This window comes from Chamaea fasciata, unplaced genomic scaffold (assembly GCF_029207755.1).
Source record: "Chamaea fasciata isolate MVZ Bird 193981 ecotype frontalis unplaced genomic scaffold, bChaFas1.0.hap1 SCAF_5, whole genome shotgun sequence".
NCBI classification, from domain to species: domain Eukaryota; kingdom Metazoa; phylum Chordata; class Aves; order Passeriformes; family Sylviidae; genus Chamaea; species Chamaea fasciata.
In genome coordinates this window covers 41591655-41662240 of record NW_027094090.1, presented here as the reverse complement: position 1 = coordinate 41662240, position 70586 = coordinate 41591655, and the positions used below count along the sequence as shown (strand labels likewise).

Here is a 70586-nt window from a genome sequence, read left to right as displayed (position 1 = left end):
GATATTAGGAAAAAGTTTTTTATGGAAAGAGTGATAAACTATTGGAATGGTCTATCTGGGGAAGTGGTGGTCACCATCCCAGGATGTGTTTAAAGAAAGACTGGATGTGACACTTGGTGCCATGGTTTTTTTGAGGTTTTACGGCATGGGTTGGACTTGATGATCTTGAAAGTCCCTTCCAACCCAGTCATTCTGTGATTCTTTGACTCTGTGATCATAGAGAAATGCCTCACTTCAGTAATAAGTCTTACTAGAATCCTGGAATTATTTAGGTTGGAAAAGTCTTCAAGTCATCAAGTAAAGACATCATCAAATCCAACTGTCAGCTTGGCACTGCTATGTCAGCTGCTAAGCCATGTCCCATATCCACACATCTTTTAAAATACCTCTAGGGATGGTGACTCCATCACTTCCCTGGGCAACATGTTTCAATGTTTGACAACCTGTTCTATGAAGAAATTTTTGATAATATCCAGCCTTAACCTTCCATGGCACAACTTGAGGCCATTTCCTCTCATCCTGATACTTGTTACCTGAGAGAAGAGGCTGACACTCACCTTGCTATAGCCCCCTTTCAGGTGGCTGTAGAGAGCAATGAGTCTTATTTTCTCAAGGCTAAACAGCCCCAGTTCCCTCAGCTGCTTCTCATGAGACTTGTGCTCCAGACCCTCCATCAGCTTTGTTGCCCTTCTCTCAACATGCTCCAATTCATCAATGTCTTTTGGTAGTGAGGGGCTCAAAACTAAACACAGTACCTGAGGTGTGTTAAGTACAGGACAACACTGGCAGAGTTTACCACTCAACAAAGTTTCTCAGGAACCTGGTGTCATGGTTTAAACCCAGCCAGCAGCGAAGCCCCATCCAGCCCCTCACTCACCCCCCTGCTATTGGGACTGGGGAGAGAATCAGAAGGAAAAATGCTAAGAGACTCATGGATTGAGATAAAGACAGCTTAATAGGGAAAGCAGAAGCCACACATGCAAGCAAAGTAAAACAAGGAATTAATTCACAGCTTCCTGTGGGCAGGCAGGTGTTCAACCATTCCCAGGACAGCAGGGCCCCATTCACATGTAGAGAAGACAAAGGCCATGTCTCCAAATGTCCCCCTCTTCTTCCCCCCACTTTATATAGCTTAATATATGATCTGGAATAACCCTTTGGTTAATTGGGGTCACCTATCCTGGCTGTGTCTCCTCCCAACCTCCCATGCACTCCCAACTTCCTCACCAGCATGGCAGTACAGAAAGCAGAAAAGGCCCTGGTTCTATGTAAGCCCTGCTCAGCAGTAGCAATATCTGTATTATCAACCCTGTGCTCAACCCAAATCCAAAACACAGCCTCATACCTGCCTGTGAAGAAAATTCTTCTTTCTGTGAAGAAAATTAACCCTACCCAGTCAACACCAGCACACCTAGAGTTACGGCGTTGGCTATAATTTACACACTTGTTTATAACGTCTAGTTTTGATATAATGTTGATTTCATCACATAGCTTGTGCTGGGTGATCCTGCTCACTATCTTTTTGTGTGATAGGACAGTTGCGTTTTGAAATTCTTACAGTGTGCAGACACCAGCATCATCACAAGACAGACTAAAGCCCTGGTACCAGGGTGAGACTGTGTGTGTTTCTAACAGTAATTGAGGCAAGAAGAGAATACTACATTTTTCTGCCATGCACAGCAGCCATTCCATTTCCCCATTCTGCTAGCTATCACCCATTTGCAATACAGAATACGTCCTTTTGCATATAAAATTCAATAGCAGCACTTTCTTATCAGTTCATACTCTTTGTCATTATATAGCTGATTTTATAGCAGTCCTGGTCACAGGTTTGTGCTCCCAACCAACCAGGTCTTGTTGGAGTAAGGCCTTGAAGCCATCACATAAGCCCGCACAGTAAGCCACAGCCACAGTCAGGGACTGCCTCACTTACATCTAGTGCTACATCTTATAGCACAGGGGAACTAGGCTTAAATAGTAAAAGTATCCATACAGATTAAAAGCAGTGGGAGTTAATTATCCAAACAACTTTGTGGATTTGGACTGAGTCAATACTAAGTTAAAAGTCTTTATACCTTTTACTAAATAAATCTTTATACTTTTATACCTTTATACTGCTTCAGGAATTAGGATACCATCAGCTAGCAGAACAGAGAAGAAACCACTGGGGTACATTCCTTTTGTTCTCTAGAGTTTAGGTGCCTGGGCCTCAGGGGATAATCTTGCTGAAGTAATAATTAAAAATTTACCTGGGAAAAAATATGTACTTGACCAAGAGGCACAAAAGAGTTTCACAGGGGCAATCATGTAAAAGGAGCCAAGTGTCCTTCACTGTGAGGCACTTTACCCCAGTTCAATACATGAGGATATCTGCAGGAGAAGACATATGTCTTGGCATGTGTACCTCTGCTGTGTAAACTGTCTCATTTTGCTGCTTTGTGTTGGCCTATCAGATGCAAACACGCAGCCCACATGATTTTCTACCCTTTGAAAATATTTCTGATGATAGTTGGTCTGAAATGGCATCTCTGGCATCCATGTCAGAAACATTCAGGCATGTGAAACCCACCTAAAACTTTCATTATAGACCTTACTGGAACTAATGTTAAATCTGCTAAAGAGCGTATTTCTGAAGGACTCAGATAGTTTTGGTTGTATCATTGTACTTGAAATAGACATTGTACTTGAAATAGATGCTAGAAAATACTATATAGAGTAAGCTCAATACAGTTTTTGTTTTGTTTGTTTTTGTTTGTTTGTTTGTTTTTGGGGTTTTTGTTTGAGTTTTTCATTTCTGTGTCTTAAATTGTTTTTATTTTAATTGCTTCATTCTGAAGTTAATACCAGGTTTATTCTTAATGTTCTGTGCAATCAATCTGCTTTCCAGTTAGAACAAAAATAAGAAACTATTTGGAGAGGAATTAATGAACCATCTCAAGAAATTTTGGTGGGGTTTTTTTTGTTTACTTCTAAGGGAGACAAACCACTTGTGATTCACTACCCCAGATATCAATTTTTCCTAACAAATGAACAATTTGCAATTGTTCATTTGTGCAAGAAGACCTTGATCAGGTAAAACTCCCACTGGTTTCAATGAAAAAGCTTCAACTAAAGCATATAGAAATGTGAATTTAATTGTCTTCAGGTATTACATCATGTGCAGATTCCTACTCTGCTGGTTTTAGAATTTTATTATTAGAAATGGACTGAGAGTTAGATTTAGACACTGCTTCAGCCTAGAATTTATTATATCTTGTGCATTAAAAGATTCTTTGTTCTTCATGATGCCCTTATCACCTTTAAAAGTAATTCATGAACTGTTATATTGCCAGTATGAGATTAGGAAACAGCAGCGTTTTGCCACTGTGGGGTTTTCAGTGATGTTTCCATGCTTTCCTAGATGAGAAAAGATGAGTGTAGTACAAAAATTTGTTTCTGTTCTTCTGAAAAACGGGCTGGAGGGATGGATTTATTCTACCATTTAAGTAGGGTTTGAATATTTTCCATGCATGGCTGGAATCTAGCAAAGGAAGAGGGCCTGTGTTTTAATGCGTGTCTGCCCCATTTGAGAGACAACATGTGGAGATCTCTGTCTCTCTGTGCAGGAAGATGAGAACAGGAAGGTTACAGGAAGCTGGAAGCTTACACAGGAAAACAGTATCAAGGATTTTGGTGTAAAGTTGCAAAGTGATAGGCTTAATGGGTGCAGGTACTGACAGGATCCCAGGGACTGGCATTAAATAAGAACATGAGTACTCCCTCTGTAGTGACTGGAATAGTGTACACCTCCAGTGGACATTTGTTTCAGATGTTTGTATCTAAAAGATGTTTTCATTTAACAGATGAGCACACTCAGAGGCTTGTTTCTTTCTGAAAATCATTTTCAATTGAAAAGGTCAGTTCCTCTAAATACTGCAAAATATACTTAAATTACCTAAAAATGAGGTCCTTTTGTGAAAGATTAAATAATGACCCAAAGTTAAACAACGAATCAATGGATCCAGCTCCATTGATCAAAAGCTTCTGCAATACAACCACAAGAAAAAAGTTTCCTCTGTATATGTGTGTATTTGAGGAGTCATGTCTGACCATGAGTGTGCCAACAGTTTATCTTTAATTCCAGTGACAATGATAAGAAGCAATTTAAAAATATATCCTTCAAGAAGAGAAGTGAACTCTATACATGGGGCATGAAGGCTCCTTATCTTGGAGGCTGTCTGGTGGATAGGGGGTCCTAGTCCTTCTTAAAGCTTGCTTATCTACAAATCCGGTCATCATATTTCCTCTAGTGCTGCATTAACTCATACTGGTTATCGTTGGATGTAGGCAGCATAAGCGGCTCTTTTCAGGAGGTTATAGCACATTATGCAAATTTAGCATATGTCTTGTGAAAGAAAAATATTTTTTATATAGAAAAAGCTTTGTTAAAGATATTCAGAACCCTATATTATATTTGCATCAGGAAATTATTTTTGTCACAATTTTGAAAAAAGGAAAAATATTTTCCTTGTGTCTCTTCAGCTTCTTAAACCTTCCAGTCATAGAAAGTTTCTTTGATGTACCTGGTATGTTTTCAATGTGCCTTTCTCAATGGATTCAGTTTGAGCTAAGGCTGCTGGAAGTGGACTCAGATCAGTTTTAGGTTTGGTGATAAACCTTTACATCAAGAATTGCTGATCCACATATGGCAGCTTGGGACACAGCAGCTCATCTAAACTGATCTCTTTGACTTAGATGCCACAAGTCAGGCACTTAACACCAAAGAATAAAATACTAGTGCAACATGCTGAAAAAACTATTATGACATATAATAGTATAATATTCAAAGGAGGATTAAAAAAAAAAAGTAAAATAAGGTATTAGGTAAATCATTTAACTCTGACTGTTGTTTCCAAGATAAACATGCAAATCTGTAGGAGCTGAGAATTTAGTTGATGTCTCTTAACACATTTTTATCAAATTTGCAGTCAGGAAAAAGGGTCTGCTGGAAACCTAGAGAAAGGAAAAAAAGAGAATTAATTTTCATGTTAATTTTCACATTAATTTTCACGTTACATCCGATCAGTAACAGAAAAGCTGCTCTAGGAGATCATCTCAAATAATTTGCTGGCATCGTGTCCTGTCTCTCATAGGTGGGCACTAGCACATGTTTAGAGAAGAGTGCAAAAGCAAGGCAAATATCAGGTAGAGTTTCTTACTCCAAGCATCAGGTAATCAAAGGTTTTGAGAGCTGAAAGCTTATTTGGACCATTATATTTAACAAACCCCACTACAGACAGAAAGATGTTCTGCTCACTTAATTTCCTTCAGCCTTTCATTGCAGACACTCCAAGCATCTAACTGACAAGAATTTACACTGTTACAGAAAGAGTAGGAATACATAAAGGAGGAGAGTTTTGGAAATGGAAAAATGGTGAATCCAGTCACAGGACATTGTCCCAGCACCTAATGACAACAAGGAGAGAAAGAGATTTGGGGCTGGATAAAGAATGGGCCAACTGTGATTGCGCAGACAAAGAACTTGACTCTACATCTGGGGGTGTTCTCCTTGCCTATGCAACTTGGGGGTTGTAGAATACAAAAAACTAGATTTGTATCAGCAACACTGAATAAAAACCTGCTTACAGGGGATCAAGCTGACTGTTTTGTTTATTGTTGTATTAAAGCACAGGAAAACCTTTACATGGAAGTCCTCTACAAGAGGGAACACCAGCCAAGGTGTGATGCTTCATGTGGACCCAAACTGCAAGTCAAAAGTAACCTGTGAGGTTTACTGTACTTTAGGCTATGCCAGTAGCTAGTGAACTGTAGGGAAAGGAAGGGAGGAAAAGGAAAAAAGAAAAAGAGGTTTGAGATACTGCTGGATTGAGGAGATAAAGACACAGAATTCAGTGATTTTTCTGACTTCTCTTGGTCATAAGATCCATAGTTTTGCCTAATCTCCCTTTTTAACTATTCCTGCCTTTTTCCTTCCCAAAATTTGCAGTCAGATGGCAGTTCTGTCATTATTTGTAGTCAGGTAGCACTTCTATCTTTATGTGAAAGTCATTTACTTACAAGCACAATCTTTTTTTTTTTTGTGTATTTATTTTAACTTTGCTTTATGATTGTTTCTTTCGGCAGGCCCTTATATTTACACTGTGAGAAATAATTGTTTCCTGTTTATTTTCAGCATGATGTAGATTATCACAGTGATCATTTAAATTAATCAGATATTCACCTTTCTTCAGAGCCAAGAGTCTTATCTCACTACTCAAGTTTCTCCTCACATATGAAACTATTCTGTTTGTTAAGTCTCTTGCTGCCATGTACTCCATGTCCTCCTTCGGATGGGCTACTTGTGTTATTCAAAATGTAGACTCAGAGTGAAAGTTTACAGTGGCATGACAACTTTTTCCAATTCATTCTGTGTTCCTTTCTCATTAATTGTTAACTCTCTCTTTTTGTTTGTTTTGGTTTAGTTTTGCTTTTAACAGTATAGAACATTAACCTAAGGCTTTTCACGGAGTGTTCCAAATAAATTACATTTCCAAGATGTGACAGTTAATTTGAAGGTTTGTTTAGATTTCCTTCTGAGTATAGTGGTCCACACATCAACATGACCCTTGCCTGCCATTTTATTATCAGCCTCTAGTCCTCTTAAGTTCCTTATGCAAATCTTCACAAGTAAGCTGAGCAGTGCAAATCCTCAATCTCTTTGAATACTGATCACCAACTTTTCTGACTTTCAGGGGGTTATAATACAAATATCGACCTTTCCCTCTTACACTACTGGACCATCTGGTCTAGTTTCTTTCTTTCATATATTTGGCTGACTCAAACAGGCACATTATTTATGAGGTTTAAAATGAGGAAGCCAAGGTACCCAAATCAGCCTGTGCACAGAGCAAAGAACGGGCAATTGTCCTGTACCTTTGGCTGTCTCCATTGCTCGCTGCTGCAGCCAGAATGGAGTTACACAATGTGGTTGAGCCAATCCAGCTGCTCAGGGCTGCTCAGACAAGACATCTTCCTCCCACATCTCTCTTCCCACATTCTTGGCCTCATCATCCTGTTTCTCTCCTCACATACCAGGCCTGCCAATTGTCTGATATCTCAATAAGCCAATTTAACTACCTAACCCACAAAAAGCTGTTTATTCACTTTCCTGTGTCAAGTCCATTTTCCATCCATTTAAAAAGTTGAATAGTGTGAGCACAAAGCCTGTTGAAAACAGATTTGGCACAAGAAAAGGGTCAGGAGTCTGTGGTTGGAGAAAGTACTAAGACTTCTCCACTTTTAAAGACTGGGGGCCATTAGATGAGATGAAGTCCTTTCTTGTAAACCCACTCTTAGAATAGGTTAAGCTGCCAAACTACCCTGCCACTCAGTCAAAAGAGGTCTTGCTCCCTCCCCCTATTTCCAAGTTCTCCTTTGTTTCCTTTCTTTTTTTCTCCTAGTATTCCTTCCTTGCATCAACTCTGGAAATCACACTGCCTGACTGATCTTTTCTGATCCCAAGGTAAGTCAACTCATCTGAGCAATCAGCCAAAATAGAATAAACAAACTTTTTTGCTGGGTTCGAATTTGCATAGATTACATTGCCTTGCAAGGAGATCGGATGAGATCCTGGAGACTGTTTATGATAAGCACTGGAGCTAAGTGCTGGGTAAGAGAGGTGAGAAAGGGCAAGAGGGAGCACTAGAACACTCATTCCTTGTTGCATTTAAGAAGTTCATTTGAAACTATGCCCGTGGACTGATTTGGTTAAAGCTGGGTTCTAAATCTGATTTAAATGTGGGGTTTAAAGTATTTCTGTGCTGCAGTATTTTTGCACAGAAGAATAAAACACCTAGAGTGACCTGCTTTGAAAGATGGCAGGTAATACTGTAGTGCTTATAATTCCCTTTCTTTCTTTCTTTAAATACGAGAATGAATTGTTGACATGTCTTTATGAAGATCTCAAGAGCCATATATATGGTTGTTTTGGTTTTTTGTTGGGTGGGGTTTTTTGTTTTTGTTTTGATTTTTTTTGTGTGGTTTTTTGGGGTTGGTTTTTTTTTTTTTTTTGTTTGGTTTTGTTTGGGTTTTTTGGGATTTTTGTTTTGTTTTGTTTTCTTTTCTTTTCAAAAAATGAGTCCTGCAAAACAGACTGCCTGCAGTTCATTCATTACTTCTCCTAGGGGGAAGATACTGTGACAGAGGACAATTTGGTGAGCTTGTGGGTAAAAAATGTGATGTTACCAGCTAGTCACCTTTTAGATTTTTGCATGCAGAAAGCATAATTAAAAAGTGATCATACTCAAAACTTGAGTGTTTGTTGCTTTTTATGTCAATGTGGCATGCTGGGAAGTGCCAGGGCCCTGGTCTGGAATGTTAGTACAATATTCCTGGAAGATCAGAGCTGCAGTTTAAAGAAAACTAAGGACGTGTACATGCAGATACAGATAATTTGAGGCACTTTGGAAGTTTAAGGACAAGCTAACTGAACTGTTGTGTCAACACTGCCTACAAAATTAACCTCTCTGCAAAGTTTTGCTACTAGTTTTCCTCTATCCAGAAACTAGCTTATGTGCTGGGGAATGGAAATTCAAGTCCCTTCTTTTAATAAGAGCAATATTCATGCATTTTTATGTGGGTTTGTATGTTTTTCTATAAACTAAGTAAGTCTTTTTTCCTCCCATGTTACTTTTCTTTGGATTCTACAGATAAATTGAATACTGAAAGAAACTGCATAACTGCATTTTGTCACTCCTTTATGGTATACTCAACATCCTTTGCTCTTGTTTTTAGGAAAGAGCAATGTTCCTCATTCTTCAGATTCTCTCCTTTATTACTCTGTAAGACTTTTATCATACACTCAGGTACTTTTTTCCTGGTTTTGGCTAGCCTAATTGTGAAAGTGCATAGTCTGAAAGGCCTCTCTTTTCCCTCAGTTGTGGGGAAAATGTCTGCTTATTATGCTGGAGTCTTTTCTAAAACTATTTGCATAGCTACATGAATGTAACAAACATTTTGATTTACTTGTGTAGAGGTACCCACATTGCATATATTTGATTGAAATTTATTTTGCATTTGCTAGAGGAAGAGGAACAATTTACATGGTATTTTAATTTTTGAATAAATTAAAACTGTTAGATGACTGTTCAGAAGTAATAAAAACAGCTAGAAATATCTTTGAGTTCCCATTTATTTTCATAATTAAAAGTGAATATTATTTTGTAGATAAAGTGATTTCATTTTATCTTCCCAATATAAATAGTTATTTGAATATTAATTATTCTCTAGGAAGTTCTACATTGATTTGATTTTTATGCCAAATATGCTTTGAATGTCTCTTAGGAATTGAAAAATTTTCCCACTCCTTTAGATACAGGAAAATCCCCTTTGTGTCATGTACAACTTATTAAGGCACTAAAAAAGACTTCTATGGACTTAATGTCTGCTTATGTTCATAATATTTAAATCAGACTGTTTCAAACCTACCCTGGCAGAAGGATAAGAAATCTGAAGTTTATTTCATTTCAGGTTCCCTATTTTTTGTGTTATTTGAATGAATACACAAACAAGGCTTTTAAGAGGCTCCGGTCCTTCTCTTTGTAGTTACAGTTCAGAGAATTCAGAGGCGTGGGACTGAACTGAAAATATGTGGGGTATTCCTAGAGCTGCCAGTAATAGGTAAGCCATGAAATGGGCCTTTGCTTTGTTTTCTTTGGGAAAATTGAATTCTTGAACAAGGGAGGAAAGGGGAAATTTAGAAAATGACTTTTTTTCAGATAAGTTTTACTCTGGTAGGCTCCTATTTAATCATTGCCCCAGGTTGATAAAACAATTCCCTATTGTGCTGTACCTTTGGGCAGCTACATAAAGAATCTGCCCTGTGAGGAAAAATGAAAAAAATTAAAGAAAGGAATTACTTACATCTAATATGTACCTGTAAAGTAGTGCAGAAAGGTGTGCTAGGGCTGTGCACAGGACTTCCCAGGTGCCCTGGGACCATCGCCTGCTGGCATCAGCCTTTTGGGCACGGTGAGTCCTCTTTCCCTTGCTCTGCTCCAAACTGGAGGAGGGAAAGAAAAAAAAAAGAAAAAAAAAAAGAAAAAAAAAAGTTGTGGGTTGGTGGTGTTTTGTTTTTTTTTTTTTGTTTGGGGTGGGGTTTTTTGTTTTTTGTTTTGTTTTGTTTTGTTTTGGTTTTGGTTTTTTTTTGGTTTTTTTTTTTTGGTTTTTTTTTTTTTTGTTGTTGTTGTTTTTTTGGGTTTTTTGGGTTTTTTCCCCTTCTGAAGCTCTACTCCAAATCTCTCATTCCCAGAGGGTTGCAGTGAACAGGAACCATGGTGTGTGTTCACTTCCCTTCTGGCAAAGCCAGTTTAAAAAAATAACAAAAAAGGTCGTGGAACAGCTTAGTACGAATCCAGTCTTTCGTGTTGCTGCCTCACTTGTTCTCTGCTAGGCCACATTTTCGAAGATGCATTTACTCTGAAAAGGCTTCCATGCAAATAGCTCGTTTACTTAAAAGCCCAGGGAGAACAGAGGGGCCACAGCCGACTTTTCCCCTTCATCTTCCCTTTACTCGTTCAACACCTTGTAAAGAAGTACTGAGGTACTGAAAAGACAGGTTATTATGCATTGAGAACTGGTGTGGCAACTGTAGCTTGCCCTTCATTAACGCCTGCGTTTAAGCTGAGCGACTTGACCTGAAGTGGCTGGAGCCTCACGGGGAAAGTTTTCAGTGCTTTTGTGTGTGTGTGTGCCTTTGCAGAGGTCCACATGGGAGCAAAACCCCCTCTTTCCCATTTGCTGCCTGCTGCCCTGCGGGTAACAAGTCTGAAAGTTTAGCAAGTTCTGTGCATAACTTCACATCACAGGAGCAAGTGCGTATTCTCCCCCTCCCCTTTCTTTTTCCTGCTTTTAAACACCTCCTTCAAGTTCGCAGTTGGGCAGGACTCCAAAGGTGCAGCAGCAGCAGCAGCAGCAGCAGCAACAAGCTGGAGTTCAAAGTTAGCAGTAAATTGCACAACTTCCAGCTCATCGCTACGCTTGGTGACTATTAACAAGCTGGAAGGCGCTCAGGCAAAAAAATAGGGGAGAAGGGAACACCCTCGAATTGTTTGGGGATCGCTTATGTTATGCCGCTGGGATCATGGCTCCTTTTGGAAGGAATTTATTAAAAACCCGGCATAAAAACAGGTAAAGTGCGTGGGTATGTGGGGGAAAAGGTAGGGCGCTATGGGATGAATTACTTTTTAAACTTTTTCTTTGGTTCAGGGGGCAGGATGTGTTATGCTCACCATGCCGTTCCCGGTAGCTGAACTCCGGGGCTCACCTGCGAGCGGGAGCCGGGCCGGGGGAGCGGAGGGGAGAGGGCCGGCGTGTGCCCAACGAAAGGGGCTTTTCCCTTGCTCCGTTCCCCCGGACCTGCCGTGCCCCACTTCGCTCTGACTCTTTTTACTCCTGGGCAATATTTTCCATGAGCGGGACGTATCTCTTCCGGACTTGGAACCTTCCCCGGCTAAACGCAGGCAGTGCCCCGCGCTGGGAAGGTGAAGCTCGCCGGGGCCGGGAGAACCGGCTGCAGCCCCGGCTTTCGCGTCCCGTCGGCGGCCAGGAGGAACCCAGAGCTCTTCCCTCGCCCCAGGAGAGAACTCCCCGAGTTTCTCAGGGAAGGGCCGGGCTCCGGGCCCCGCGCCTTAGCCCCGTTGCCCTGGGAGGTTGACCGGCAGCCTGCAGTTCCTTCGGATCTAACTCGTTCCTTATCTTGTCCGCTGGCTGTCAGCCTGGGAGGTAGGAGAGCATCGAGCTCTCAGCGTGGGAAGGGGGCGGGGGGGGGGGTGGAATATGTTTGGATTTTTTTAGCCTTTAGTCCGGGATTGACTTGTAGTGTATATTCTTCTTCTTCTTCTTTTTTTTTTTTTTTTTTTTTTTTTTTTTTTTTTTCTTCTTCTTCTGAGAAAATTCTTTAGAGGGATTGCTGTGTTCCTGGGTTCTGCTGCTGCGAAGTTTCTTTATGGGGACTTTGCCCCTTTCGCTGTACATGCTTCCACATGCCCCACTCACGAGCTGCAAAAAAAGAGAAAGAGGGTTATGTAATCATATCAGGTGCTAGGGTGGTACCAGATTTTTAAGAGTAAATTTGCTTGGACCCTATGGAATGAAGTGGCTGAGCTCATCTAACTAAAACTGAACAGAAACAGGACACTGAAATTTTGCCTCAGTGAGAAACTCTAAAATCGCTTGTAATCTCATCCCTGTTTCGCCTAGTACTCTTCACTGAGATTTAGTTTATATTTAAAAGAAGGCAAAGGATGGGGAATATAATTGAACTCTAAATAGTCTTGTAAAAATGTCCCATTTCTTTTCCATGCTTGGCTTTTGGTTTTGACATTTGACATACTGAAAATTATTTGGGGCAGGCTTTGTTGGGATTATGGAAAAATATTAGGTTAGCATATTACATGGAATATAAATAAGAAAGATTGTAACAGTCAATGTTTAAAAATTGGTTACTATTTTAGAATATTAATATTGTAGTTTACTGATTAAACAGCATATTTTGCTGACGTGTCTGAAAACAGTAAAACTTTGATACAGTTCTCATGTGGCCATTTTTTGTTTAGAAGATCTAGAAAGGTGGATATGAACTTTTCTGTGAAATTGCTTTCACGTAGAGCTGGAAATTTATTACTCCTTAAGTAGAAGTTTTGTTCCCGCTATCACTTACCTGAATAAGCATTAAATCACAAAGCATAGTTCCACTGTGTTCAGCAGTGAAACTGTTTCTCTCTTGGGTATTTACAATATCTTCACACTAATTGCATCAATCTCACTATGTTTGCTGATGTAACATTTTATTCCTCAGGAAAAGAAAGTCATAATCCAAAGCTTTAAATAGGCAATAAAAATTAAAATACCAAAGGAACCATTACTGTGAACATCTAGGACTTTCTATTCATTTTATCCTCACATCCCCAAAAATAAATTAATGCCTCTAATGGCTGAGAGGCTTTGTGGCAATAAGAAGAGGCTGTGTGACCACAGAAATGTAAGGGGAAGGGATCAAGAACAAAACAAACTGCATACTTCTTAAGATGTGTTATTATCTATCCAGATACTTAAATTTCTGCATATTTAATGTTAGCTTTGATACTGAATTTTGAGAATTAAACTTTGCTTAAGCAGTTAGTAAAATGATTTTGCAGTATGATTGAAGAGCTGTGTAATAATTGTTTCTCATTTTAATTATATCTTGGTGAACTCATTTGAAACCTTGAGAAGTGAGCTTAAAATCCTTACTGTGCTTAGACCGGTAGCTGGAGAGTCAGAACTTGTGGCTCACTACTTTGTAACTACCTGTAAAGAAGAACCAAAAAGAGTCATACAGAAATGTCTATCTTTAACCTGCTGCTTTTTTTTAAAATAGGCTTAGTGCTCATTAACATTTCTTGGAAACTCATCTTTTTCCTTTTTTTCTGGGAGTTCTTAATGACCATTTGCTACATGCAAATATAACTCCTGAAAGTTGTAAGATAAGCAAATGAGGAATAAAAATCTATGTTTATATGGGGACATAAACCTAAGTTGAGGCAGCAGGGCTAGGTGGAAGAAGAGCCAGAAGGAAAATGAAGGCGTTACAGTCATTTGCTCAGATAACAAGATGACACCACTGTAATTAGTTCTTGTCTTGCAGCATTGCCCAGAGGTTCCAGATCAGGGCCCTGTTTAATAGTAGGGTTTTCACATCCAGATTGTAAATTGTCAGTCTCTGCCCCTAAGACCTCAGAGTTTAAACAAAGAGTTTAACTGAGTCTCTGTGTGAGCAAGAGGTAAGGGATGTTGTTCATTATGCCATGAGGCTTTGGAGAAAGAAACTGAGATTAAACCTCAAGAAGACGAAACCTGTGCTGAACTACTGTTAGTATTTAGAAGATCTTCAGTCAGTATTACTCTCTTAGGCTGCTGAAGTGTCCCTCATACAGAGACAGCACAAAGCCTATGTAGCCAATAGATCGCTTAAGCCCTGGTTTGATTTCAGGGGAGTGGCATCCAGGATTGTGACCCCAACATATGTTTCTTGGCAAGAAAGACAATAGTGATATTTTGATATCTTTTCCAAGAGCTAAAAGTACTTTTTACACTATGTTTTTCCTTCCGTGTGACAACCAGAAGTAATCACAGTCCCCAGAATGTGTATGTGCTTGTCGCTATGTCCCCAGGAGAACAATACTTTCAAGACACCCCACCCACTTACAAACCCAAAGTGCGCAGTAGGGACAGGTTGTACCCTCTGAGGCAACAAAGGCAAAATGAAAGTTTCCTGCAGGACTAAAGCTCTGCAACTTGAATGAACTCAAGGGGATTTTTTTTTTTTTAATGCAAATCTCTTAAAGAGACTTACTTGGAGAGTGAGAGGAATGCTCAGCTCACATCACACTTCAGAGCTGTAGTGAGGGCTGGAAATGCTTAGCTGAAGGTGAAGGAAAAGTCACTGAGTTATTTGCTCATAAGGTCTAGAATTGTTCTAACACATTGATCTGCACGGAGACAAAACACCTCCCTATCCAAATACGAGAAATACAGAACATATAGACTTGCAGTGTTCAGGTACCAGGGTTTCACATTGTTTTTGATTTCCTGGTTGCTAAGCAGAACAGGAAATGCTGCACTGATTTTTAGTAGAATTAAGACTTCTCTGCTCTTGGGTGCTACATTCGATCACTTTTTAAAATGAGTGCTTATGTTTATTTAAATACTTCAGGGGTATCTGGATCTATGTCATAATGAGAAAACTGACCTGGTTGCTATTTCTTTCATTGAGACCACTTCCTTGGGTTTTTTCACATGAGCCTTAAACAAAATCGTTGAATCACTACTGTTTCATTTGTGTTGCATCTGGGATACCGAAAGGGAGAGGGTATGGATAATCCATCTTGATGCTGTGGGGCTGTCCTGTTATGATCAACACCTTGAGAAATACATTTTACCAGTGTACTTCATGCTGGTCATATGTTTGCTACAAAAGTTTGTGCCCTCTGTTGGCATGCAACAATTTTAAAAACAGAGTAGTGTTTACTTTTGTGTTACAAATATGTTAATATTTAAATGTGTTCACTGATTTTGCTTTTCCTTCCTGTATTCTTTCTTTTACGGTTTACTATTTTGCACTATTTTCCACTTTTACTCACTGCCACAAGAGTTAGTGTTTCTCTGTAGGAGGGAAAGAATTACTTTGCCTACTCTTTAATTCTGTCTTTCTTTAATCAGCTCATCTCTGTTCAGAGGTAGAAAGATTGAATGGAGATACCTTGTCTATCTTAGGGATATAAGAGGGAGTTCTTCCTGTCCTGACAGTCAGAGGCCCCTCCCCAGTGAGAGACACATTCATTTATTCTCTCAGTTTATATATTACAGTGCAGGGTAGGGAATTAGATTAGAGACTTCATCTATCTGATACTGACCTAGCATTTCCATGACCCCTCCCTTTCTCCCTCCCTCCAGTAGTTTCTCATTGCATCTAGTTAGCCCAGTGATTTGTGTATTGCTCTGAACATCTCTTCTGCTCTACCTACGGTTGAGTACACTGCTGTGCGTTTTAAACCTTGATGAAGTAAAACTGAAAATGCTCAGCATGGAAGTTTGGACTGGTAAAGCTCTTGGAGATCAGCTGCTTGTCTGAATGAACTGTGTGTGACCCACACTGTAAGTCTCATGGGATCATGTGAGATGTCTAATACTTCTCTTGGATGAGCACACCCGGATAAAAGTCTATATGAAGCTATAAGAGTGCTTTTTGATACAAGACTACGAGGTTTTTGGTATGTATGTTGGAGGGGGTAGATAAACATTTTAGAATTGGTGGTGCTGCCTGTGTTAAATTTTTAGATTGAGAAGATGGTGCTTGTTTGGTAATGGTAGAAGGCATTCTTTTACATTTTTTTTCTCACTTTTCCCTGAGTGTGAGATGTATTAGTGAACTATCAAAGAAGTTGTTCCTTTTTGACATAGACTTCATACATTATAATTTATTTTCTGGTCTGGCTTGGAAGCTTTGTCTCAGGGGTCAAAATGGTTGCATACATTTTCTAATAATCTTTGTTCATATTTGTTCACTTTCAGGAAGAGCTTTTCATCTAGCAAAACACTAACCTTATTTCTAAAGAGTTAATTATCTACTATGCCAGGAGGGCAGGCAGTAATTTCATCCTGAAGGAGTAAATAAAATGAGTAATGGAAGTGTAATATTACACCATCTAAGAACATGACTTAGATTAAATTGAATTTAATCTGAAACACTAGTATAGTGTAGAGTCAGACTGAGACATTTCAGACAAAACTCCCATTTTTTTAGCAGTAGAGTAAAAAGAGGGAAAATCTTGCTAGTCAGTGGTCATTTCATATTTTGCTGTTGAAAAACTAGTATTGTGCATGAAGAAAGACACATTGCTAAATATGTAATTAATTCAGTAGACAGAAGTAAGTTTTCAGAGTTGGGCATTTTTTAAAATTCTGTTGACTTTTTATTAAAGTCATTGATAATCACAGAGTAGTACCTCCTGATTTACCTATGCTCAGAAAAACTTCTTTGTTTGTTTTATGCTATTAATAATAACAGTTTAAAACTCTGGTCTGCAACACTATTATTTGAAAACATTAACATCTCATATGCTGTACAAGCCTTAATTAGTTCATCCAGCTTCTATATTTAGTGTGTTGGTAAATCCTTATTAATAGTGACAGAAAGGATGATGCAATATAAAAATGTTAGGACCACGCATTAAGTGAAGCCTAGAACTGAATGTTGGACGTGCTGGTACCCAGTGGTGTGCAAAGGTAACTGGGTTATTATTGGCACTTCTGTTCTCTTCCATATTATGATACTCTCGAGATGATGACTTTCTGTCTTCCTCTGCAGATTGTTTCCATGCTAGCAATTGCTCAGGTATCACACAGGACTAAACAGATAAGAGAGGTTCAGGAGGCCTTGTCCAAAATAATGCTTTTTTGAATACATTTCTGGAACTTGACTCAAATAGGCTCCAGGATTAACCACATTGACTTTTCCTGGTTTGACCTAGCCAGAAATACACTTAGGGTGCAGAGGTGTTGCAATAGTGATAGCGATACCTCACACTTACTTAGTTTTCTTAGTTTCTAAGCTTACTTAGTTTTCCTTAACAGTAATTTAGGTGTTAATATTTACGTGCCTCAGGAAAATAAGTAGGACATGACTAGACAGTGTAAAATGTGTAGAAGTGCAAAGTGTTAAAGCCAGTTAGTGGGAGGGGTATGAATTAAATCTATGAGTTCTTTTTTTCTGGTTCTTATACAGTCTACTAAACCTAGATGCCATGCAGGAAAGTGAGACTACACTGTGGATTGTTTAAGTTTGATTTTATATGATATTTCTGAGGAATTTTTCAATGGTCTGAAATTTTCCGTAATGTTAAAAATGTCTTGTAAGGAGTGTTTTAATGTCCCAGAAAGAGAAATAAATAAAGAAATTCCATGAGCATCTTAATGTATTTGGAGGTGGTTTTGTGAAGTGAACTAAGGAAAAGAAAATTACCTGTAGAAACTTAAAAAAAACAGAAAGGAAGATTCTTGATGGTAATGATAATAAAGTTGTCATGTAATTGTATTTTTGATGCTATGAAACCCAAGTCTTGATGCCATGTGGAAATGAGCAAAAGGCATCAAACTTGAAAGAAAAGAATTCTTGTGCCTGTTTGACACACCTCTCATGAACTTTATTTATACCATTTATTTAAAGATGTTTCTCTTTCACCAACTTTCTTGTTTCATTCTCACTCCCATCTGTCTGAGTGCATTTTTGCCTCTGTTAGTTAGATGGTTCCTAGACATGCATTTTTGAGCATCAGCATTAGAAAAAGCCAGGTCATCTTGGAGGTGATGTAAACCTCTGGGTTGTGGTTGTTTTTTTATGATATTTTTCCACATTAATTAGTAAGTTGCAGAATAATCATAGGAGAAAAACATGTTTATAGAGATGGTGGTTGCTGTGAATATAATTTATAAATTTTTTTATATCAAGTGTCTAAATCATGAATCTGTTTAAGTTACTATCTTTATTTTTCATCCTATTTGCTCTCTTTCATTGATGTAAAGAGTTCTGAGTTACGAATTTCCCATCATAATGATAAATGTAATCATCTCTATTGAAAAGCAGAATAATTTATTTTTCCTCCTTTTAATAACACAAAAATATTGAAGCTTGAAGAAAATATGAAAAAGCAAAATATTCTCATATTCAAGGACCAAATCAGGTTTATGAAAATTTAATAATCTATAAGACCTTTGTTTTGGTCAGGTATAAATATGTTTACCTTAATTTAGCTTGTAAGGGTGTATGACCTCACTGGAATAATGCAGTTGAATGAAGACTACTAATTTTTGAGAGAGTCTGCCCTTGGGTCTCGAACATGCAATTTGCTTTGTGTTAATAAATTCCATCATCCATGTAGAACATCTTACTTTGCTTTCCCCAACCTCTTTCAATTCAAAGGAATTTCTACAGAGGATATTTTCCATTGTGAAAGCACTTTTAAGATACAACATTTTTCAGAGCAACAGTCGGGACACTGTTTTGATGACATAAAGTATACCTCATTTGCCATAAGAAGTTATTAGATTTTGCTCACTGGTCAAAGAGTGGTTTAGTGATATTTATAAACATGGGATCTTTTGCTGATTACATTCATCTGCTGATGTTTTGGTTGGTAAGATGACGTTCTGAACTGTTGTTTTGTTTGGATGTTAGCTGTTGACAGGCTTTCTCTGGACTGATTGCTAAGGCACTGGGTATACTTTTTAAACTTGATTATTGCCTGTATCTCTCAGGGCCACTTTGTTGTTAATATCCTGCTTTACAGAAAAACCCTGCACAAATTCAGTTTTCTAACAACAATTTAGGATTGGTATTGACTTTACTGCACTTTCCCAGACTCCTGGCACTTTAAGGATTAGGTAGATAGCTAATAGTGTTTGTTTACCTATGGAAGTCCCCACAGGTGTAAGACAAAGATCTAAGTTATTTTTGGAACTTCAGTTGTGGATGGTCGCAGTACTTTTGCTGACACTCATATTGCTCCTGAGATTCAAGTACACAGTAAAACACAAATGTCAAGCTCCATCTTACTCTACTTGAGCCACTGAAAATTTAGGTATTTAGTAATCTAAGTACTCTTTGTAGTTAATGGATACATCTAAACACTTCTGGAGGGCAATTCATTCAGTCTTAGACAGGCTGTCAGTATGGGATTAGTCACCTTTTTGGAGGTGCCTATTTTATGCCACTGATTACAGAGGAAGGTCAGTAAATTATCTTTGACTGCACATCTACATTTTTAAATAGCTTAAGGTAGATGATATGAACTCCACCCAATCGCTTTTCATGGAGCATGCTCAGATTTGTAGAGCATGTTATTAACCATCTTTTGCACCACTCATTTCAGAAATTAAAAAGGGAAACATGAATGGAGAGGTGAATTACAGGTAGATAATGTATGGTTAAGGGAGAACCATCCCTATAGCATGGATGTCTTTCCTGACCCTGCCACAAAATTCCTATCTAGTTTTGGGCAAGACACATAAACCACAGTTTACAGAACTGGTTCTTCACGGTGTGTTCCTCATTTGCTAATTCAGTGTCCTGTAAGCTCTTTTACATAAGGGCTGAGCAAAGGAAGTTTATGGATGTCTTACTTTGCACATCTATGGATATCAATTCAGTTAGACAGAGTGGGAATTTAAATGAGTGGATAGCTTTGATTTGTAAAAGTGAGTTCTTTCCCTACAAGAGTATGTGGAGATAAATTCAGTAATGTCAACCTGAAAAGCAACTGAATATCTGATGGTAAAGGACATATGTCAAAATTTAAATTTTGAAGTGTTCTGTAAAAAGGGTTGTACCATACCTAGGAGAAAAGATACAAATAAAAATGCACATGTATTGAACAAATGTGAGTAACAAGGGCTAGTTTTATGAAGGTGCCTAAATGTAATTCCAGTCACCTAAGTCAATTTTTAAGAACTTCAGTTGTTTAAATTCTGGCTGGTAGCATTCCCCAGCCACCTGTACTCCTATCATGTCTTACACTGGCCCTGAACACCATGCAATTTGTGCTTCCCTCATTATGAACTTTTCAGGAAAGTCTTGTGAAGTTATTCTAAACTGATATTCTCTTAGTATTTCATGTTGACACTGCTTCATTTAGTGCTGGCTTAAGTTACAGTAAGGCAGATAAGGACAAGGATTAGTTTTGAAAGCTTCAGTGAGAGAAGGGAATCAGGTTTTGGGTTGCTATTCTAATTAATATTTCTTTTTCTTTTTTTTTTTTTTTAATGCAATGAACAATGAACATTTGAACATGACCTAACAGCATCTGAGTCCTTCCCTTTTGTTCATGTTTATGACTGCTTTAGGTCAGTTCCTGCTGAACTAGCTGGTGTCAGCAAATCCCTTAGGATTTAGGAGTTCAACTATTCTGTAGTACTTTCTGTGGAAGATGAGACGTCCAAGTGAGCATTATGAATTTCAGCAGCAAGGAAGATACCTGAAAGTTATAACATTCAATGTCTGCAATGCCTCAGTACCTTCTGTGTCTCTGACAAAACTGAGTGCTGTCTCTTACGTGCATTTAAGTGAGGCAAGTGATCAGTGTAGCAGAGAATGAATCTTCCTGTGGACACACTGAATCAAATTAACTTTTGTTGAACTAAGTACCATGGAAATCTTGAACAACAATGTCTGAAATTTTTCAGTACTTGGATGCATGTTAGACATATTTTTTTGTGCTAAAGCATTTGTGCCTGGTAGGCATATAGTCAGTATAAAAATGCATTTATGACAGCTTGTGTTGGATGTGATCACAGAATGCATATGTATAGCTCATAAGATATACTGTCACATACATACAATAAAATATATTACAACTCCCAAATCATGGTATATATAAACAATACATGCAGAAATAGCCACTTCTGTAGATTGCATCTTTATGCATCTACATATTACAAACCTGAGTACGCACCAGCCTGTCAGAAATGACAAACAGAATGTGCACATGTCACAGAAGAAAGCTAAATTTGTGTATTTCTCCCAACATTACAGAGCTGTTCACATGGCAGAGGGAACTTTGCCTTCACCCAGCTGTCACTGTGGTAACCACTCAGCTTATGAAGTACTTTGTTAAAAGGCCTTTTTATCCTCCCTGAGCTATGAAGCCATCTGAATTGCTCAAATGTTGAAAGGATCCCCACCTGCAAAGACATTTGGATATGTGAAATAAAGAAACATAGGATTAATTTGAATGTTGACTCAGTCTGACTTTCTGTGAACTAATGACAACAAGTAGTTTGAAATGTCTTTCTGGTGTCACAGGTTGCTTGGCATAATCATTATCCTGCCTTAGATGTGTCTCACAAAACTAGCACCATTATTTCTTGGGCCTGCCTTGGTTCTTGGTCACAGTCATGTAACCATGCTTAGCTTCAGCTGTGCACACTGCAGATTTTTGGCCTATACCTGCTCTCCCTGTTCCTCACAATTCTTTTGCCAGGAGTTACCACCTTTTCAGCTGCATTAAATTTTTGAAGTTTCTTCCTAAACTGTTTAATCATATTTGGATGGCAATCTTAGATGGCTTAACAAGGCTTTTTATCTTTATGGCTTAATTCGTCATGTCTCATTGGAGATCAGACAAGAAGCTCAGCTCCAGGGTGAGAGTTGTGATGGACAACTGACATGGTTATGGGCCTTTTCATATGGACCCAGCTGGAAGCACATTATCTGAACCCATTATGTCTGTCATAGAACATGTTCTGGGCTTTAGTCATAATTGTTCAAATATTTTAGGATTCACATGCCTTTTTATCTGAATCATATGGAATGTCTTTCCTCTGCAGTCAGCATCCTTCATCTTCTTTCAGCTAAAAATTGTGGGGAGGAGGGCTACTGGTCACCATTCTCTGTATCTCTCTCTTGTCTACACTTTTCTTCTTTGCATTAATCTCATAAATTTCCCATTAGTGTTGGTAATCTTTATGATGCAGCTTTAAACTTGCTTCCAGACAGCAATTCATCCATTTTTGCCTTCCCTATCTGTATTGCTTAGCTGGCTGGAGCTAGTTTTGCAATCTCCTATGCCCTCTTTAAGCATATCCATTGCTTGGGAAGAGCACAGTTGGTAAGGTTAACATTTCATTTGTTCAGTAGCTTTTTCAGAGCAGATGTGGTTGTATTTCAGAGACCCTATCAGCCTGTGGCTGGCTAACTACATATTGAAGCATTCATTGATAGGCAATTTTAGAAAATTACTTGAAAGCATAAGCTGCAGATATCTCTCAGTCTGACAATGGGCAGTAAAAATGCTTCAGGTTTCTTTTTAAAAAAATTATGTCCACTCTTCTTGTTAGAATAATTATGTATCTAGTACTCAATTTAGCTCTTTAGAATGAACATTTATATGAGTCCACTTCATTATCCTTTTTCCTTTCAGCTATCCAAATACTGTAAGTAATGGAACACATTTGTCACTGAATTGTCTTTCAGATAGTTTGAGGGAGAAATTAAAAAAAAAAAAGAAAAGAAAGAATTGATTGCAAATTAAGTCTTGATAGAATATCCTTTGAGGTGATATTTTTCAAAATTATTTAATGAAAGCAAATGAAATGAGAAAGATCATACAATATCGTTTCAGAGTGGAGTGGTTCATTCTAAAATTTATTTCATTACGTATAGGAGAATATTAAAGCCCATCCTGCCTTTCTCACTCCTAGCAAACTGTAGAGAGAGACTCAAACTGGATTTTATGATATACAAAAAAGCTGTGTTGACAAATCATTAGATTTTAAGAAGTTAGGAAAGATTAATGATTGGTGAAGTTGTTGAACAGCTCTAAAGGCTTGCCATTGCACAAAGAGCAGTCCTAAGCCCCCTTTCCAGGCTCCTGGCCATCCTCTGTCATTCCCTTTGCATTGCTGCTATCCTTGCCTGACACCACAGAACTCAAGTGAGTATTTTTTTTTATTTTGTTTCCTGAGCCTGAGTTTAACCTTAGGATTGGCAAAAAGAAACCGAGTCCATCTAGATATTCCATCCATTATGAATGAGAAGAGCACCTGTCTCACAAGGTGTCACCAGGAGCAGAGAAGAGGTGCAAAACATCTAAGGGTTCATAAGAAGGTTACCATCCCAGCCTCCTTCAGATCAGGGAGTATTGGAAAAATAGCACGAAGTCTTGTTATTTCCTTGTCTGTATCTCATTCCATTATTTAACTTGCCTTATTATCATCTGTCTACATATGGTGCGCTTTGTTCATGTTTTGGCAGCTCAGATGCAACCTCAGAATACTTTGTTTGTTTCTTCACTGGGCAAAATGTCAACAAAGGCAAGGGAGGGAAACAGTCCACTTTTACCTTTCAACAAAAGCTGAACTGAATTTCATGGAACCACAAAAAAAGGGAAAAAACAAAACCAAACAAAAAACCCCTTCATACTCTCAATGCTTGGAATTCCCCTCACTTCTTTGATCTCAAAAGCTCATAAACAACCAGGGTGCTTCTAAAAGGCAGTTATAAAAATTCTAATGGGAGAAGTTAGTTAACACAAATTTCTATTAACTGTAACAGCAAATCGTTTAGGAGCTTTTGTTCCAAATGAGCTATAAATTATTCTGCTTCCTCTATACTACTGAAAATGATGGAGTTTTAAACACATTCTGTACATTATTAATAGGAACTCCATAAAACTTGCATAGTGTAACCAGTGCTTAAATATGTGTAGACACTTAAATTAGACCCAGGAGCCATTTAAAGAATTGTATTTTTGCAATATTGCAAAATTCTCGTGGTAGATGAAAAGTACCAGTGGCATTTTCATTTGTTCACTAGTGAGAACTACCCACTACTCAAAATCAAGATGTAGCATTTACTGTATTGATATTTCTAAACTTCTCATGTTGCTTATTAACACTGAGGAATTTGAAAATGCCGGTCTTCCCATCCCCCCATCATGATCTAAAGAATCACTATCACTGAACATGTCAGTGTTTGTTTTGGCTCTGGAGTTTTTCCTGGATCTTCCATTTGTGTGTAACAGCTGCTTCCTCAGTAGCAGTTGCAATATACACATCAAAGCATGTTTTTCCAGTAAAGTAAATTGTTGATGTTACTGTTACTCATCTTGGAAAATATTTTTGTGGACAACTAGTTCTCTTCTTTTCTCAAACCTTCACCTCCACTCTCTCAGGTTACTGCAAATACAATCCTGGTATGATAAACGTGTTACCTGTCATGACATTTTGTGTACACGCCACACTTGCTGGAATTCCAAACATTTTTTTGACTAATATTCGCTTGCCAACCTCATGACTTTGACTATACGATGGAGAAATGATGATTAGTCTGACAGGAAGGCAGATTTAAAGCAGATGTAATTTATAGAGAATGTGTGCCCTTAGGGGTAGAGGAAAATTTCAGGGGTAAGACAGAAGGAAAGGGCAGTTGCAAATGCAGTCTCCACTGCATTTGCTCTTGCCTTTGCAAGTGCAGCCTTTGCACTTGCCTGTAGATTAAGTGATTGGAAGTGTAAACATGATATAGGGCAGAGCTGATAAGTGAAGGGGAGGACCTAGTAAATTTTTGGTCAGCTTTGCTGAACCTCTGCACTTGGCCCTTGCAAATGAGGTTTTGCAAAATAATATTAGCCATTGTAGCAAAGACAGAGTCTTGTCATTATTAAATAGAGCAGCAGGGGAGTGTTCAGGTTAATCCATCATAACTATCACTCTTATCTAGGGAACGAGGTGTACAATTCCTCTCACAATATTTCTTGCTTCTGTCTTTCTCTTAGTGCGATATCCTGAGTTAGTGCAATTTCTCGGCTTATTTTCTATGGAGTAAAAACTCTGCTATCTGTCCACTTAACAGATGATAGGACTATTACTGTCAGCCCTTGTTGGTCCTTCTTGTGTCAGCCCTTGTTGGTCCTTCTTGATGGCTGCTTTAGTTCCCTTTTTATCTGTTTTAAGCCCTGTCAGGGCTTTTTTTCCTTTTTTTTATTTTTCTTAACAAAAGGTCCCTGTTCAGACACCTGTTGCCAAGCAGTACAGTTATTAGAATGAAGCACATGATTTGCCATGGGATTTTTACCAAAGTCTGATTTTCTTTCCCATTTCAAGTCAGCAGCAGTCTGGTGTGAATGATTTATCTGCAGTTAAATAATTATCAGAATTATTTTCTTTAAACTGTCATATGGTTTCTTTAAACTGTCGTTATGGTTTTATTCCATAAAAAAATAATAATACTATCCTATAGCAATTCAAAGTTATTCCACTGAAATTTGTCATAGAGCACTAACATAGTTTAAAGTGTTAGGTGAACAGAAATTTCAACCACAGATCATTGCTGAATTATATGTATACTATTTTGTACGGTAGATAAGGTGATGGCATTTCTCTGCAGAAGAGATGAAGAACCTACTTATAGTTTTCTGTACATAAATTTTAATTCATATAGGACATAATTAGCAACAGCTGTTGCTAATTAGAATGCTTCATAAAGCCTTCCTGACAGTATGGGCAACTTGTTGAATTAGGAATTTATGCCTTTAAAACACCCAGAAAAATGAACATTAAATTTATCCCAGGAAAAAAAAAAAAGTGTTGTAACTAGCTAGTTATAAAAATAGACTTTCTTTAAATTGTATTCTTTTTTCAAATATCTGAAATATTTCAATTAGAGCATCCAAATTACTGTGTATATGTGTATATTTGAAAAATATCACATGGCTCACAAGATGCCTAATTTTCTTTTATTTTTAGTAAATGTCTATGTACATTTCTGTAAAGGCAGAAGTTTTATCACAGAGCAAGATGAAATGGATACAGAAGCAGATGGTAGAGAGAAATTTATTTCTCTCTATAAATAATAATTATTTTGTTTTCAGAATTTCTGTGGTATTCTTTTCAAGTCTTCCTGCAGTATTGGGACTACACTGATTATCTGTGTTGAGAGCTTTATTCTCACAGTTAAGTACTAGTTCTGCCTTGCCATGATACCTTTCAGGTGACCTTTTCCCTGACTTTCATGTGATGCAAAAGGGAAGCAGAAACAAGTTTCTGACATGTCATGTATGGAATTTCTGTGTCCTACATGACATGGATATTAACTGTGCCTCCAATAATATTGTTTTCAGGGACTTGTGAAGGGCAATAGGTATGCAGTTAGTTGATAGGCTCACTTGAATCCCTGAGGCTTTGGAGTAATTCCAGCTTCATTGGGTAGTGAGAGAGTAGCTACTTCCTCATTGCTGCCCTTAGGAAACTCAGAAGTGTGTAATGTACTTAGGCAGGAGGCATACCAAGTATGAGATTTGGCCTTTATTGCGTTTTGAATAACTTTATAGAAGGGGACAGAAAGTTAAGAGTAAAGGTGGTTTAAATGTGGATAGTCTGAATAAACTTAATATGGACTTTCTATTTATTCCTGAAAGGCTGAAATAGTTCTGACCCTAGCTTTCATATGGTCTGTATATTCGCCATACCTTTAATGTTTAAACTCACTTTCAAAAATCTCTTTGGATCAAATTAAGTTAGTTTCTTCCACACAAGAGCTGCAACACATGGCCCCAATAGCTTTACCTTTTTTGCAAATTTCACAGATAAAAATGACAAAAAGCCAACATATGTTTTGATATTTTCTTTTATAATGATCATCTATTGTCTCATACATGCGTACACACATATATGGTAATATGGTGAGATTTTGAAAAAGGAAAAAAAATCAATATATACAATAAAATCAATAATACAATAAAAACAATACAAGCAGAGTTATCTAAATGGTATGTGATGATGTATGTATTTTCTATGCTTGAACTTCATATTTGGTTATTGACTTCATATTAGGTCAGAGATCAGGTAGGAACAGTATTCCCACACCATTTCCACAAATCATTGAACATTAGGAAAAGGGTCTTCACTGAGGGTGGGGTTGGGTATGAGAACAGTCTCTCCAAGGAGTTGGTCATGGCACCAAGCCTGTCAGAGCTCAAGGAGCTTCTTGATGATGCTCTTAGTAATATGATTTAATCTTAGATAGCTCTGTGAGGAGCAGGGTGTTAGAGTCAATGATCGTTATGAGTCCCTTTCAGTTTGAGATATTCTGTGATTCTGTGGCTGACATTACCCCTTAATACCCTGAAATGTAAGAGTCACTGATATCACAGGCTCTCAAATTACATGTAGCATGTGCTACAAATGAAGGCCATTTGTGTCAAGTAGGTATCCCTGTAATATTGGCTTCTTATAATTTCCAGCAAGTAAATATAATTAAAAACCATCACATTTTTGATTGGTAGTCAGTCTTATCTTTGATGATAGTTATAGCTCAGTTCTAAGAGATAACAGAGATTTAATAATCTTGGCACTGACATAAAAAGGTTTTTAGAAAATGCATGAAAACTAGCCAAGTGCTCTCAGGGCCCTTGTGCATGGTAGAAGCATCTGTGGGTGTTGGGCAAAGAAAAGACCGTAGCAAAAATACATACTTCCTAAAAGGCATATTTATGTGCCCCAGCAGATGCTCAAAGACCAGCCCCTTGAAAACACTAGATTATTAAATGTTTAGTGTCTCTTGTTTTCCCAGGATGATACATGCCATGGTGTCACAACATTTTCAAAGGAGAGCAAGTGGCTCAGTCAGTTAATCGGGTTGTCTGGGAGGTTGTTCCCTGCTGTGCAGAGTGGCAGGTGGGAGGCATGACACAGAACCTCGTGCTGAGGAGCTAACGTAGGGACTGCTAGCAACACTGGGAGCAGAGCCGTTCCTGGGTCTCCCTGTAAGTGTTAAGTTTCTTAATGGACTCTAGGAAAGCACCTAGATGGCATACCCTGAATCTCTTGGCAAGGGCTTCACTGCAAGGAGGCAGTAGGCAGCAGCAAGATTGTCTTGGAGCCTTTTTGTCTTCTCCATTGAAGAAAGTGAATTGTTCTGGGTGGTATCTTGGCATAATGTAGGGGTTTGCTTAGAAGTTTGCAATCATTTTAATTATCCTTTGGGGAGGTCAGGGCAGCAGCATACCTACATACCTACATACTCTGGTCAGCTGAGGACCCCATCACAGCAGTCTGTCAATTATAAAACGCAATTATCATCTCATTTGTTGTAGATTAGACTGTATGTTCTACTGAGAGGGTTTAGGCTGTCATAGAATAAAACATGATTTTCCAAAAAAATTGATGAAAAGATGACTAAGATATTTTACACAAATGGCTTTCTAGCATGAGCTCTTTGGTGGTAAATTTATAAATTATTAAGAATTCTGTACATTTTCAAGAAAAAGGTTAGTGTATTACTTGGTGTGCAATCTATTTTCACCAACTGACATTTATTTCATATAAATAATTTCAACGAAGTAATTTATATGAAATAATAAAGAGAAGAGGGAAGAGGCAACTAGTAAAATTTTTGGTCATAAGCATAATCTCAGGTTTGAATCCCTTTCCTAAGTATTTTTCAGTTAATCAGTTTGATTTGTCGTTGCAGAGGGTATGTCAAGAAATATGGTAATATTGAAAAAGGAGTTAATTTGGGGGGGGGGGGGAGAGTAGTCTAGAAACAATTTATTGCAGTGAAGGAAGACAAGGTTTTTATCTATGCCTTTTTTCTAAAAAAAGACAAAATATTCTTTTAGAGTCCATTATATTTCAGAAACACTGCATTAAGTTGCTAACAATATGATATCGAAGTGATCTAGTCCCAAAATAATGTTTGCAGAAATGAGACAAGAAAAAGAGGCATCTTGTACACATGAAGGTGAAATTCTAAAAAGTAGGGGGATCCCTTTATTTGATTGGAATGGTTGGTTGTAAAACTGATATATTAGATATTTAGGGAGATTGTTTCAGGAAGGCAAAGAATTATGTTTGTTACATATATTTTTTGGCCAGACATACCTTAAAGTCAGTGAATATCAAAAGTGCTGCTTCCAGCATGTAAGCCATCTCATATTTTGACTTTGTGTGACATAAGTAAATGTTTTTGTTTTGTCTATACGTTGCTGGAATGTATTACCTTCCCTTAGGCCTGAAGAATAAATTAACAAATTATATATCTGACACACAACAATCAGTTTGTGCTGATGTAATTAAGACTGTGTGAGGTCTTGAGCATGATTGGGATGGGGTTTTGGGTCATCTTGAAGAGAAACAAGGAGCAGAAGGCATAAAAATAGCAATCAAATCTAGCAAACAAATAGATTGGAAACATACTTTTGACCATTATTGAGTTAAAATTCCCATCTGTTCCTAAGTAATTAGTGCCTTTGTAAAAAAAAAAAATAGACTTCCATGTTATCGTTATCATCAAGACTTTATAATCTTAGATGTATAAGGAGATATATAAGTAGAACATTTCAGTGATCAATTCAAAGAAAGAGAATTCAAGACAGAACAGAAAGCTTCAAAGCCTGTTTTTGGCAGCACTGATTTTTGAAAACGTTTAAGTTGCCTTGCTAGTTTTGAAGAAATTGTTATTTTGGTCTTTAGGAAACTCAAACATTTAAGCTGGAAACACACTTTGGTTGTTACACTCATATTAACTACTAGGTTATTAGAAATGCTAGTTCTTTTGTGCCCTTTACCAAACTGCAGGACACAAAATTCAAGGAACCTGTAAATATGAGGTTGCCTCTCTGTTAAGATGACTGTTTAAAAGCAGATTTGTTCCTGAATATTATATAACTTTCAGTATTGCATTTCAGAAAAAAAAAAAAAAATCCTGTCAATGACCAAAATTTATTCAAGACCTCTTTCTTAGTATTAAAATAAAAATGATGGATTTACTTTAAAATTACTGGCTAAATTGAACAGTTCAGGTCTAAACTAAGTTGAGAATTTATGATATGTAGGTCCCACATTTAGTTGTCTGTACTAAATCAACCATTGCTGTAACCATTTTTGTTACATTTCTCTAAAATAAACCAGAATCTGGATTAATCTCACCTGAATGAATTTGATTGGATTAATCTAACCTGATTTTAGCTACTTGAAAGTGAGGTATTTGATTGAAGGTGGCCACGGAGGTCTTTTGTAGTTAATGGAAGAGAGAAATAGCTTCCTCTGATGATTATTCCTAATAATCAAAGATGGGCTAGGCAGTAGGGAATCTTCTTGGAGGTCTTCTCTCTTCTTTTGTTGAAGAGGAATTTTGATGGTAAATTTATACTGAAATTGTAACTTACAGATGAGTTCCAGTTCATAAATGCAGTATGTACTCCTCACTTTATGAGGAATGCACAGTTTAACAAAAGATATTACCTAGTATGGCATCTTCTTGCATCCTAAAAGCCAGTTTTTAGTAATTGTTATTCTGTGACTGACACAATCATGCTTCATTTTTGTTTGGAACTACCTGAAATAACTATGAAAAAATAATTATACAGTAAATTTTACTTAAAAGGTCCATGGTAAGTTTCCAGTTTACCATTTTTAGTGGAAGATAATATTGAACCACTTTTGATATTTTAGAATATATTAGAATTCCATGGCAATATAAGCTTAAAAATGTCTGGCTAATTCTTTTTGGTTAGAAGTAAAGATCAAAAATTGAGTGAAGTGACTGAATAAAAATTAAGATAATATATATTGGGGCAAAGACACAGAAAAATTAAAGAAAGAATTTGTACTTTGCCATGCTTGACCCAAGAATTAAAGAGATGTTCAGAATTTTTTTTTAATTTCTTCTCTCCTTTTCTGTAAAATGTGACAATATAATTAAAAGAGGTTGGGTACATACATTATATATATATATATATATATATTTGTAGATACTTATTTTCATGTATAAGATACTTAATTTCTTTGTGTACCTGCATGTACATAGATTATCCAATTGTGCTGCTAATAGTTATATACCATAGGCAAAGTAAAGTACTATCCTTCCCCAAGAAAGCTGAATGTAAAGTCTGGGCAGACACATGCATCATAACTGAAAAAGTTACAGGAAGTGATAAACAACTAGAAAAGGGTTGAAAACAGTGATTTAAAGATGTTATTTTTTACATCCATATCATTTTCAGGGATGCTGTAGAGATTGCTTTACAATATACAGTGTGTTTCCATCAGAAGTTTGCTTAACTCCTGCTGAACTCTGTGGGAATTCAGTATAAAAAAGTACAGTAAAAGTATTTATCAGTACAGTAATGATGGCATGTTTAGGGGTCTGCAGATTTATCTGAATATTTGCTAAAAGAACAGAGAGAAACTGGCTTAATAAGAAAACTTTAAAGGAGCCAGGAGGAGAAGAGACAGTAGGCTTCTGCTTAATCCACTTAGCAAGTTACATACTGAAAATAACGACTAGGAGAAAATATGCCAATCAAACAAAAACAAGGAAAAAAGAAAAGAATTTTGATTTGAAAAGAAGTTGCTTAAGACACTCAGAAGAATTCTAGAAGAGATGACATTCATTTTCTAAAATGTATTTCTTGATTGCAAAAGAAATCAGGAAAGATACAGCCTGAATTTACTGCCTCAGACTCCCCAATATAGTATTTCTTATATTTTATGCTTTTTTTTCCCAGTACTTTTATACATTTAAATTCAATGACTGATAATATATTTTTAAATTAATTATTTAGGTATCACTAGTGAACATAGTATGAGACAGTATATTTTTCATGATTCATTTTGCATAATTTTATGCATAATAAATGATTTGTTGCTTTTTTTTCTTTGCATATCTGTAGTGAAAAGCAATTACTGAGCTAGTCACACCTGACTTATGTTGTAACTGGTTATTTACGTGAATTTCACTTAACTGCCAATCTGTCAACAGAAAAAAATACAGTATCCTGCAAATTGTAAATCTCAGAGGACTTACAGATACTGACTTTTCAGCATGTAATATATTTCACAGTAATGCCATTTAGTCTAATATCACTCTCCATTCCTCCCTCCTCCTCCCCCCTTAGACTTGGATATTACTATTTATTTGAGCCACTTTGCCATTTTATGTGTCTGTGAAATGTGCTTTTTTATTTTGAGAAGTAGCCTATGAAAACATTATTAACTTTTTGAGCACCAGTTTCAAAAAATAATTATTGTAAAATGCTGGTCTGTGAGGGGGAGCTATTTGAGAGGGAACATGATGCTATTACTCAGAGTCATCTACCAAAACACACATTTTACAGAGAATGTTCCAAGACCTGAAGCAATGTAGTTGGGCAGAGCTCTCCTGTGCAATAATACTAATAAACTTACTCTTGTCAGTTTTATTAGTATTCATTTGCAGTTTCCTTTCTTTTAAGAATTTTTGCCTCCTGGTCAGTGTGGCACCCAGAGCTGAGTCAATCATAGTTCAATTTATTGGATTGCAGTGTGTCTGTCATGTTGTGTAATAATTAAGAAAAAAGAACAAGCTGGATTGCTTTACTAATCATAGGGTGTAACCATAATTAAGCCAAATAAAACTCCATACTTACTACAACTAAGACTAAAAAAGTTCTCTGAATAAGTAGTCCTAGATAGAAACAAATGTTGTATTTCACCCTTTGAATATGGTCTGAATAGTTATTTTCCTTTTCAAGCTTTCTCTGTCACACTAGGTTAAACCTCATTCATTCAAATTAACTGCAAGAGATACCAGAAAATCCAAAGACATTTTTCCTTAGGGAATTTACTGTTTTATCATTTTATGCAAGAGGTCAAATCATCAGGTCTGGGCAAGAAGAAAACTATTCAAGTGGAGTCTTGAGGACAGAAATATCCAGGCAACTTTGCCAGCATCGGCCCAGAGCAGCCCAGGACCAGATGGGGGCAAACTGAAGAATTAGCTGTAAAATGAACTTCTACGTTTGGTCAACTGAATTGCTGTCTAGGCACTAGTGATTGTACCAGAGCTACAGGAGCCATAGTGGGATCTCAGACACCTGGAGTATTTCAGTGTATAAGGAGGTACCAGATTGATAGCCCATTCATTGTAATTCATAAACTAACAAGTAAATAAACAACTAAATAACTTTTTTTTCCTTTTCTTGCATTTCTGTATTATTTTAAATAACAAAATAAAATGCAGACCCATGTATGTGTTCTCTTGCAGCTGGTATTCTTTGACAACTCCCTGGAATTCAGGATATTTGGTGCTTCAGGAAGTGCAAAAAAAATTTTTGAGACTTATAAGTGAAGAAAAAAGAAGGGAAACAATTGTTTTTATGCTTGTGTGGGTGCAGGTGTGGCAGAAGAGCTATGGATTTATCCTATTGTTGGATTCATTGGTGGTGTTCTGTCATCTTTCCTCAGTCCATCTATGTTCAGTGCATTCTTCCCTTCAGAAGCAATTTCTAAGAGCTTAGAAATATCTGTGCAGTCTTTGTAATGAGAGAAAATATGAAGATCCAAAAGCTATGCTGTCCTAGGACAGTCTGAAAATGTGATGCAGATTGCCAAACTTGTCATTGATTGTTAATACTCTCTTACTATGTATGCAAAACCAAGGTTTGATAAAAGACATTTTTTGTGAGAATCTCATACAGCTGGACTAGTGGTAATATTAAATAACTAGTCAATTAAAGCTGTTTCTAAATCCAAAGACATTTCTTCACGCGGTTTAAGCAAGTATATTGTCTTGTACAACAATACTGGAGTTTTTTATAGTGTTAGTCATATCAGAATTATAGTAATTATTCATACTGTCTCTGCCACTGATATGTAATTTATACCTGGTCTCTTCTTCTTTTCCAGATCTCCCAGCAAGGACATGGCTTCAAATGAAAGAGAGATTGTGGTTTGGGTTTGCCAGGAGGAGAAGATTGTATGTGGCCTGACGAAGCGCACAACTTGCTCAGAAGTGATTCAAGCACTGCTTGAGGAACATCAGACAACATTTGGAGAGAAAAAGGTCCTTTTTGGAAAACCTAGTGATTACTGCATTGTCGAAAAATGGAGAGGTTCGGAGCGAGTACTGCCTCCCTTGACAAAGATTCTGAGACTTTGGAAGGCCTGGGGGGAAGAGCAAGCTAATTTGCATTTTGTATTGGTAAAGTCAGATGCTTTCCTCTCGTTTCCATTGTGGAAGACAGCTGAAGCCAAGGTAGTACAAAATGTAGAAAAGCAGTGGGACCTCAGTCCAGCAAACTACATGAAGATGTTGCCAATAGACAAGCAAAAAAAAATTGTGAGGAAGACTTTCCGGAAACTGGCCAAGCTTAAGCAGGACAGCGTTCAACAAGAGAGAGATAATATGGAGACACTGATTCATCTGATCATTTCTCAAGATCATACCATTCATCAACAAGTCCTTAGAATGAAGGAACTAGATATGGAAATTGAAAAATGTGAAGCAAAATTCCATCTAGATCGTGTGGCAAATGATGGAGAAAATTACGTGCAGGACTCCTATTTAATGGTCAATACAAGTGAATCTGAGCAGCAAGGGAGTAGGCCAGATGATCAAAAAGAGATGCATGACTATTTGAGCAAAAGTGAGGGAATTGTACAGGTTGAAGAGAGACTGAAACATCACAAACAATTAATAGAGAACCTGTGTGCTGAAATTGAAAGAGAAGTGCATGGTATATGCATGGAAAAAATTGGAGAGGATGTTCACACAGAAGGAGCAGGTAATGCTGAACTGGAAACCTCAGATTTGGAAAGTGTAAAATATGAGCTGGAAAAAAGTATGAAAGATGGTCTGAGAATCAACTCATACCTGAGCTGCATACAGAAAGAACTTACATACAGAGACTCACTCCTTCAAAAGAAGGAAAAAGAATATGAACTTCTTACAGAAGAATTTAATTTACTACATGTTAAAGACAACATTGAAACTAGGCTTCAGTCAAATGAAGAGCCATCCAAGGGCAGTGGCATCTCAAGTAACAGCATTGCTGTTCCTGACTTTGTTCATAGAGTGACTAATCTGGACATAAACGATACAGACTCTGACACTGGAATCAGCTCTACACACAGTCAGGACTCTGAAATAACTGCAGGGGACATGGTACTCTTGTCAACATAGTTAAAAACAGTTACACATTTTTAAAAAAGTTATTTTGGAGGATATTTATAAGAATTAGTAAACCTGTTGTCTTGAAAGTTAAGCCCTTCAAGGTATTAAAGCTGTGACACTGCTTTAGCAAAGTAAAGAGTGTCTATTTATGTCCTTAATAGTATATTTATGCTAGAATGCTATGTGGTAGAATGGGTTAACTGGTAATAGGAGCAAAGTTGTTGGCTTTGCTACATCAAACACATTGTTTGACAACACACCGTTTAGACTTTGCAATGTTGATACTCGTGAAGTGGGAGCATTCTGACTGGCTTGGACCAAAAGTTTGGAGATTTCATATCCTTTGGTGTTTGGGTCCTCTCCTGCATCTCCCTGACTTTATAGGAACATGAAGTAGAGACTAGAGAAAGCAAGACCAAGAGCTTGATTTTGTGTTGTTACATTAGCTTTATGCAGATGGAGTTTCCTTGCTATGAAGCTGCTGTAAAAAATTATATAATTGAGCATTTAATCTGTTTTAAAAATAGTTTTATGATAATGTAGAACAGAGGAAATATATTTGCATTTATGCTGTATTTTTAAATTTAGTTTATATATAATATCAGGATGATATTTTTAAAAACTCCTAAGTCCCATTTTAAAAATTACATTCCACACATGGGTTTTTAATTTTGATTCTCTTTCAGCAGCTTTTGTCTGCTTTTAAGATCCTTAAACCCCCTACTTATCTGCTGTTACCCTGTAGTTGCCCCAGTGATGTTTAAGTCCACAGAGTTCCTGCCAGCAGGCATGTCAGAACTGCTTAGTCCTGCTTGTTCGAGACGCTCAAATCCCAGCCTCACACCTAACCCTGGGGGCATTTTCAACAAGACTTTCTCCTGCCTATCTCATCGGTTGGATTCAGTGTCTTAAGCCTCCTGAAATCATGACTACCAAAATAAGCATAACAGAAGCAACAGGTTCCTACCAGACATTTTAGTCTCTGGCTAGACACTGTTTCCCAATAGCCAGCTAGCAACTATTTTCATACAACAAGTAGGTTTTCAAATCCCATCTCATACTGTTTTGGAGCAAGAAACTGTAAATCCTACTTCCTCACTGAGGACTTTGGGACACAGATAAAACTCATCCACTTTAAATAGTTAATAAAATATTGGGCTCCAGGTAAGATAAAAAAATAAAACAAGAAATAAAGAAAAAGAAAAAAAAAAGTAATAAAAAACATGAGAATTTTACAACTATGTGGTTAAGTCAATTTTTTTTTCATTTAGGATGCAGTAGTTTATCTCAAACCCTTCTCCAGCATATTGCTGGAAGTCCAAAACAAAGCTGTAGAATTCAGTTGTCTCAGTTAACAAACAAGATTTCTAACTCTGTTCTAGAGGCTCTTTTAATAGACAGCACATGCATAATTTCTGGGTTGCCATGTTCATATTTTGCAGATCAATCTGTTTAATACTTCTGATTAAAATAATTGAATGGAGAAATAATTACAGTATTTCTGAATAGAGTTCAGTTCTGCAAAATTCAAAGCAATCCTGGAATTGACAGCCTACAAAGTAAATAAATGGACAGTACTTAGAAGGTGTAAATGTAAAATTCTTTCAGATACACTGCTTTCTTTTTCTATAATTTTCTTCTCCTAAGTGTCTGTCAATCATGTGTTTTCTAAAATGGCCAAAGTGCTAGGATTGCTGATTAGCACACATTTAATGCAGGAAAAGAAAAAAAAAAAAAAAGGAAAAAAAAAAAAAAAAAAAAAAAAAAAAAAAAAAAAAGAAAAAAGAGAAAAGCCAAAAAAAACCTCCAAACCCAAAAAACAAAACAGAAGACTTTTCTCAAAGGAAAATTTTTGTGGTTTATTTCTTGTGGGTTTTTTCCTAATCCTGGATATTATAAATAGCTTCTCTTTCAGCAAATGTGCTTTTTGCCTTAATATATTTTGTGTTGTATTTTTTTCATACAATGTTATTTGAATGCCTCAGTAATAGTGTGTAATATTTAGACTCATCAGCTCCTGATGGAAACACATGTATGAAATATATTATCTTATCTTTGTAATAATTTATTAACGCAACTCTGCATGTTTTGACCTCTGTGGTATCACTCTGAAAAGTACTTAAGCCCAGAGCTCTGAATGCTGAGAATAGACTAATGTATTCTTTGAGTTCTTGTGAGTTTAGTTACCAATAGCTACAATTTCTATTGAGTCATTTTTTTATATGTAAATACTTGGAGGATAGAGAATTAAAACAGAGTAATATACACAGCTGTCCAGGCTAGTACAAAACCCTTTGGGGGGAAAAATTAATTTCCACTCTTACTGTACCAGATTTATTTTGCTCATAGGAGCTTGTGCGGATTCTCTCAGCTGATTTTTATCCACACTTGGTGGTTGATTGTACCTCCCCTGCAACTTGTAGATCTTAAGAGTATTGCTGTGTTTTAAGAAGAAAATAGGAAAAATAGGTTGAGAGAGGGTGTTTCTTAAAAAATAAAACAATAGTAAAAATCCGATGTTTTGAAGCATTTATTTGAGGTTTATACTTTGATATCTCAAATAAACATTTTTCCTTTTAGAATTTGGAATGTACTAGATGATTAAAGACTGTGTGCACTCTTTGCTGTTTATCTGCCTCTACACTTTCCACATATTTGTTTGACCTGGTTTTAGGATGCTAAAAGTATTCTTTATGAACCTTTATGCTCCTTACTTCCGCCTTTGTCACAGCTATCTACAATTTATTTTAGTTTAAAATTCCCATAACTTAAAATACACAATAAAAACCTTTGGATCATTTCCTGTCATTCCATTAAGGCAGCTGACATACCCATCTTCAAATTTGGTTTTATTTTATAATATTTTACATGGACTATGGAACACTTACTGCCAAGATCAAATAAGTCCTGCATAACAGGACATACTAATTCTACCCAGGGAGGGGAAATGTGAAATTTCAAAGTAAAATGAAAGAAAAAATCAGAAGGGTGGTTATTTCACAGAGTTATAAAATTATTTGAGTTGGAAGGGACCTTAAAGATCATCTTGTTCAACTCCCTGCCATGAGTAGGGATGCCTTTCATTACACCAGGTTCTACAAAGGTTGCATCCAGCTTGGCCTTGAACATTTTCAGGGATGGGGTATACCCAGCTTCTCTGGACAACCTGTTCCAGTGTCTCAACACTATTACAGTAAAGAATTTCTTCCTAGTATCTAATGGAAACCTAACTTCTTACAGTATGAATTCACACCTCCTTATCCTGTCACTATGTGCCCTTGTAAAAAGTCCCTCTGCAGTTCTCTGCAGGCTCCTGTTAGGTACTGGAAGGTGCTATAGGGTCTCCCCAGAGCCTTCTCTTTCCCAGGATGAACAACCCCGGATCTTAGACTGTCTTCAGCCCAGAGCTGGATGCAGCATACCAAGTGGGTTCTGACAAGAGCGGAGGAGAAAAATCCCCTCCCTCTACCACCAAGTCCTTCTTCCCATGGCTAGTCTTGATCTATTCTCACCCCAGCCTGTACTTGTGCTTGGGATTGACCTGGCTTGGACGCAGGACCTTGCACACTTGGCCTTGTTCAATTCGATGAGATTCACATGGGCCCAGCTCTCCAGTCTGTCAAGGCCCCTCTGGATGTCATTCCTTCCCTCCAGCATGTGCACTGCAGAGCTTGGTGTCTCTTGGTCAGCTTCTCATCTGTGCCCAGGCAGTCAAGAGCTCCATGCACTCCATCTGGTCACTGACATAGAGCACAGCATCCCTCCTTTGTCTCCCCTGCCAGTCCTTCCTAAAGACCCTGTATCATTCCATTCCAATGGCCCAGTCATAAGAGCCATCCCACCATGTTTTTGTGATGCCAATAAGGTCATACATAGCACATGTCTCTAACTCCTCTTATTTCCCACACTACGTGCACTTGCATACAGGAATTTAAGTTGAGCTCTAGATGAAAGACTGTTTTCTGACTGAAGAGGCAGGAATTCCTTTTTGCTCCTCTCCTGGCTGACCTGTGATCCCTTTTCAGTCTTCTGAGCGTCTCTTGCTTGCGCTGGCATCAAACTGGTAAGGGTGGAGTGGGTTGGGGTTCCTCTCCCTCAGCAACTTTAGATTAAAGCCCTCTTCACCAGCTTGGCAAGCCTATGACCAAAGGTGATCTTCCACTTCTCTGACAAATGTTCCCCATCAGCCCTCATCAGGCCAATTTTCCCGAAGTTGGTCTCATGGTGTAAGTATCTGAGTCCTGGCTATGGTGCCACTCCTCTAGCACTGTTGATTCACCACATTTGACCGCCCCTTTCAAACCCTTGCCCTCTGACTAGGAGGACTGATGAGAAAAGTGGTTATACTTTAGATTCCCTTACCACCACTCCCAGAACTCTCTAATCCTTCTTGATTGCTACTCAGAGAGTTCCAGGCTGTATCACTGGTGAACCTGGGCACAGCTTTTGCAGGCAGGACTGCTGCCAGTCCCTAACCCAGCAGAAGGGTTGAGCCACTTCCGAAAGCCTGAGATGTGCAATGCAGCCTCTCCTTTCAACAGCTCCATCTGAGGGCAGACATTGTCCACCACCAGGTAAATGGTGCGGCCTTTCCAGTCAGAGCACAGCCTAAGGGTCGGGTAAGTGCCCTTGGCCTGTGCAGATGCTGACAGAAGTGTGCCCATTTGCTGGGTTATGTGGATTTCAAGTCTCTCCTCACAGCCAATGGGATGGTTCTCCTTCAAAGAAATGTCCTTCCACATACACACCACTGTGCACAGTGCACTGTGTCCACACTTGCTTGTCTACTCTGGTCACAGTGTTCTTGCTTTTCTTCAGAATTAGAGGAATATTGTGGTGAAAGGTGCCAGACTCAGCCTGTATTAATGACTCACTTGGGGTGGGATAGGCTAGTCCTTCATATAAACCTAGGCAGTGACCTTCAATGACTCTCACCTGGGCTAACATTGCTGAAATGAATGGAATTGCATAATAAACGGTTCTCTGGATTCTACATACATGAATAGTCCCACATATATATTTATAAACCATTTAATTTCAGCAATTTCCAGGGAAAAGTGTATACCCCAAATTCATGTTTCTGACTGGTTTTATTATGTACTTTTACAAATTTGATGAAAACAGATGAGTCAACTTAATTACCTGCTTCAGTTCCTTGATGACTATTTCAAATATAAAACATGATTATCATTTGATCATGTAGAAATTTGCAGTATGTACTATCCATTTATGTTCATAAAAATTACCATATAATTAGAAAACTGTTGTCTTTCTTTCCCTGCAAAAGTGAGCACTCCCTAAGAGTTTTTATCACTTCAAACTTATAGACTATCTGTCTTCAGATTGTGCATTCAGTAGTTGTTCTACTGGCTGATGTGTTCCATACATACATACATACATACATGCATATGTATTACTAACACAGATTCAATTGAATGATACTGACAGATTGCAATTCAAATTTAGAACTTCAACTTGTACTTTAGACTGCTAAGATAGGCTTTACATTCCTCTACATGCTCAGAATCATTTTTTTCTGCATATTTCCAGTTGTGTATGGATATAAATAAATGTAATTTACCAAACCAGTATTTCAAAGTCATGTAAGTTCCATTTCTAATTGTCTAATCTTTATTTTGGAGAAAGATTCAGATCCATGCACCTAATCCAGCAAAGTACTGCTATATCTAGTGTTAAGCAAAAAGTAATTTGAATGATTTTGTGTGATTGCGTTAAGTTTGTAGGACAAAACTTTGGCAATGGTGATACTACGAGGGTGGCTTCTGGGACAAGCTGCAAGAAGCTTCCCCCATGTTCAACAAAGCCTATTCCATCTATTTCCAAGACTGCTACAAGGCCAAGGCCTCTGGGATAACATTTAAGAAGGGGGAAAATCCTGCTAGGCAGCAGTGGCTGGAGAGAGGAAGGGAAGGAGAATATATGAAAGAAACAGCCCTGCAGATGCCAAGGTCAGGGAAGAAAGAGGAGGAGGAGGTGCTCCAGGTGCTGGAGCACAGATTCCACTGCAGCCCATGGGATGGTCTGTGGTAGAGCAGATACTCCCCTGCAGCCCGTGGAGGACTCTGCTACAGAGTAAGTGGATGCAGCCAAGGAAGGCAGTGACTTCTTGGGGTATCTGGATCAGGCATCTGGCAGGACCTGTGGTCCTGTGGAGAGAGGAACCTGTGCTGGTAGGACTTGGGACCCTGTGGGGGACCCATGCTGCAGCAGGCTGCTTCTGAATAACTGCAACCTATAGAAGGTTGCAACCACACTGGAGAAGTTTGTGGAGGAGTCTTCCGTGGGAAAGACCCCATGCTGGGAAAGAATGAGAGAACGAAGGGCAAGTAGAAAAGTGTGATAAACTGGCTGCAACCCCCATTCCCTGACCCCTTTCACTGCTGGGACAGGAGGTAGAGCCAAATCAGGGGTGTTGTTTGGCCTGGGAAGAAGGGAGGTTGGAAGGAAGTTGTTTGGAAGTTTAGGTTTTAATTCTCACTACCCTACTAGGATTTGATTAATGTATTAATATTTTACTTCATTAATTAAAATAATTTCCATGAATTGAGTCTGTTTTGTCCACAACAGAAAACTCTTCTTGTCCTTCTCCCAACCCAAGAGCCTTTGGTGGTGTGCCCTCTGCCCAGCTCAGCTGAGGAGAGGAGAGATAGAGTAACTTTGGGCAGCTAGTGTCCAGCCAAGATCAACACAACACAGTGTGGCATGTTTTCTTTAATCTTATTTGAGCCTTCCTTGTTAAATTTCTAGCATTCTTGTGACTGTTCTGCTAAAAATAAGAAAACAAACAAAAAATTATTGATTTCAATTTATCCCATGAATTCATCCCATGAAACTCTAGTCCTGTAATAAAAGATCTTTGGTAGTGATAAGCATTTTCATTTACAGTGAAAGTGAAACGTGCATTTTAGAGCAGAAATCTTTTCTCTAAACTTACCTTACACCATCTCTTCCTGCTTCACCAGTTTAATTACTTTGAACATAAATGACTATTTTTCCAACAGTGGCATTGCTCAAAATTATTACACGCACAGTATTTTTCTTTTCCTAGAGCTGTGGTGTTTATCCTTCTGGGTGTTTTACTATGTCATTTAAAAGACATCTACACTAGTTCGTCATTTATAACTTCCAAAAAGAAATTGCTACTTGCTATCTTTCTCAAGGCTCTGACAGCATAAACACAGTCCAAACCAAAGAGTACTAAATTTTAAATGTCTATAATAGAATGATTTTTCCATATATTAAACCCATTAATTTTTTCTGAAAATATTTTAAATGAGTATAAGGGGGGGTTAATATTATACTGCCTTTCTGATACAGTATTTTGTAAAATGTAATAGTGTCATTCTGAAGTTTGCTCTTGTTGTTTGCTTTTTAAAAAAAAAAATTGATAAGCAATGAAGAATTATATGTCAACATCTCAAACAACACTGTCCCTGACTGAAATTATTCTCTTCCAAAGAGAAGACTGTCATTGTTTAAAGTACAAACATCAAGATTTTTTTCCTAATACTTTACAGATTCTAATATATAGTTAATATGCCTTACATCAAATATAGCATTTCAGACAGATGATTACAGACTGATTTTCTGAAATTAGATTTGTACCTGCCTTGCACTGCTGGCAGATCAAGTACAACTGGAATCCAGTCACTAATTTCAATGGGAGCTGTGCATACATTTAACAAGGTTTAGTTCCAGGTATAGTTCAAAAAACCCTCACAAGAACTTCCAGCTACTTATGTCTGGGTAGTGGGTAGCTTTTTTTGAATGATGAATTGTATGCTTACATTTTTTTGGTACATATATTTTTCAGGTAAAAAAAAATCTGACTAGTATTGTAGTCAATTTTCTATGCTTCATATGAATTTAAGGGGATTTGCATCAATTATTTGTTAAAAAAGCATATGGACATTAAATTTTCAAAAACATTTACAGCAAGAATTTTGAATTGGCTGTTCTTGTCAGTTGAATCCACATAAGGGTGGGAAAATATAATCTTTGTGCATGCAAATAGAGGTTTTCCTTATGTAGTGACTCTATGCATGTTTTGCTCTACTAGCTTGGTTGAAATTTTAAAATATTTGAAAACTTGTGAACTTGTGATGTTCACTTGCTATGATTGTTCTACAATGTAAAACTGTTGCACAGTGCAAAAAAATACGAGATCCTAAAGTAACTGAGACCTTTACCAGTGCATTCCTAGGAATGCTAGCAACTCTGTTACAGGTTATAGGGGGAGAGTTGTTTACGAAGTTTTTACTGTGAGAAAGAAGTTGTTGATCCCTTTCTATCTATATTCTGAAGTTTTGCTAGGCACAAAGAGGGTCGTTCTTAGTTAGAGAGCTTTTGTCATTCATGACCTAGAAGTAATGTGGACACCTTTTGCATTAGACTGTAGTGACAGAAAAATACCCACGGTAATTTTAATTCTTTTGCAAATTGGCACTCATTGCATGAATGGAAGACTTATTTGCCCATTTTTTCCATTCTGATTTGACTTTTCTCCATAAATTACCTTAAATAATTGCCTATCTTATGTATTTTCAGCTCCACACAACATTTTGTAATGTTCATGTCTGCAATTTTTTTAGTTATTCAGGGGTCAGATCAGATTTTATTAATTATGTCTTCTAATATCAAATATCATGATCTTTTATGTTACATCCATTCTTATTTTGGTTCAAAATAGCTATATTTCAAGTTCTTGTTTCTGAGTTCATGCATTTGCTTTAAACTGTAGATTAAATAGCTTCATATTTTATTTTGTTCAAATGGCCACAAAATACCACATACTACCTTGGAGAAGGAGGTTACTACTTAAATCTCAGTTCACCAAGGTGATTAGTCTTTTAATAGTTTGTATATAGTAAATTGTCCTAACCTTTCCTCTTCTTTATGTATGAAAAAAATAATGTAAATCAGAAGACAATTTTATGTAACATAGGAATGTCTTCATTAAAATATTTCCAACATTATCTATATTTATGTAATAATGAATTCTGAAAGCAGAGGAGTTCTATAAAAAAAAGTGAACTGCTATTTCTTTTCTGGTATTTTTGTGTCAAACGGGGCCAGGTCAATCATAAATCCAGGAGTGTATTGCAGTCACACATTTCTATAATAATAGATTAGCAATGCAGTTTGGCTAAAGTTCACTAAAATGTTTCGGTATCCTTACAGCTGAGAGCTTGTAAGAGTTGTTATGAAACTGTTACTGATTATGACCTCAAGAAACATAGCCTTCATCTTAACATTTACTGTTTTCAGGGTGGGTTGTTTTTGCCATCTGGATGATTATTTTACTATGCAAAAAAATTGGTTCCCCCTTTCTTTGGGAAGGACTTAGCATTAACAAGCAGATCTTGAGTTGTTTTTCATTTCTCTTTTTTTTGTAAAAGCAAAATTATATAAATGAATTTTAGTTCAAGTGTTCTTTAAAAATAATATTATTATTCCTTTCTGTACCGAATAGTCACTTATGTACTATTGCTGCTTTCAGTGTTCTTTTCCAAGACATATTTCGTATATTTGGTTTTGATATCTAAAATTACAGACTGAGGGTGTTTGTAGTTAAGTCAATATTTGAGCTATGCAGCAAAGGCATTTAGAGAAAGGCCATGTCCTGCTCTTCTGTAACTGTTTCACTGCTGTAAATTCCTCACTAAGTGTTGCACTCCTTCATGTATTGAAAGAGTTATACAGTAGTTCACATTTGTGCAATAAGCAAATTCAGTGGACTAAAAGATGGAAAGAATATTTTCATCTGTTTTCTGAGAGATTAATATCCTGATATTTCTGCATAAAATCACAAGAGTTAGTTGTGATTCCCTTTTAATTTTCCACAATTTTATGGCATTAAATACCTTTCTTCCTTTCTTCTTTTTTTTAAACATAATTTGGGATTTATACACTGTATGTTTACTAATATTTATTTTGCTAAGTAATAATCTTACTGTTTGTTTCAATACGTACTTTATTAATTAACGTTTGGTTTGTCTTCTGTTTAGACTTTGTCTCTTCTAAAATAGCATTTTGACCCTCATCAGTGCACACAGATTTAGACACCTTGGTTTTTTAATGCAACTACTGAGATAGACTTTGTAGCAATGCTTTAAAACCTCTCTTTGCTGCTCTGTGATGCCCTGGGTCTGATTCAGTCAGGCAGGCTCAGAAATGACCAGTTGTGCCTGGTAGATGACGTCCCAGTGTGATTTATGCAGAAGTCAGTAAGTTTATGTTTGGCAGATGCTTGGCTCACCAGGCAGATAGCTGCCTTGTGCTACCGTAGTTTTCCTCTTAACACATAACCTACGATGAGTAAAAACACAGTGCCCTGTCTGTTACATCCCATGATGTACCAGATTATTCCTACCTTCTCTTTTCTGTGATCTGGGACCGCTTTTGTGAAGCCAGAGAAAAGAATGAATTTGAGTGGGGTTTAGCATTAAACAGGATAAGACTAAAGTAAGGGTTGAACTGGAGCCAACCATAGCATAAAACCCTTAAAACATAGTTATAAAAGGCCAGCAGACAAGGGACATATGCAGAGGTAGAAAGCAGAATATTTTGTTCCTTGTTGAAGGTGTGAGACAAACTCTCAGGCCATACTCACCAGTATCATATGGCAGCCCTGTATTTGGTTTTGGTTCAGAACAGTAATTAGAAACAACTGGTTTGCAGTGACAGTAATCATCTATTGCCAAGGAAGAAGGAAATTCATCATCTCCAGGATTCCTTAAATTGAGACAGGATGTTTTTATGCTCTAGTAAACCACAAATTATTGGACTTGACAGTGTTCACTTACAATTTAAGGGAAGATGATATGTTCCACTACAGGAATTATTGGTGAAAATTTATGGCCTGTGTTAGGCAAAGATCAAACCAGATGATCTTTATGTCTTAAAATCTGTCCTTAAAATTTACAGCTGCTCAAAAAACCCCTTGTAAGCAAAATGATGAAGGGAGAGAGAACTGAAACGCCAATCTGAAATGTTTTTCCTATAATAAAGCACCATTGTTTCCAAGAACATAGGGCATTTCTGTCTGTTTGGAACTATTACCTCCCCAGACTTGTTCATAGACAGGGCCTAACCGAAAATTTCATAAACACAAAGAATCAACCTGTAAGTTTTCTACTACTTTCTCTTCTGGCAGTTGAAAGAAATATTGCCTACACCTCCGCTGTGTGCATCACTCATGTCAAGCCATGTGGAGATTTACCTGCCTGTGCAAGGACTGTCTATACAGACAAATAAATAGTGTCTTCTTACGTATGAGAAACTAAGTTCAGGATGACTGAGTCACTCAAAGTTGTGAAGTTTCTGTCAAAGCCATGCTACTAGTGTTAAGGCATTCCCTCCTGTCCAGTTTTTGCCATTCTGTCTCACATCATGGAGCATTTTAAGTGAGGAAGAGAAGAAAAAAGGTCCTAGGGAACTAGATTGTCATAGTCCTGGCACACAGCAAATCTTTTCTTCTTCTTCTTGCTGAAACTGTGGTACTACACAGGGCTCAGAGAATGGGAGTGTTCTGTGTGCAACACTTTAAAACACTGAAAGAAGATGGAGAGAATGGATGAATGCAAAGGGAATTTACCATATGGAATAAGAGAAGGGAAGCAATTTCTGCCTCTTTTCTGAACCAGTGCAAAAGATAGAGAAGTGAAATACCAAAGCCAAAAGCTATTAATTCTATCTTCTGCTTTAGCTTTTAGCTGTAACCTCATCCTTTTTAGAATGAATTGTAAATTTTCAAACTAGTGCAAGTTTAATTTTTAATTCTCCATTCACTATTTCTGTTTAGGTTTGGGACAGTTCTGCTGCATGAGAGTGTAGTACATAAAATTCTAAAAGTAAATCTTGGTTTTATTTTATTAGGGTTAAAATCTGATGTGATTCAGTCTATTTAAAATTTCTTTCATGTAATCACAGTCAAGTTGCTTTAACTTATTCCCATAAAACTGTAGCTGCAAAGATGACTTTGCAGTTTTTCCTTTAAACATTCACTTTAAGTCATGAAGCACGCAAACAGAAATCCTGCAATAATATTTGACTTGCACTTCCCGTTACATAGCTTGGTAAATTCTCAGAAGTTGTTTGTAAGATTATGGAATAAGAAGTACATTACATGTACTTGGAGCAAATGTCAAAAACATGAGAACACAGTGCCACAGTATTGACATATACCCTTTTATATCACAAAGTATTGATCTGCTCTGTCGAGCTTGGACAGAAAAAAAGAAATCTTGTGTGGTAAGAGAAAACGAGTTTTTCATCTTTTTCGGAATGTTTCCAGAAGTTTATACACAATGGATACTATAGATAACCCCACCCCAGAAAACTGTAGGAGAAACATCTTTCTGACCCTTCTTCCTTTCAACTCTCTCTACATTGCACACTGGTCATGGCTGGAAAAGGATCTAAGGTACTTTTCAGAAGGACAGCATGTGAAAACTTACCCCTGAATAAGAAAGGTGGCAGATTAGAACACGTAAAAGATAATGTATCTGACCTAATACCTGGGTATAGTAAAAAACTTGAAAAAAGTAATATAGATTGAGAAATCTGAGGTGTTTGATAATCTCTAGTCATCAAAGCATGAAATTTTAACCCCAAAATCATGCTTTAAGATGCTTGATGGGACTGTGGACAGTGCACATTAGCCAGTAAAAGGAAAAGATTGAGAAGGATTGATCTCTCAATTTATTTTAACAGAAATATTCCCTCCTACATGATATTCCTCATTTATGATTTGCAAAGTATTTTGTGAAAAATTTTTAACCAGCAGTTACTTAACTGAAATTCATTTAGCATCAGTACTTGATCTCACTTTCTTTGTCTATCTACTGATACTTTTAATATCTGTATTGGAAGAAAAGAGCATTTAGTTTAAAGAGTTGAAGTGAAGCAAAAGAAAGCAAAAGCTTTTCCATAAAAGTATCACTTTTTTGAGCTCAAAAAAGATGTTACCAGAGCCTATCCATCTTTAAATTATCTACAGAACTTCATTGAGACCGCTGGTTCAGGTGTACTGAACTGCAATTCATCATGGATTGTTCAGGTTTTAACATATGAAGGACTCAATACAATGACAGTTCAATCTCAGAAAGTTCAGTATAATTGTGTTTACTCTGATTGACAAAAGTAATTGGAAGGTTATCATTTAAGGTGTGAGATAATAAGTAGGAATGCTCCTGTGAATTTTTCTGCTTTAGTTTCAGCAAAGGCATCAGCTAATATAATTCATATCGTCCCTTATGAGACATCCTCTAATTGCTGCACTTCATCAGTTGCAATGGAAATTTGATAATATACGACAAAACTGTTAGATTATTGGTGCAAATGTGCTCTTTTTATAGCACCCTCTGGAAAGTAATTTTTCAAATGGCCTCTTATTAAATAAACTTATTTGAAAACAGCCAGCTTTCCTGCAGAACTGTGGATCTCTGAATTTACACACCCATGCTGAGAAGCAAATTGCATGTGAAAGCAGAAGAACATCTGCAATTTAAGCTCAATTTATTACTTGCAGAGTAGCTATTTCATACAGAGTTGCATGACTTTTCTCACTATTTAAAAACACCTTTCCTTACTTAACTTGGCAAATGATACAGTATTCTTGGGAAAAGAGAAAACCAAAAGAAGAACTAGGATTGCTGCTTTGATAGTCTCTCAAAGCCTAGATGTACTTAGAAACTGTACCATGAAACCTGCAAAAGCCATAAGATATTGAAAAAACAGAAAGATTTGCTCAGGGGTTGTCAGAATGGAAACATGGTTTAACTTCATGTAACTGGCAGGGAACTTGGTAAACTTAGTTCTCAAATAGGAAGGACTGAAATTTTAGCAAAGATTATGTTGAATCTTCAAGCAATTTCAAGGCTGATACAGCAAATATGGTAATGATGAAATGCTATTTGATGCTACAAGCACAAAGAAGCAATTTCTCTGCTATTCTGTGTGAAATTGTGTGTTTATACAGGATGCAACATAATGTTCTCTCAGTTCTCCAAGTAATCTATGAAATTGGGTAGTTTATAGGCCTATGCTATGGACCTTTTACTAAAAATAGAAAGTTCTGGTAGCTTCTCCCATCTTTTTTTTTTCTTTTTTTTTTTTAATAATGAGCTCCTTCTCTTTGCATAAGCTGTTGGGTTTTTTTTAATAAATCTCAGAAAATTTACATGTGACTTAGAAGTGTAAAATTTTGCAGGAACATTGACTGTGAAGTAATTTGTAGCAAACTATTTCTGTCAGGGGAAAGAATTAAGGAGCATAAGGTATTTTATAAATACCTCAAAGAAAGAAAGTGCTAGGGAGAAAACTGATCTGGGAATAACTATTCAAAACTAGTTATGGCGGTGCAGATTTCTAAGAAAACAACATTGGACAAGGGTGAGAAGAAAAAATGGTAAGATACTGAAAAATACTCAGTCTTAAAGTCTGCCTAATCTCCTCAGTTGCTACTCACTTTAGACATACTGATCTCAACCCACAGAATGATTTTTTTTTAATAAGAAGGTACTGTGCAAAGTTTTACATTACAAAATCTGGGTCAATTGCAATCCAGAAGTCCAACAGAGCAGGTCTCCTTTGGACTCTTTCAGAATGGATTTTGTACCGCAAACAAAAAGTGAGTAAAGGTAAAGCAAGTTGCACTTGTACTGAAATTCCCTCTGTACTCTGTTGCTATCACTAGGATGTGGGAGAGGAAGGGAGAAAAGTGCTCTCAGCTCACAAGAGGGTGAAAAACTGTAATGTGGATGGCAGTGCCAATGCCCCGGAAGAAGAATCACTCTCTGGTCTGGTTTCCTTCTAGAGCTCAAGATGACATTTCTCCAATCTGTGACAACTTGTACTTGCTCCACAGCTGATCACGGATGGCAGGCAAGCTGAAGATAAAGTATTGATTACACATAGAATAAAACAAACCTCAGATTTAAGGCCAGTTTTTGCTTCCTCATGCAGAAGTCTATTGCACAAAAATTCTCAGTGTTTACCAACTGTCATTTTCCACACACAATAGCAGAGGTTTTGCCAAGAGCACAGGGGTTATGCAACAGCCTCTACTATATTTGTAGTACTGTTTAGTTTCTATACTGAAAAGGAGCTGTGGGTATTGAGGTAGGAAGGGCATGAAGGATTTAGTTTAAATTTTCTGCCTTATGATGCGTTACCTGGGGCATGGTCGGGAGTTTCCTGCTCCGACAACAAATGACACAGAATTTGCCATTGCTTCCAAATATAGTAGGTTCTCATGGCATTTCTAATCAACACAGGATCAGTCTTGAAACATTTTCAGATCAAAAGCAATCAAGAAAGGTACTAACGTCAGAGTCATTGACACTTGTGACTGTGACTTGGGCCTATTAAGCAGTGACCAGGGATATGTTCTGAAAACTTCCCTTCTTATCTGCTAGCTGAACAAAAAATCCATGTTCAAGTGCCTCCTGAGAGAGCTGAGATCTTTAACAGGTACATACTGGGGAGGCCATTCAACCCACAGGAGTGTGGGATAGAATCACAATCATGATTTTAGACACACAAAAATCAAGTGTGGCTGTGTATTGAGGATAAATAAGGAAAAAAAAAAAGGTAATAATGAGAATTTCTGAATTTCATAACACAGAACAGCATTTTAATTACATCTGACCATTTTAGTGGCAGCTTTTAGGAAAGCATAGTTCTTCTAATGGTTTTCATTTTGAGACCTTACAACACTGTCTGGAACACATTAGTAGAACTATTTCCTAGGTAAAGCTCAGCAGAAGAAGAAAATGGAGTTGCTCAGGATCACTTAGTCATTCAGTCAGTGGGAGAATTGGGATTTTTAATGGGAACACTTAGTTCTCGAAGAGTGTTCTGCTCATTATTCTCTACCCATTCCCATTTAGGTGTATGAAAAGGTCCTCAGTAATAGTTATTACTGGGACCAGAGGTTTTTAACTCTGCCTTCTTTCAGGAAGATTTTCTTCCATCTAATCCATAGAACACAGTAAATGGCAATTAAAACAACAGCTTTTTGGAGATTTCTGGGATTGTATAAAATAGCAAAGCAGTTATTTGTAAAGAAACCCCTCATTTCAAAGATAAAAGTTCCTTTTTTTAAATAGTGAAATTATTTTATCAATTTTTAGCAATAAACCTATGTTAAATTATAATTTATAGCATTTATATGGAAAAAATGCAGTGCTGCCTTTTCACTTTGTCAATGTGCAGGTACTGTATATGAAAGAAGATTTGTAAATTTTTGAGCAAGGTATTAAAAATAACTCTTCAATCATTAACACTCGTTAGGTTTAAATAGTTTCCTGTTTTTTTCATATTTGCATTATATCTGCATGGAGATTACCAAGGCATAATTTTTATTTTAAAATATACTATTCAAGAAAAGCGCTTCAAACCATGTAATTTTACTGAAAAATTAAGAATGCCAGGGTTAGCTTCCTTTCACTAAATGAATTCACTTTAACTCCTTCCATTATAGCATGTAGTCACCAATCGCATTGACACACTACTTTTCAGCAGGACCTTCCTTTATGCAGTGCAAATGAAGTTCTTACCACATATTGTACCTCTACTTCAGGTATTATTCGCTACTCTTCCCTGTGTAGCCTTTTGCTCTACGCATTGCACATTACGCAGACAGTTGGAAAACCTTTTCATTCCCTTTCCCTTCATTGTGGGAAACATCCATGAAATCAAAGACACATAAGATTCACAAAAACTTACAAATTTCTTCTCACAAGTCACTCTAGGAAGAGGGGAAGCTGAAGCAGAAGGAGCTTGAGGTGAAATATTTCCATTAGTATGGCATGATAAACACGAGTTCAGCACTTGACTCATAGCAGTAATGTACAGCCCTCAATGATACAAGGTGCAAGTTCAAAATCCTGCCCTCCAGTGATTTAATTTACATTTCACTGAGTCTTAGACATCAGGTTTTCAGGAGCAAAAATGGTCCAGCTGGAGGGGGAGGGAAAAAATGCACCTTCAGCATTGCAGCCACAAGAACAACGTGGGATAGTACTGTTTGTCAGAAAGACAGAAGAACATATCAAACTTCTTCCTATGGAATCTCTTTCTGTTTAGAGGTCAAGGAATGTAAGATTGCTAACTGCCCTTGAAACATCTATTTCATTGCATGTCAGAACCCCAGATTTTTTTATCTTTCAGCCAATGGCTTAGATAATTTCCTTATTTTGAGCAACTCAAGGTTTTTAAAGTAAAAAAAAAAAATTCTAAGGAAATCAAATCTATGAAATCAACACTATCAAATCTGTAGCTAATTTTGAATTAGACATTAAAATGCAGTTAAAAAGAATTAGAAAAAGAATGGCAATGATAAAAGTCACACTTCCTTGTCCACTGTGTCCCTAAAGACAGGCCTTGACTGTCTGCTAGTCAATCATGCAGTAAATTACACAGTCCCTGCTGGTCCCTAGGTATTTTCTCCTTCCATTATCTTAGTGACATCCATTCTCTGACCTTTAATAGTGGTTTGTGCTCCCAGCTCCTTGCTGTTCTTCCTCTTTCTTACTATGCTTTTCTCTGCAGCCTCCCTTACCCTCTAAGATAGGGGAGAAGGTATGCAAGTTGGAAGCAAGTAAATAATACGCTCTTTTCTTCAAAGTCTTGTCAGAACTTCTAAGAATAATCTGGTCTGCTATCTAAAATTTCAGTTTTCTGTACTTTTCCTTCTTGGTTTGCAAAAAGTCCCCTGTTATTTTTTTTTATTATTATTTTTGGTCTCTCATTTGCATGCAATTCTTTTTCCTCACCAAAAAAAGTTTAAGTGGCAGCAGGAATCACATGATCAAAGGGAAACGGTTTACAAGATCTGCCACTAAATCTGGTATTTCACAGGCGAAGTAACATTCTTTTTATCAAAGGAGTCAGGAGGACAGTGAAAAATTTTGAAGAAGAAACTGGGGGAATTGAGTTCTGTGATGTGGTTTCCTATTGATACGTGTATGGGTCACTCAAGCTGAAATATTTATATCCCTTATTTAAACCAATGGAATAAGAAATAGGTTTTAAGCTTACTAAAGCTAATGAAATCTCTTCATGGGCAAGTCATATAGGAGAATGGCAAATTTTGCTAGCGGCTTTTATGGCCATTTGCCCACAAGAGGAATGAACAATGAGTTTATGGAGCTCAGGGCTCTGCTCCAAGCTCCAGAGAAGGTGCTGTGAAAGCACAGGCTGTTCCAGCATTATAGTCCATGCTCATGTCCCAGCTTCTCTGCTTCCCAGTTCTGCATCTTTTCCACTCATGGTTTCTTGAACTAGATATATTGTCCTGTCCAAAATATTTTATCTCCAGCTCCTCAGGCTTGTCCTTTTTTAAGAACACACATTTCTTGATTCTCAGTTTTTCCTTGTAGTCTAAGATTGCTTTGGCCACTGCCAGTCTTTTCTCTTCCAGACATTCCCAGTCCCACTCACATTCTCTTGTTTACCCGTCCCAGTCTCCTTGCCAAGTCAGTCCTCACTCTTGAAAAGAGCTAAATAGTTTTGTTTAGATTTTTCCAGAAGAATTCAGCCTGAGGCAGCTCTGAAGCGTACGGTATTTCAGCCTATATTGTTAAAATCTGGCAAAGTTTTATGCAGTGTGAAAGAAGGTTTTTAATAGCAAGCAGCACCACTAGCCAAATCCATATAAATCCTAATCTGGTTCCCTTTGAAGTCAATGTTAAAAACCCCAATGGGACCATTAATTTTAAAACTTTAATACAGTAATCAAGCAAGCACATGCTTAAAGTGCTTTGTGGATTGGACAGCAATTAAAAATGAGAATGTACCTTGAGTTACTATGAACATGAATACATTATTTGCATTTACTAATTTCACTTCCGCTTTATGAATGTATCCAATGAAATCTGTAAATTTTCTCCTTGAAATTATCTCATTGGATAATGTTGTCACAAGGGCTGGACTTTCAAGCTCATGGAAAATGAAGAAAATTGATAAACTGATGTTTCTGCATCATTTCTGTAAATGTTCCACCACAGCTCTCTGTTGTGGCTTGTTTTGGGTAGCAGTATTTTGGTTTGTAAGCATTTTGAGCATGTGTTCAAAGTAGTATGGGAGAGAAGAAAATGATCTTTTCCTTTGTTTTTGTTTATTATTCCAAAGAACATGAAGGACTCTTTCATGTTCTCCTATGGAGCGCAATGCTTTTGAAATTCTTATTCAGGGCATGTTACATTCTTGTAGCCTTTGGCAATATGGCCAGGATACAAGACCTCACAGAAGAAAACAAATGTGAAGAAAATAACCGATGAGGATGGGGGGGGGGGGAAAAAAAAAAAGAAGGCATTGGGCACATGTCATAAAGTTGTGACATCCAGACTTCTTCAGAGCTCAAAACAATGAAGGAAGAGCTGTGTGTGTCTCGTGCATTATGAAGATGCAGTCCGCTTTTAAAGATAAATCACTCAAAACCCTACAATCCCATCTTACATGTCATATTTCCCAAACTTACTCACAGGCCATGTATAATAACAGTGAAATTTTCCCTCTTTTTAGTAGAGTTATGAGATCTCTAACTTTCCTATCTATGGAGTTTGGCTATATTATGTAGAAAATCATCCTGAGCCTCATCACTTCAGGCTGTTTTGAAACTTTCCAATTAAAAAAAAAAAAATAAGTAAAACAAGCACCATCTTAATTTTGATTCTATCAAATTTAACTAAGATATAATTATTTTTCACAGTTAACTCAGATATAATTATTTTATTTACGAAAATTGACATGTCATAATCAAGGTAATCATAAGAAATATATTATGTGAACATGGAAGCAGTATAAGTAGTATCTAATCCTTTATGTTATTTTTCCCTGCTAGGAAATTCAATTTCTCTGCTGCCCTTTGGAAATAATGAACTGTCTTTATTCTTTATTTTCGATTCCATAGTGAGTCTTCGAAGTAGCGTAATTTGTAAGCGTTAGTAATTTTCTTTACTATTCACTGCTGACTTCTTCCAGGTTGATCTTGAAGGTTGAATGATTTGTTTAAGATGTGACTTTCTCACTATAAAATGCATTAGAAAGATTAGCCTTATTCATATTGGTGTAATTAAAATCATAACTAGGTCCAAAGCCCTTGCTGCTTGTTAGTGTCTCAGTTTCTCATTAATCAGAACTCAATCCTCTCCAGAGCTCCCAATAAAATATTGGTTCATTCATTCCTGCCAAAAGAAATTGTTCCCAGTTTAAGTTGACCAAACTATAATGGACAAACTGTTAATTCATTTTCTCATTCCAGTTTCTCACGGATCAGGGTACAAATTGGATTATTACCTACCTTCTTTCAACTGACCTGCTGATTTCTGATATTTGCACATATTTTTTAAAATATATGTAAATTTCCTTCTTGCTTTTTTAAAGGACTGTTTTCTCTGTTCTGTTTTGAGGGTATTTTTATTATTGCCAGTACTTGCATATTCCCACAAACAATTGCTCTCTCATTCCATAATAGGCTTCAGATTATTTTCCCAGTCATGTAGTAGCTCCCCTCATAAGATATCTGATCCAAAGTTGCACAACGTTATTTTCTCCTTTGAAAAGGCCTTATTGGGATTCAAAAGTGTTCACTTTCATCATTGTTCCCAATAGTCTTTAGACAACGGTAGATTTTCAGCAAGAGTTTCCAGTCATCATTTGCCTCTGTGGTAGAATTAAATGAAGTAGTTGAATAAAAGACCCAACCCAAAACCCTAGAGCCATCCCAGTTAATTTCTTTTCTCCCTCTTCACTCCACCTTTTTTTATTTTTTTTTAATTTTTTTTTAATTTTTTTTTTTCCCTGAGGCTTTTTCCCAGGCATCATGATCTTCTCATATTGCTGTGATTCTGCATGTATCTTATCCTGAATACGAAGAGGCCTTCCTTCCTTACACTTCTGTCTTGCAGGAATAATGCTGCCTTCTGGTTAAGTGGTTCATGATGAATATTGCACATGGGAGAAACATAAATGCTTCTTAAAAGTTTTTCCAAGCAACAGATAAAGACAATCAATTAATCCTCATGGCAATTTTAAATTAAAATCTTTAATCATATCATATTATACAATATTATACAGTAACTCAATAAGGAAGCATCATTAATATCAAAATGTAGCAACACAAATGCAGGTAAGTATATAGAAATTTATTTCAGATGTAGTGTCCCATTAATTTGCAGGACATCTATTACAGTGCCAATAATAATTGGCAGAGCATACATGTTGTAGGATAGATCTTGTGAAGGCACTTTCCCGTTGACCTGCTGCACATACATGTTATTGTAAAACAGTTCTAGCATCTAATGAAGTCAACCAGGGTTCTGAAATTCACTTTTCCAGAAGTAAAAGAAGGCCCAACATGGCATATATGGATCACTCAAAGACGGTAATTAATATTAGAATTTTAGAAAGTTAGAAAATATGGTAAATCCTCTAGTAACTTTATTAAAAAAATTTATTGCTTGGAAGGACAGGAAACTTGATCTCACAGTAGTATGCAACAGAAATTTTCAAGAAAGTAAGGAAACAAAACAAATTTGAAGTCTTCAAAGCCCAGATCCTGAAAGATATTTAAAGAGTGAAACTCACAGAAGTTAGGCCCTGAAATACTGTTTAGGCTAACTACTTGTTGCTTACATTCCCAGCTGCCTCCAATCTTAATACATGTACCTCTAAGAAGGAAGGACTATAAGTTTGTAAGACACATATCCTACATTTCCAAATAGTTTGCAGCCATCTACACATAACAAGGCATATGCAGACTCGTCAGACAGGCAGAGCTAGGAAACACAGGCCGAGAGAGAGCATGTCCTTCGGAAGCTCCCAGTTTTAGCAGTATAGCACCACAAAGCTGAGTGTTGAAAACATCCAAGTAATGTCATTCAGGTGAAAACAGAAACACCTGCATAATTTTGCTTTTTTTTCTCAATGGGAAGTTGAAATACATTCAGATTTTGATATGTGTTTGAGCATGTTCCTTATTAGAGCTATTTTTCATTGAGGAAAAAGAAACAAAGAAAGAAACAAAAAAATAACCCCACGTTGTTGCTATTAGTTATCTGAGCTTTAAAAATATTTTTTTCACTTTAAATTGTTGAATTAGGAAGACACTTTAATGATATAATTAAAATTTACTATATAGGAAGGATAAAAAATTGGGTCTGGACCATGCTTGATCTTGGTTATGTCTCAGGAATAAAAAGAATACGGACTGAAAAATAAATATATAACTAACCTAGAAACACTGTATGAGTTGAAAAGGTACCAAGGGCAGGAAACCAAGGAAAGAAAAAAAGAAGAAACTTTAAAATATTTCAGTGAGAAAAGGTGAGGGGTTTGTATGTGTATTCTGTCCTCAGAGACTGAACCCTTTTCTATCTGTAGAACCCCCCTACTTCTATTGCAGCCTTTATTCAGCTCATTTACCTGGCAAGTATGGAATTTTTAAAATGTTCTATAAGCCAGTAATGGGAATGTTGAGATATATAGATATAGATGATATAGATATAGATATAGATATAGATATAGATGTAGATAGATATAGATATATGCTTCTTAATCTTTTGTTAAATATAAAAAAAGTTGGCAACAAAGCTCTTTATTGTATGTCAATAGATAACATATTACCAGTCCTTGGTGTTATAGTCTGCTGTTATACTGCATTGTCTGAAGTTGAAACAGATGAAAGGGAGAGGAATATATTAAATGAAAATGTCATGAATGTGAATATAGAAAAAGAAAAGAGAAAATTGCAAAAAAAGAAGAAAAAGCTGAAGTGATAAGAAATCTATATCTCAAGAAAAATGGGCTTCCAAATTAAATTAATTTTAGCAAGTGATTTAAAATGAAGCAGGAATTGGCAATATGAATTTAAATGATTCAATATCTATTTCAATTATTGGCCAAATGAATCCATAGTCTAACAATTATTTTTCTTGGTTTATAACTAAAAAAAAATCACTCTTGCAGTTCTTTGTTTCACAGTAAGGTCAAAGTAATTTTAAACATCATCCTAACTTTACAGTTTGATATGAATATTTATACTGTTTGTTAACACTATTTCTTATATATGAAAGTAAGAGTTCTGTGGTACCCTAGAGCACGCAGTGTCTCAACTTAAAAAGAATGTCACGTGTTTCTATTTTTCTTGAGTTACCATTATCACAAATATAAGTTCTGACTGCAGTAACTAAACAAAGAAAAAGAAATCCTGGTTTAGAATTGTGTTTTCAGCTGTGTAACAGCTGAAGAATTCCTGGAAAGTCAGTAGATTAAATTCAGACCACTCTGGCAGTGTTTTCACTTCCTGTGACATACACATATAAAAGAGTGAGAAGTAGCACATGCAGTTTTCTAATGCTGGGTTACAAGATGCCTATTGTCTGTACAAATATGGAGAAAAACATTCAATACTTACTCTTCTAGAAAAGTTAGGGAAAATATATATAAAAAAATATATAATAGCATGTATAATATATATTATATGTGTACCTTTCTTAATATATGAATATATTATTGTTGTTGCTATCATTATGAATTATTACTCTTGATGAGGTGTTGGTATATGTGGCCTTTTCCATGGCACAAAGCAGCCTGGGTGCAGCCCCCTTGGTGTTCTCTGGCTTTCCCAAATGAGCTGAAAGCTGATGGGCTCAAGAGAGCTGCACAGAGCCAGGGAACTGCAGCACTCTAAGCGAGCTCTGAGCTCTCCAGCCTTTGCAAACTTCTCCTTGAAGATCAGTATTTTCAGGAGTCCTTGAGGAAATCTGCCAAAAAATGACTGTCGTTAAAACTTTGTCCAACCTTAGTAACTCTCTGGAATATTTTGGTCAGATCTCAATCCAGATAGCAGGGAAAGGAGCTTCCTTTGATTAACAATGGTTGGGCTTAACATAATCTACAGCAGGAAACTACATCTTTTATTTCAATGCACAAGTAAACAGAGCAGCAGTTGCTGTTATCAGCAGCTCATGGGGCTAATTTTTCAACGGTCTTTTAATCCAAAAATTTCAAAACAAATCTTCAGTCACACAGCTATAGTAAGGAAAATATATACTGTGAGAAAAAGTTTAATGTTACCAAAAGGAAAATCTATGCAATCACTGGTTTCTGCTCTGTTCTAATTCTTTTTCAACACCGACAACATGGATGGTTAGCAGTTATATTCTTGTGTTCATTAATTTCATTTTTATAAGTATGTGTGTTTCAGGAAATTTTCTGATTAAAAATTCTAGCTGTTCTTAATAGCCTGATCCTTGGGTAAGGTTTTTCAAACAATAGAGCTCTAACATCCTGCAACATGGTTGCATTTCACCAATACTTTTAGTTGTCCTTACCAGTTCTTTTCAAGTTTCAGTGCAATAATTGTCTTCTCTTAGTTCTACACTTTCAGTAACTGTTCTTTCAAGAGATATTTTATTAGAAATGTGCTGTATCAAAATTATCTCCAAGTGAAATAACCAGGTTAAAGGATGAGAATACTTAGTGTGTTTGTACATTTTACTATTGCAAAGTCCATTTAGTTTTAGATGTAACATGCAGTATTTATTTTTAATAGTTAATACTGAAGCACTTCTAAATTCTACACTAGTGTGAAATGGTACTCAGAAGCTGACAACACAGTCAAAGATGAAAATCAGTAGGACATAGACATGCTAAAGCCTGTTGAAATGAAATACTAGTCAAAATGTGTGTTAGGGAGAAGTTGTTTGGAGTCACAGGATAGGAAAACCTACATGTAACACTGCAAAATAATTCACAGGTAAAGAGCAATGGACAGTGTAACTTATAATTTTCTACACTTAATAAGCAATCTTTTGATTACCAAAAAATCAGAGAGAGAAAAAAGAAGTAGCATAGTTGTCCACCTATGAATTCAAAATTTAATACAGGCTGGATATATATGGAAAGATTCAAATAACAGAGCACTGGAGAACAACCACAGGAAAAATGCCTGCCATTAGCAAAAAGGTTTCAGTTTGAGTTCCAGCTGCAAACTGTTTTCAAGGGAAAATGTCCACATGCATTTTAAGAAGCAGCCATGTGGAAACTTAAAATCCTTTGTAGGTCCTACTAATTATCTTAGATGGAAAGGGCTTGCTAATTCCCTAACAGAAACACAGAAAAGCTAACTTACTGTCTAAGAATAGAGGAACTCTTCAGTTTGTGCTGAGGAGAATGGGATTAATGAGACTAATGGCCCATGAGCAGATGATAATTTCTTGCTGCCAGAAGCCAAACTGATTCCAGCTATGGCATTCCTTCACTGGTTGATCCTGGCCCAAAGCCCAGCAAGCAGCCAGGGACCAGCTCCACCTGCCTCTCACGCCAACAAGAGCCTTCAGATCAAATCCTCTCTGATATGGCCCAGGGGTGTGCTAGAGAAAGCTAGGACTTGTTAATATTCTCCAGCTTGGCCTTTACCTTCTGGAAGGTAAATGGATTATGTATGGACAATCAGTCAGTTTGACTTCAGACCTGACAGCAAAGACACAGTGACTTCATCCTGTTCCCAGTCATTCCTGAATAGCTTCCATGTGTCCTTACTCACAGCTCAGATGCAGGAATGAAATATCACAAGAGCCCAAGGCCCTTCTGTGACACTTTTCCAGGAGTGATTTTTTTCTGGTACCTCTGAATTTGTTCCTGTCACAGAGGAGAGGCTGATTTAGGATTTAAATGAAACCTGCAAGATGTCAGCAGTGGTTTTGCCCTTTGACTTCTCTGTCCAAGAAAAAATTCACAAGCTGTACGAAGTCTGGCACAATACTGAAATTTTTCTGCCTGTTGTTGCTTTCCATTTCATTTTCATTTTCTAAAAATAGTTTCTTATACAGAATAAAAAAAAAGCAGAAATAATATTTTAAAATCTCATTCATGATTGTGTGTTAAAATGATTACAGTAGATGTTGCATTACATAAATTGGCAATGATTCCTCTTTTTACAATGGATTATGAACAAAATTAATCTTAATAGTCTATATTTTCACTTTTTACTTTATTTATCATTGTTCAGAAATAGCAGGCATTATTTTATCAAGGCATAATATTCTAAATTACCTACAAAATAATGACTACTTTTATTCTAGAAAATCTGCTGGATTTATGGTTTTGGGGCATTTTGTGACCTTACTGTCTAGTGCCCTTTGGATGATGAGTTGCTCACCTGTCAGTTTTGCTAAGGACAGGACAGGTTCTACCTGCTATTATGCAGCATTAATGATCTGTCTGTCTATTCCAGGCAGAATGGAAAGTAATGCTGCCTTTTTCTGAGATGGCAATCTACCTTCTGTGTGACAGCAATATAGTAAGAACAGAAAAGAGACCACAATCCTCTTGGAAGCCCATGGGGATTAACTAGGAGAATGCAGGTTTCTTTTTTTCTTAAAAAATCACCTATTTTATTGGATCTCCCAGGAGTTGTAACACTATTCATCTTTGAGGGTAATGAAGTTCCCTTGTGAATCATGCTGTTTGAACTATGTGGGGCATATCTTGATTAGCATATGTTTCTTCTAAAAATACATTTTGAAACCCCTGGAACTTACCATTTGTTTGAAAGTCATGCTAGACTTTCAACCTTGCATCACTGATTGTAGGACAAAAACTTAACTTTTAATTTTTATGGAGGCACATCTGGCTTGGTCTGCAATTCCTCTCCCCTGTGAAAATTTAGCCCAGTAATTCCCTCCAGAACACAGTAAAAAACGCAAGATTTCTCAATGTGAAAGTGAAATAGAAAACTTTGAGTTAGTACTTTAATATAGTCTAATTTGGGAACTCCCAGGGAGCTGAAATCTTTACCAGAATTCTCAGTTTATGTTTTTAGTTTTATTTTTTTATATTCAAGTCTCTTTTTTGGGGTGTCAGTGGTCCTGGCTTTAAAGACTTCAGGGTCACAATATCAGCCCTGGGCCTGAAAAGAGTATCATCAGGGAACACTGACAGATCTTGTCCTTACAGATTTACTGTGTGTGTTGTCTATACCCCACCCCTATTTGAACATCAGACTCAAATGGACAGCTAGGCATGTGTTGTGCCTAACATTACATTCTCACTTTAGGATTTAAAAGTATAAAGAACAGTCCTGAACTGTGGGCTCCATCCCTAATTATCATGAAATCTGTAGAGCCCGTGAAAGTGTGGCTACCTGTACTTCTCCCCAGAAAGATCCTCAGCATGATTTCCACAGGCCCAGAACAACCATGTTCTGGTCACTGGGCCATTCCCAGGAAAACACAGAGTGTTTGGAGGTGGCTCAGTGAAGGCAGCTCCCAGGGCTGCTGCCAGTGAAATATGTGGGTGTCACAACTGAACACTTTCCATCTCCCTTTAGCAACCTGACCTGTCCTTGTTCATCAGCCAAGTCACTGTGAGGTGAGAATGTAAACACAGAAGACATTGTCTCTTGACATGACTCATCTTCCTTGTGTCCTAATCTAAACAGCTTTTCACCCAACCTGATGCATCTTTTTCATGTCCCAAAAAATGAAAAATTTTCTTTTCTTACACTGCATGTAGATTAGCCCTTTGAGAACTGACTTGACTAAAATGATACTGCAATAAAGTCTAACAAGATTTGCAGATGGTATTGTTGCAATTGCATTTTTGAACAAGTTTTATGTATAAATCTATATCTTTATAAATATTTATAGATAAAAAAATGTGTTGTGAACCATACTTCTTTTTGACCAGTATATACTAACAAATTTGAATGTAAAATGATACACAGGAGAGTATTATATGAGATAATCAATATATTAAACCATGGCCTTAATCTTGTAGCCAAACAAGAGATGAGTTTGTTTGTTTTTTTTTTTTCCTTAATAGATAGAAAGCATATACTGCAGTTTCATCATCTCTGTCTTTCAAGAAGATGCACTGAAATGGAAGATGAAAGTCTAGCTTGTTAATACTATTTCTAAGCATTATATAATGATCAGCCTTCAGTGATTTTGTTAATGTATGAAGCTTCTCATACTTTCTATTACTGCTTTTAATAAAAAATTATCCTTTTTTTTTTTTTCAATTAAATCACCTTCAAAGGTAATCACTGACACAGAAAACCACTCACCTCTCCAAAATATCTGATTTTATTGCAGCATTTTCTGATTATATGGACTAGGGTTGCAGTCAGAAGTTTCTTGATACTAGTCATTGTGAAATGGCCATATTCAGCTGTCCATGGCCATATTAAGTAATGCTCACTACATTATGTTTACACACTTTACTTTCCTTCAAAGTGTCTAGTTTTCCTTCACATGTGTAAAGAACATCAACACTCTCTTATGATTTGTTCATGCAACTGGAGTCTGCCAGATGCTTAAAGATGCTTAGTTTTCTCTGCTGAGGCATGAGGGAGATTGGTCATGTCTTAAAACTGCATTTGTAATTATGTTGCAGTATGTTCTTGCTTACAAAACTATAAGTTACAAAAATACACTTTTTTTGGACTGATTTTATGCAATCCTCTGTAGCAAACTTCAAATTTTCAAAATAGGTCTTTCATGTGAAGTGTTTGCAAAAATTACAAATTGAAATTAACATAGGACTATGTGGGCAAACAGAGGATCCCTGCTAGCTGTTGTACTGCTGGCAACCCTCCTTCAGGCTGGAAAATCTCTTCTCCATGAGTTGACTTCTGTTTCAGAGGTATTTACTCCTATCTTCTGCTGGCAAATTCTGTTTGGTATTGCTGAATAAATCTCCAGTTCAAAGTTAGATTTCTGTGTTTTCTGCCTGCCAGTGTTCCTCCAGCTCATAGTTTTCATGGAGATTAACCTTTAATCAATTAACACACTAATTCCATATACAAATCAGACTCAAAGAGCTATTTCCCAGAAGATGCAAGCTTTTTATCTACATATTCAGAGCTGGGAGTGCCTGAGATATAAGCAGCAATGATCCAAATCCATTTATTAGTCTGGGAAGAACAGACCTGCTACCGCTCAATGCCTTTGTACACCAGCTCATGAATGTTTTGTTTAATGAGGCATTTAGATTTTTGAGATGTTCTCCCAGAAGACTAAGTGTCAAATCCAGGAAGCCTTGCACACCACAGTGGACTTGTGTGTCTGTGCTAAGGGACAAACACAGTGCTGTAATATTGCAAATGGAAGTGACTAGATAACCTAAGACTCCCATTTTCTGCACAAGATAAGTGCAGTATTAAATGTGCACCCTGAAAACCCCTATGGTTTCCTACTTCAAGGAAGAAAGAGAATGGAAACTTTCAGCTGACTGAAATAATTTTCTACCATCACACAAAGAAAATCACAAGGCCCTGGGGGAAAAATGATTTAGGGGTGTTTCTACGTAACCATTCTTCTAACTCTCATTATGAATCCTTTCTTCTTCCATGTCATAAGACATGAATATATCCTATCAGTGTGAATACATGTGTTTCAAAAAATGCTTTCAGAAAAGTATTGAAAAGTAACAAAGAATGTTAACTGATGCCAGCATGCCACATAAAAAACATAAAAATAATGGTGGCATCATTGCATGTTTATGGTTTTTTGCTAGAACTTTGCACCTTGTTTAGTTGTAGCATATGGACATAGTACATATAGATTTTACTGTTTGTGGAAAACTTTAGAAAAAAATCTGTGTTCAAGGCAGCAGAAGGTTTATGTGCTGTTTGTCTCTCTTGCTGAGCCTTTTGCCTTCTGGATGACTGAAGTAGCCTGGGTAAAGTTAAAAGAAATCTGATCAAAGGTTTTATTGATCTGTGTATGTAATATTAATAAAATAGATTGTTTTCAAAATCAATCTTCTGATAATTTCCTAGTTAAGGCTAAGGTTTCCTCAGAGAAATGTTACATTCTATACTTGCAGTTAAAATTGCACAAGGAATCAGGCATTAGCAAAGAAAATCCAGCAGAAAGCAATATATCTTTAAAAACTTTTGAAAGATTTTATGTTTCTTGAATAATTAATTTCTATTTTCTTTTGTAATCAAACAGAACATTTTTCATTATCAGTACATTATTCCTAAAACAAAGATGATAAAATAGTCTTAAACAATTCTTAAATATTTTTGCTAGTTTCAGTGAAAATAAAGATGACTTTTATCTAGAAGCCTTATTTTCAGGCTTAGTCAATTAGTATAATAGGAGTTCAACTGTGACTCTGTGATGTGATAAAAATATTTTCAAATTTGAATTTAGTTTACAAAAGAAGTAGAAGATCATTGAAACACTTCAGATAGTCAACTTTTCTTAGAAGATGTAATAGAACTTCCTGGAACTGTTTATATGCATGATAAATTATAATTAAGGAATATTAAAAAAGAGGACATTAACTAATTATTATGAGAAATTATTGTATCTGAAATTAATATCCAAAATGCTGAAAAATATGATGATATCTACTTTTGCATCATATTCTCCTTCTAAAACTCTCAAGAGGCCTCATTTTCAAACTGCAGTTATGCAAATGCAACCATTTATCTAGGCACGAGAGGATTCCTGTGGCATTATATACAAGAGAAAAAATAATGGATTTTTATATTGCAGTTGTTGAAGTGAAACAAAATATGAAAAATGTTTTTCAAATTAATTGCTTAACTTTATCCAGTGCTATGTAGCTCGTCAAGGTAGATGACACAAGCTAGGTCCACAAAGGTGTGGAAATAACCAGTGTCTGGAATCTTGTGAGGAGTAATATTCAGTCATCTGGGTAAGAAAATGAGTTTTATTCCCTATATAGCAACAACTAAAAATTTTTAATCTGTGCAGTGGTCCTGAAGGTGATGTGGATGAATACTGAGATAGGTGTTTCTCTTCCTACCTTTCTCAAGGAGGTAATTCTAACCTCTCTCACCCAACCAAGCCCCAGAATAACCATACCCTTTACTGGAACTGCTATAGAGTCCCCAGTCTCACATTTTCTGAAGTATTTCTTTCATAATTCTTTTTAGTTTTACCATTCCTATCTATCATGGAGAGAAAGAAATTGTAAATACAGATAGATGACCTTGAGAGCAGAAGATTCCACATTTTCAAGCAGGCTACACTAGGAGAGAAAACAGTGTTTAGCTGCTTGAAGAGTTTCATCCCACCACGTCAGAACTTTGGTGAGCAGACAGCCACTACCAGATAAAATGGGACCTGAGGAAATCTGAGTTTGAAATAAATGCCAACTGTATGAAGGCTATGAGCCAGTCAGTTTACTCAGTATGTTGACACAACATTTAGATGAATCAGTGTTTCTGACAGAATACCATGATCTAGATATTCTGTTAATATTATGTACCTGTTAATGCCATGTAAATGCATGCTTATATTCTAACATGGAAATCCTGGCAGGAAAAGATGAAAATCATGACTCTTCTTTCAACATTGTTTTCTGAAGCTGAGATTGATAAATACTTGACAGACTGTCCTCCAATGCTTCTTCCTGGCCACAGCTTCCAGCAAATCCTGGTGTGTGTCACTCTGCGGGAGCTCTGGTGAGTGTCTGGCAGTGATGACTCTGTCATCACCACAGGACAGATTTTCAGGATGGGACAAAGGCTTTGCTTTAAGGATAAAGCTTTGTGAGTCAGCACCCCTTAGCATCCCCTGCTCTGGCAGATGTCCAGCCCTGCTTCTCCCTGCCACTGTTATCTGCAGCCAGCATAAGGAAAAAGAGCTTTAATTGGCAGGTCTCCAAGCTTCATTCCCTGAAAGCTCAGCTCCAGCCAGGCAATTCTCGCACACAACCACAACTGTGCCACTGCTTGACTTCCTTCCAGCCAAAACCAGTGGTCACAGTCATGGTGCGCTTTTGTTGCAGCCATCACTGCCAAGGTAAACTGGGCCTAGCAAACCCCTGCCATTACTCCTGCAGGAAAAAAACTACATGGAGAGGCAGGGCTGTAAATACTCAACCTGAAGCATCTACCTCTTATTCAGAACAGCTGTTTGAAGGAATGCTATTTGTCTGCCATTATATTGGTTAAAAACAAATAAATCCCCCAGCTCCCCTTCTGCGTATCTCACACATCAAAGCACTTATATTTACATGCTGGATCAAGTCAATTCTCCTTACCAAGTCAGGAGGAACAGTAGGAAAAAAGTAAAGCAGCTCTCACACATCTCATTTACAAAAGCACTATGGGCACAGTTTCATCCTTAATTACCTTTTCAAGGTGCTTACAAGGACTGAGAAAAGATGACTCTGTCTGTGTCTTACCTCTTTATCTCTACTTGCCAAACAGCTTCTGCTGAATCTCAAGTGCCGACTCCTGTAAAGTTACAGGTAAGATCCCATCTTTTCTTAAAGGTTTAGATAGACTTCCAGGTTACAGATGGGACAATTTACCCAGAAGAATTTTACTAGAGATCCTACTTTGACATCATCCACAAAAGAGTTCTTCTAGCCTACAGATGCTGTTTTGCAATGGAAAATGTGGGTCCACATCTTCTAAGATTTGTAGGCAGGAGGAGTAATGAAGAAAGAAGAAAGGATAACATTCAGGCTTTGCTCCATTAGATATTTCTGGTCCAAATCTATCAATCCAAACCAAGTAGAACAATTTTAAGGGGTGGGTTATGAAAAAGATAATTGTTATATACTGAAGTTTTACAGCTATACATATACGTACACACACTGATAGTTTTAGTAAAGTTTTTACTTCATATGTTTTTATTATGTAGATTTTATGTATTTGTTACAGTAGTATGTAATGCAGTCTGTCTACTATCATGTTGAGGTTGTCCTGCAAAATTAGCAGCTCCTCTATTCCTCTCTGTCTCACTCATTTTGAGATACTACTTCACCATGGCCCCTGCACAGAGCACAATCTACTTCTTCCCCCATCTTCCTTCCTTCAGCCTTTCTCTAAGCAACTGCTCTGAATATTTTCCTATCTTTTTTTTCCTTTCTGTTAATTACAATATACCCTATATCTGCATTAAGAACTTTTAAATGGGGGTTGTGATTGGGTGTGTGTGATAAGGGTGTTTTCTAATGTCTCAGTCTATAAAAATTTCAAGGAAGCTACTGTATTCCTCTGATTTGCAAAATGATTTGGCCATTTTCTGAGGTAAATCAGTAATGTGTGATAATACACTAACAAGGAGATCCACGACTCATTTTCCATTTGTTTATCTGTCAGTATTACATTTTTTATCTAGCTGCTAAGTTTGCCTCTGACTCATTAATGTATGCAGCTCATATCATGTTAACCCTACAAAGCTTTTCCCACTCTGATGCTATCTTCATGGTCTTTTAGATTAACTGGAATTTTGGATTAAGTGAAAGCCTGAGGCATTTGACTAAGAAAATAAGATTAACATAGATTAAGTATGTTACTGAGGACTGCTAAACTAAAACCTCAGGTGTGTAGATTACTCATTATTTTTTTAGCATATATATTTGCGGACTATTTAAGAATAATTAACTTTACCTGCTACCATATCTGGCAAAACTTCATCACTCCCTGATCCCTTTTGCTGCTGGATGTCTCATTTGTACATGCTGCTTCCTCAGAGGTTCTCTCTCTTTTCCATATGTTATATGTTTGTTCCACTAATTATGTGTTCTCTTTTCCATCTGATCCAATCAAAAAACTGTTTCAAAGAATTCCTGTTGGACTAAAACTTGCATTCAAAGCAGACACAGACTAAACATTTTTCTTGATTCATTTCCAAATATTTACAATACTCAGCCTAGGAGTGGAACCCCCATCCAGAAGTCCATATTGCTTAATATATGCAATCTCTTCAGCAATCTTTAGGAGGCTGCTGTAGAATTTTAAGGAAGAAGTTGCAATTCTGTTCGAGCTCTGTCACCCATGTCTTCCCTTTAAAAAAGAGAAACTAGCAACAAACTGATTTTTTGTGTGGGGTAGGGAAGGAGGTATGTCTATATGTCTGTTTTCTATGCTGAAGACAAGATGTCCAATGTGCTGGCAAATTATGTAAACAAGAAAGATTGTATGTACAGAAAGATTGATATAAAATTGATGTCTTGAGACAAATAAAGTGGAATATACTGCTTACTATCAAAACCTTATTTCACCCTGAAATCGCAGTTGACATTTACCATAAATTATCTCAGAAGATCACTGCACGCAGAATGAGTTTGCGATTCATGCATGCACACCCTACATTAGAGCAGTCTACTGGCTAGGTATCCAATTATTTCAAGTAAGGATTTTAGACCAAACAAAAGGCACAATTCAATAGTTAGGTTACCAGATTACGTTTCTGAGTTACGGTGAATATCCACATTAAGAGTATTGATACCAATCAGCTTTATGTGTGATTTTCCCATCAAAATATAATACCAGCATAGCTGTGCCTTGCGGTTTTTTGGTTGTTTGTTTTTTTTCCTTGAAACATTGCTAATTGCTAGGAGATATGTTATGGATAAAATGAGAGGAAGGCACCAGCTGTTATAGTTTAATCGTGCAGCATTTTCTAAGGTGCCTTATCCAAGGCTTTCATATTCCTATTACCTATACATACACCTAACTCCAACTTTGCAGAGCCATGGTAGCTAGGAGTGGCAAACTCCAGAAAGGGACCTGGGGGCTTTTTCATCTGCAAAGGCCCTGTATTATCCTTTTAGCACTTCAACAACCTTAAACCCCCATGTTCTTACTTCAACAATCCTCTTATGTCAGTGTGTTTTCCTTGTGCATATTTCAGGATCTGGATATTTATGATCTCAATCCTTTATATTATCTGTCAAAGTTCTAGATGTTGTGGAACCCCGTATCATAGTGTCCACACACCTATGGGCATAAACACAGGTCTTTGTCTGGGCCTACATCTATTACTGAAAAGAACAGTATACTTGAAAATAATGCTGTTAATATTCATGTTGTTCCTCAGCCCTGCCAAAAAGTAGTGTGATAGAAGTCTGAATTCCAGAATCCTATAAGCATGTCCCAAGGCAAATCACATGGAAGAGTACCATTTTGCTTTCATTTTCATTTGCAAGTGTATTTTACTTTTTATTTGTTGATTATATGTATCAATACTCTACAAAAATATTTTTGTAGGCATGTCATATTTCTGAGGAAATTAAAAAGGTGAAAACCAGAGCAAGTACCATATAAAAATCTCAGGCCCTGCTTGAGACATCATGTAGCACATGCTTAATTTCCAGATCTGCCTGTGTTGAAGTGTGTTTGAAGCAGTTTTCCTGTGTGTCAAACCATGTCATCATCTCCAGAATAAAACTTTCTCATCAATGTCTTGAACATGCACCTTTTGCTAGCTACAGCAGTAAGATAGTGCTGTAGTAATATAATAACTACACGTATTTATTTACTTTAGACATATTCATATTACCACTGATGGCTAAAATAATGTTAACCAAACTTTGCAAACAAAATGTAGAACTTTATCAAAACATCTTTTGTACTGTTGCGGCTTCTCATAAAAATAAAATAAAATAAAAAAATAAATAAACTCTTAGAAAGAAAAATACAGTGGAGCAGGAATTACTAGTTTCTACCTTTTCCCCCAGGGAAAAATATTTTTTCAACCTCATCCTGTTATAAATTAATTTTTTTTAAGGTCTTACTGAAACATTACAAATCCAAAAGCTGTCTTTTCTGCCC

The 70586-nt window shown here is 36.9% G+C and overlaps 1 protein-coding gene across 2 annotated transcripts; it reads left to right on the top strand.

The window, feature by feature from the left end:
• Positions 1-10923: 10923 nt before the first annotated feature.
• On the top strand, positions 10924-37514 carry RASSF9 (Ras association domain family member 9). Of its 2 annotated transcripts, none has more exons than XM_066183340.1 (2): positions 10924-11166; positions 33736-37514. In XM_066183340.1, the coding sequence occupies exons 1-2, from the start codon at positions 11120-11122 to the stop codon at positions 35009-35011; spliced, it is 1323 nt and encodes a 440-aa protein (XP_066039437.1). In that variant the 5' UTR covers positions 10924-11119; the 3' UTR covers positions 35012-37514. The 2 variants fall into 2 exon arrangements, with proteins under 2 accessions (XP_066039437.1, XP_066039438.1); XM_066183341.1 differs by lacking the exon at positions 10924-11166 and adding an exon at positions 11224-11760.
• The last annotated feature ends 33072 nt before the right edge of the window (positions 37515-70586 follow it).

What these genes read in the sequence shown, in the direction of transcription:
- RASSF9 (XM_066183340.1), top strand. Translation starts at nt 11,120, where the DNA reads ATGGCTCCTTTTGGAAGGAATTTATTAAAAACCCGGCATAAAAACAG. An exon ending in AAAACCCGGCATAAAAACAG is followed by an intron (nt 11,167 to 33,735) that starts GTAAAGTGCGTG and finishes CTTCTTTTCCAG; the next exon opens with ATCTCCCAGCAAGGACATGG.